Source organism: Haliaeetus leucocephalus, unplaced genomic scaffold (assembly GCF_000737465.1).
Source record: "Haliaeetus leucocephalus isolate CR32 unplaced genomic scaffold, Haliaeetus_leucocephalus-4.0 Scaffold730, whole genome shotgun sequence".
Lineage (NCBI taxonomy): Eukaryota > Metazoa > Chordata > Aves > Accipitriformes > Accipitridae > Haliaeetus > Haliaeetus leucocephalus.
In genome coordinates, this window is record NW_010973166.1 from 2,976,322 (window position 1) to 3,047,991 (window position 71,670).

The 71,670-nt window shown below is 44.6% G+C and overlaps 2 protein-coding genes across 2 annotated transcripts in view; one reads left to right on the forward strand and one right to left on the reverse strand.

Moving 5' to 3' along the window:
• The window catches only part of RGL1 (ral guanine nucleotide dissociation stimulator-like 1), a 112,903-nt gene extending 96,823 nt beyond the window's left edge, over window positions 1-16,080 (forward strand). The window contains exons 9-18 of the mRNA XM_010580730.1: window positions 296-380; window positions 2,873-2,962; window positions 4,819-4,905; window positions 6,073-6,105; window positions 7,632-7,753; window positions 8,621-8,710; window positions 10,762-10,948; window positions 12,956-13,204; window positions 14,470-14,584; window positions 15,239-16,080. Of these exons, the coding sequence (XP_010579032.1) occupies window positions 296-380; window positions 2,873-2,962; window positions 4,819-4,905; window positions 6,073-6,105; window positions 7,632-7,753; window positions 8,621-8,710; window positions 10,762-10,948; window positions 12,956-13,204; window positions 14,470-14,584; window positions 15,239-15,426 (1,246 nt within the window). The 3' untranslated portion in view covers window positions 15,427-16,080. The remainder of the gene's footprint in view (window positions 1-295; window positions 381-2,872; window positions 2,963-4,818; window positions 4,906-6,072; window positions 6,106-7,631; window positions 7,754-8,620; window positions 8,711-10,761; window positions 10,949-12,955; window positions 13,205-14,469; window positions 14,585-15,238) is intronic.
• Window positions 16,081-21,641: 5,561 nt separating this feature from the next.
• Window positions 21,642-40,514, reverse strand: COLGALT2 (collagen beta(1-O)galactosyltransferase 2). Its single transcript, XM_010580687.1, has 11 exons — window positions 40,405-40,514; window positions 38,803-38,920; window positions 37,916-38,050; window positions 33,324-33,528; window positions 28,262-28,381; window positions 27,707-27,783; window positions 25,656-25,762; window positions 24,697-24,829; window positions 23,223-23,350; window positions 22,498-22,704; window positions 21,642-22,041 (listed from the first exon to the last, which is right to left on the reverse strand). The coding sequence occupies exons 1-11, from the start codon at window positions 40,416-40,418 to the stop codon at window positions 21,765-21,767; spliced, it is 1,521 nt and encodes a 506-aa protein (XP_010578989.1). The 5' UTR covers window positions 40,419-40,514; the 3' UTR covers window positions 21,642-21,764.
• Between the last annotated feature and the right edge of the window lie 31,156 nt (window positions 40,515-71,670).

Sequence of the window (71,670 nt, forward strand, 5' to 3'; positions counted from 1 at the left end):
TTTACCCACTTTCTTACAACAGTCTCATACCCTGCAGTGTAATTGAAAACCCTGCTCGGGGTCTGCGTACCTATGGTATTTCTTTGTGAAGCTGCCAAATAAGGTGAAACTTTACTGGGAGCACCAGAAGATCCCAGGAAGGTTCCTAGTAGTTGTGCAGCATCCCATTAGAAGCATTTTGTTGGTGTTATCTTTTATATGCCCAACTGTTAACGATTCATGAGAAAAAATAGTAATCTGATCTGATTTAGAGTGCTTACTAATAACCTAAATGATCTAATCTTTTCCTATACAGGGACATAATGCTGATGTTCGAAGAGCTGTCTGATATCTTCTCAGACCATGACAATTATTTGACAAGCAGGGAGCTGCTAATGAAGGTAAGAATTAGCTTGAGTTGCAAGGCTTGTGATCTCAATTAAAGCTGAAGTTAGCCCTTTTTCTAACAAGCTGCCAAAGCTTATCTCTCCCTGAACTACTGCATGTGGTGCCTCAGGGAAGATAGGTCTGTAAAATCTGTGCTTTTCTGCTGGGCTGAGAGGTGATTTCATTGTTCCTGAAAGAACTTACCCTAGCATTAGCCTGTTGAGCTCCGATACCCACATACAGCAGGCTGCAGCAGCACAGATTCTGTGTGGACTTGTTCACAAGACAGCAGTTCAGGACCCCTTGGAGCCCCTCAAGTTGAATGTCACACTGGTGTAGTTAGGTAACAGGTAACGCTCCCTTGGGCATGGTGATGTCTGGCTCAAGAATAGCTGTGTGCACTGTATCATACCAGTGATAGTGCTGGAGCCACAACCAGAGTGAAGAGGTGCTGCACAGTGTAATTTTACTGAGATGAGTTACAAATTAGCACTTTGGCTTTATCCTGCTCTGTATAGAGAGATGAACCGCTAGCTTGTGCACCCTCTGAGCAAACCTCAGGAAAAGGCTCAGGTTTGCATTGATGAGTGCAGAGCAACTCCAAACAAGATTCTCCACTGGATTGCACCACTGTAGTGCTTTTGACTTCACTGGAACAATGCCACTCAGCTTCAGCTGAGGAATTAAACCAAGATGTTTATCTGGCTATCCCGTACCTTTCTTGGAACTTGAAAACAGGGCTGGGAATTTTGAAGGAACAGGCTTCCTGCTCTGTGTGTGGCCAGATGGACAACAAAGCAGGCTCTGTCTGAAACAGTTTGACTTGTACGGTCTCCTGGGCGAACCCCAACAAGCTCAGGAGCTTGAAAGGAGTGAGGAAGAATAGCAGGGAAAGGTTATATTCTGTAGAAACTAAGGAATGTTTGTGGCAGTTTTTTCTGTTTACATAAAAAAGTTTCTATAAACTGGCTAACCAGTTTACTTTTTAGCAGTTCTATCCAAGTCAATCTGGCATTTGTACCTTACCCCCTTGCCTTGGTATCTAAAACACTGTGTTTTGCTCAGGAATGATGGATGAACACATTCAAACCTGTCGGTCTGTTTTGTTTATCATCAATTTATCAACATCTGTAGCTAAATTTTAAAGCAGGTGGGACAATAATAAGCGTAGAGGGAAAATGTCTGTTCAGAACAGCTTATTTAACTAAATATTAAAAAGACAAAACAACAACTCAATCTGAGCCCAGACCGTCTGGCTCCCAGCAAATCACTCTCTCCAGCTGCTGTAAGTAGATTTGCAAAACATTTTGAAAGCAGTGAGAGGAGAAAAATTCCACAGAATAGCTAGAACCTGTCTCCTACTTCTTGTCTTGGACCGTTTTGTAATGATTGGAGGATTAATGTCCACTGAATCCTTAAAGTCTTTGTTTTCTTTCACTATAAATAGTCTCTCTAGGGAAGTTGTGTTTGACCTTGCCTATCCATCCTGCAAATTTAAGTGTAGAGCAGACAAAATGCCATATGAAACAGGTTGGCCAGCACAGAGAGGGAGTGCTCTGTTCTCTCCTCCCCAAACAACAGCTCTGCTGCAAGCTGAAGTTTTAGCTTCTGTGCCTGCCTGCCGGCTGCTATTAGAGAATCTTGAGTTTACCTTTCAGTATCTTGAAGACATTGAGACAACACTCCTTTTTCATTTGCTCCTGTTTTTCAGCCGAGGAAGGAAATACAGTTTGAGTGATCTGTTCATTAACTGTGACTGAGAGAAGTAAACATTGTAATGAGAGGATCTTTACAAGTGCAGGCTGTTGTTTTGTGCCTCTTAAAAAGACATTGATAATGATTCATGCCCCATCTGTCCGACCACTGGAAAAAATAACAGTAACTCCCAGCATCCCGTATGGAACCAGGGAAATAAAGGCTACAGATCTATTGTGAAATAGCTCATCCATTCATAGGAAAGCTTGAATTGTGGAGATGAAAACCTATTACTTTCATTTCCTGCGTGTTTTTGGATTAGTCAATAAGCCACAGTGGGTAGTTGCTGGATCTCTATGTTGTGGCATAAGAAAAACAACAAAGCATTACATAAGATAGAAATGTTTACTTGTAGCTGTCCCGATTAGGAAATTAAACAGAAATCCTGAGGTCAAGAGTGTCAGGATAGAGTTCAGAGAAGCATCTGGCCACCTAAAGTATGTCCTAAGCTTCTCTGATTTAAACTCTCAGGAGATTTTCAGCAGCACTTAGCTTTGGCCAGAGTAGAGCCATTTTGCAGAAAAATTCCCTTATAGTCATCCTGTGGGATTTTGTCCAAAATTCCCAATCAGTGTTTGAGTCCCAGAAAATTAGCACATGTACGTATACGTGCATGTACCTGCACAGCAAATACGTTTGCTGGCCTAGCTTGCCTGGTTAAATATATCTGCAATTATTTTACACAGACATAGTTGCCAGCTTACTACTTAGCTCCTCCATTAATTGCCTTTAATTCCCTTTTAAATCACAGGAAGGAACATCCAAATTTGCAAATCTGGACAGCAGTGTGAAAGAAAATCAGAAAAGGACACAGAGGCGACTGCAACTTCAAAAAGATATGGTGTGTTTGGGGTCATTTTCCTCCGCTTTTTGAACTGGTAACATGATTAACCCTAACTGGTGAATTATATAAGAAGCAAAATCTAGAAAGGTATTTAAGAAAGCAAGTGTGCAGTAGGTAATGCTTTTGAATGTGCCCTCTGTCAAGAAAAACAATCACATCAATGCTATTGATTAGCTGATACAAAGCAAGTGAACTGAAAGATTTAGACTGAATATGCAGTCAGAATTTTTGTCCCTGTAAATATGTGTCCAAAGCTGTATTTCCCTTATGCTGTGGATCATAGTAAGCAGGTAATACTCTGTGTGTGTAAGTATAATGTGCATATATATAGACAATCCCACACAAGCATACATCTGTATATATAAACTATTACAAAGTGGGATTTGTGCTGCCCCCAGCTCAAGCTGTATTGCCTACACTGAGCTACCAAGCTGTAACAGCTATGGTTTTTAGTGCAACCCAGCTGTCCTTTTACTCCAGTAACATCCACCTGTGTACTGAAATGCTGGAGGAAATGGATATGCAAAGCATCAGCATAGCCAGCGCATTCAGTGATCTGATGCTGGCAACACTCAAAGATTTCAGGATTCAGTGGATGTACTCAGGGGCCGCGTTATGTTCCCTGGCGCCAGTCTTCCCCTGTCCCCTGCAAGGGGATAACTGGGTGTATAGTTTTGCTGCTCCTGTCCCCACTGCATTTGCTTCCCATCCCAACCAGCTGTTCGGGATGGACACTGAGCCAAGGGTTTGGTCTTAGTTTCAAGTCTTCCAGAAATTCACTTAACCTGTCATATAAAAGGGTAAAAAATGATTGATGAATATAAACATGTGTTCATCATTTTCAACTGTCTTGTTTCTGTCCTACAAGAAAGAATTCCTTTAACTACTCTTGTTACCCTTTAGAGAGAAATATTGGGAAAGCCACACAATTTTCATGTAGTAAAATAGATAATATAAGTACTGGAATTCTCGTGATAAAGCAAATTAGCTCTGGCCAGAGCAAAAATCTCATTTACTTTTAAACAAGCTCATGAAGCTTCTGATGTACCAGCTTAAAAATTGCACAGACTTCTACAGAGATTGCTTTGTAAAATGCGTCTGGTTTCCAGTCTGCTGGTGAAAATGGCTTTTGTCTCAAAGTTGGCAAAGATTTAAAAGGACAGGGGGAGAGAAATCTGGGATAGGGAGGCAAAGTGGTGAATATGATTTTTTGTTTGTCTATTTGTTTGACTGGAAAAAATAGGGATCCTTTTGGATGGTAGAAACAAGCATTTCCTTCACAAGTGTAGAAGCAGCCTGAACTCTACAACTGCTAGCAGTCTCGGAAATTTAAAATTTTAATAATTACTATTAAAATGCAATGAATGGCTGGAGAAGATGGTCACTTCTTGGAGGAAAAAAACTGTGACTTGATTTGACTTGACTGTCATGTGGTGTAAGAACATCATTAAGTAAGAATCCAGTGGAATGAAGCAGAGAGAAACTGCTTACACAGGACCATTCCCCAGCTTTCTCTTGTAGCAAGTAACTGAGGGACCCTGTCCCTGGTGCTCAATGCTTCTTCCACAAGCAGGGTTTCCTGGTGACCCACAGTTAGAAATCAGTGTATGGTGGCAATATTGTAATATAAAACAACTTGGCAGTATCTGTGAGAGCATCCTGCTCTCATTAGGATTTGATTTAAATTCTAGATTAGATACTGAAGATGATGTAATGAAAGAAAACAATTTATAAGACCGCTGTTTGGTTAAGCAGACTACTTTTATTTCATTTTCTTATACAGGAGTATTCTAGCATTCTAATTTTTACCATTTCTCAGTCAATTAATCCAACATTGCTCTGATCATTTGCAGGGAGTAATGCAAGGCACGGTACCCTATCTTGGTACCTTCCTCACTGATCTCATCATGCTTGACACAGCCCTTCAGGACTATATTGAGGTAATTGGGGGCAATTTTTTGAATCCAAAATAGCCTTCCTGCCTTCCCAGCACTGAGTGTGTCTGTTTCTGCATCTTCTACTGGGTTCTTACGCAGTTCTTAAAAATGGAGGAATCTGTTTTCAAAAAAAAAGGAAGCAATATGCAGTTTTACTAGCAACAAGAATCTTGTGTGAATTTGAGTGCAGTTATCTCAAGGGACAACCTTAGCATTGTATTTTGTCTTGTTTCCTTAGGTTAGAAAATGTGAAGACAGTAGGCTTTCCATTATTCTCTTTTATTTTTCTGAAAACATTTTAGGTGTAAAGATTTCTGTGACTAATTGGTAAAATACACAGAATCATAAATTCAGCTCTTCAGACTGATCACTGAAGTGCTTCAGTATTGACTTGGATGCATCTGAGCCCTAAAGTAATTAAAGATTGGGTTTTTTCATTTCTCTTTAGCTGAACAAGCAGGGGGAACCAATCTAGCATAGGAAGGGAAAAAGGATTGCAAAAGAGTCTGGTTGTTTAACAGAGATTGAGGATGGGGCCAATTGGTTTTCAAACACCTTTGAAAATTGGCCCCTATTAATGGAGACTCTTGAGGAGCCATGTTGCAGGTGCTCAGCCTTTGTTGTGCTGGTGTTGATATTTATGACAACAATGGGCAAATACACTTCTCCCTGGGCTGGTAATAGTTGCTGGTTTGTTCAGTGATTGTTTGTTTTGCAAAACTGTACTAAAGCAGGCATGTGTAAGGTTGCTATATATCCATTTTCTTTTTGGCAGTTTCCCTTCTGTCCATGCTTTATGTTCAGTTGATGAACACACTCACTGGGAACACTGCTAAACTCACAGCACAGGCAAAAGCCAAGTTTGTTTCTTGCATGCAAAATGCTCCTAGCATTCTTCAGATCTGATCTCGACACAGCTTTTATGAGCATTCTTGTACTGGGCTTCTCTTCTTGGGCAGATTGCCATTTAGACCATGAAGACAGATATCCTTTGGAGACTCGGATGAGTACTGTGGTTTATACCAGATCTGGAATCAGGTATTTTTAGAAGGTCCTTGCTCAGGGCAGGTCTGTGCTTTACATTAGCCTTTGCTACTTCATCCTGTTTGTGATTAAATTCAACTGAGCATGTGCTCTTCTACTCTGATCCCTTCTCTTTCCTTCCAACAGGGTGGCCTGATAAATTTTGAGAAGAGGCGAAGGGTAAGTTGAATGTTCTGTGATATTTTTTGTTTGTTTGTTTTTTGTTTAGTTTACCAATGCCCTCTTCTAGAGCATTCTCTTGGTGAGGCTATTTGTCTTTGCCTAGGCGTATACAACAGCTGCTAATTTTAATGCAGGTTTGTGAGGAAAATATAGATTCCCCAAAATGCTGTGAGCCTCTGCCAAACTGTGAGGGGTGGTGCAGGAAAAGAACCTACTTTTTAGATGTGTGCAGTAGGGGAAGAGGAGCTGCAGGCGACTTACTTCCATGGGATTTACATTTGGGGCATGCACACTCCCTGCATTTGGTGTTCATGGGAATACGTTACATGTGTATGTCCTGTGTGTTAAATCAGATCTAGTGGCATGAGACTTGCTTTCCAGAAGATACATTTTGTAAGTATCTTCCTTCTGCTGCAGTAAACTGTTTGTAGATAAAAGGCTGCAGAGAGCAAACTAGGTACACGGGACTGAGAAATAAATGCTACCAGTCTTTCCTTTCAGCCTGATCCTTGTTGGTCAGAGATAAGTAATGCTATGTAGGAGTAAAGGTACTAGGGTTACATCTGTCTGAATGAAGTTGTGCCAAATCTCCGTTCTGGGGTCTGAAAGCAGACTTGGATTTGGCTGTGATGGAGCCATTCCCTTCCCCTAACTGCTCCCAGCTCTACAAAACACTTCTTGGACTTGCCTTGTATGTATAACTACACAGCTCAGGATACTAATAATGTGACAAACGAGCTTCTCTGAAGCCATCAGTCCAGCTTCATACAAACCAGTGGCAAAGCTGTCCTCTGAACCACGCTGAGTACTCAGCTCCATTCCTACATCCTGATTCTATAACCTGCTCTAACACAAGGGCTTTTTAAGAATTATTTTGGCAAAGTGTTTATGCAAGTGGAGTTACAGAAGAGCAGCACATTTTAGTCACACATATTAAGGGTAGCGTTTTGTGTTCCTCTGGTGCAAGTGTGAGCGCACAATGGGCAAAGCTGGGGAGGATCAGACTTTGCTTTCATCACAGGCACCCCTAATTATTACCCTTGCTTGCTGCCTGAGAACCACCTAAAGTACAAAGCATGATTCCTCTCTCGGAGCTGGTCTGGCCAGTGCAGGGGTGAGCAGGTAGGATAATCTGAAGAACTTAGGATGCTTTGCTACCCTTGTTCCTAGAGGAACAAGCAACAGTGCTGCCGTTCGGTGGGGTTTGCATGGACATTACACTTCAGTTAGTACTTGAGAAAAGGTCTGTGGTGAAGTATGATTCCTTGTGTTTGTCTTCTAATTTGTGTGTGTCTGATAAAATGTTGACATTTCAATGCACATTACAGATGCTGGGGGAAAAGAAAAAAAAAGACTTCATTGTTTGAAGAACTGGTTCTTGAAATAGTAACTCAACTGAAACTGAACTTCAGGTCAAACTAAGTTTGTCTTGGATGTGTTGTTGCATGTGTTTAGTATGCAAATGAGTTTGTCTTTATCTTGTTTTCTAATTAAAATTCCTATTTGATTTTTAATTTTCTTAGGAATTTGAAGTAATTGCCCAAATCAAGCTCTTGCAATCTGCATGTAACAGCTATTGCATGACACCAGACCAAAAATTCATCCAGTGGTTCAGGAGACAGCAGCATTTAACTGACGAGGAGAGGTAGGTTCTCAGTACAGCTGGCGAAGCAGGCTTTTCTTACCCCCCACACCCACCTGCAGGTAGGTTATGCCAGCCTTCAGCTATCCTCTTACAGGAGCTTACATATACTGCTGCTCGAGGAGCGTGGAAATACATCTGCCTTCTGCTAAACAGCTGTAGAAAACCTGTTGAACACTGAGCAGGGTTTAGTTTTGAGACTGGAGATCAGGCTTCTGACTTTGAAATATGATAGTCTATGTCTGGGCTGTCTGTATGCCCAGACACACACTCTGAAGTCAGTCCTAAGGGATGTCAAGATGCAGTCACTGAGCATTCAGCTGGTGGATGCGGGCAGCAGGTAGCCAAGGCAACGCAGAGCTCACTGAGCACTCACCAGATGAATGTCTCCTGGGCGTTTGGGGAGGGTTTTGCAGCCCTGCCGAGTTCTGTGCTACTGCACATGCTGCTAGACCAACCCAAGACAATTTACTTACAGCATTTTAATATCTCCACTAGGTAGCTGAATATCACTCTGCTGCACAAAGAGTGTAAGCACAGATACATACTGCATTGTATTGAGTCGCAGTAAAAAAAAAAGTCAGTTTATCCAAAACTAATACGTTAAGTATTTTCTTGATTTATTTTTTTAAATAAAATGATGAATGTGATCCAAAAAAGCACTCGTTTTTAAAACTATTATGAAGAAGTGAAATATCCTCTTCACCATGGTAAAATGTAGACAGAGCTATGTTCCTCTTTGTGGGGTCGCAGCCTTCTGTGAAGTGGGAATAACTGAAGGTTTCTCGAATTTCTTGAATATTGCTACTTTGAGATATATAACTAAGAGTATTGTCTGTAAAAATTAACCCAGTGGCCTCTCTTCTGCAGTTACAGCCTTTCACGTGAGGTTGAAGCAGCTGCTGACACTAGCACCACATCGCCAAAATCTCGGAAAAGCATGGTGAAGAGGTTCAGCCTGTAAGTACAACGGGGCAAAGGGCGTTTGGTGTGTTAATATGGACCTGAAAAAAATCAAACAAGCAGTACTCATTTCACCAGCTGAAAAACCTGGCTGGGGAGCCAGACGACTGCTTTACTTTAAGTAGACACTATCAGCTAGAAATGCATACTTCTCTCTGAAGCTGTTCCTTTCTATTGTTATAAGTAGTCATGAGGATTATTAATGATGAAAGAGATTAGAAACAAACAAGCCTTCCTAAGGTGTCAGAAAAAGGAACAATTTTAGTGCTGGATTATAAATTCAGTATCTATTGTGTAATAACTTCCCTGAATGCAGTAGCAAAACAGAGTAAATGAGGATAAAGTCTGGCCTATTATTAGTCTAACTTGCTATACACATGCAAAAATTCCTTGCAGGATTTTAATATGAAAATGAAGGTTAGCAAAAAGGCATTTGGTAATAGAAACAATCTGCCTAACTGCCTTCAAGTTAGAGAATGAAAAAAATCATGGGGACATGGTCCAATTTAGTCTAATACTGCAAAGATTCAAACAGGAGGTGGGTGGAGAACAGGGGCGTGCAGCTAAGCAGACATGGGAAACAACAGACTAGCAGGAATTCAGGGAAACCTGCAGGGAATGAAAGCAGAGATCAAGGACTGAAGTAAAAGTAACTGAAAGGTGAGAAATTTGAACCTGATGTAAGAGGAGATATGAAGGGACTCCCGCATACCAGTGGCATGATCAAGATGAGGGGGGAAATGATGAATTTAACAGCACTATCAGCTCTTAACTCTCTTTCCTGCTTGGCTCTTGTACCTAGTTTCCTCAGAACAGCCAGTAGCCATTCACTTCATGTCAGCACTACTGCAGGTTAGGGTTTGAAAGAAGAATAGGCGTTTTCCATCTAGAGTTTTGAGTCCTGATACACAAAAAAAATCTGGGCAGCTGTTTGGAAAGTGTTTCAATTAGTCCATCGGAGTTGGTGGTGATATGCTATGAGAATGTGAGCTTTGAAGATGACAGTGCCTGAACCGTCGGTGGCCTCTCATTTGTGTCTCCCTTGGCGTGTGCCTAAGCTGTGCGTAAGAATCATTGCGGCGGAGCACAGGCTTTATTCTCTCGTTTCTGACTGTGTTTCAGTGCCACAGTATTGTAATTTACTGTACTGAGTTTGTTTCCACTGTGCAGTCTTTGTCTAAACAATTGTTTCATCTGCATTCTTAATGTGTTTTGTAAATTAATACTGTTGAAAAGACTGGCATAATTCATTCCGGCAACAGTGAGTGACACCTCTCTAAATTGTTTTAAATCATTAACTGCATGCTGACATAGCATATAATTCACCTTCCTTCTCTACTTTACGTATTATACAGGTTTGTTTCCTTTGACACTCCTTTCAATTTACTTGACCTGCATTTAGAAATGAGTCTCAGAGAGGGAGAGCCTATAATTTACACTTTCTTGTCATCTCCTCATTGTGTACATCTCCATTCAGACTCTTAGCGAGGGCACCTTTATTGAGTGAAAGAATTTGAAGAGGGGATGAACTTGCCTTTTGAAGACCTTTGCCTGGTGTATGGCCATGCGTTACCTTTCATGCACTGTTTCACTTACTCATGGCAACTAAGTAGGTCTTGAGCTGCCTTGTGTGAGAAGGACCAGGGAGTGACAGTAGCGTGCAGGAGCATGTAAGGTGGAGCCAGCTCCCATGCCTCTAACTTGCCCTTTGTCCCTTGGTTTGTAAATGCATGAGGTTTATGATCAATCATTTCCTAGCAAGTGAGTCTGAAAATTTAAAGACTGAGGAGGATTCTCATTTGTGATACTTCAGCATTAGCTCTGATTTTGGCCTTGCAGCTGGTGGGTATGCTAGGTCAAGAAGGTATTATGTTAGTGTGTAACAAACTCTTGACAAACCATATAAACAACATCGAGGAAATGAAAACAATAGGCCACTCAAGATAGGAAAACAAAACAATACATAAGATTTTTGAACCAAGTGACAGCTTTGCCCAGCTCAGGTCTGCTTTCACTTACTGGCTTTTATGGTTTCTTTTCTATACTAGCCTGTTTCTAGGCTCTGAGGTGATCGCCCATAGCACACCCATCAAAGAGCAACCCAAATCTACTCCAGGTGGGAGCTCTGGTGAAAGCACGGACTCAGCCAGCGTTTCATCATGCGAGTTTAATCACTCTGAATCTGAAGATGCCTGCAACACTCCCACAGGCACTCCTGATGAGCCTCAGAAAAAGGTATGGTCTGGGCCTTGTTGCCAGAATACATAGCTTGTGAGACACTCTTGACACTACAGGCAGCCCCTAGGCGCTTGCCCAAGCCTGTTGGTCTTGCCTAGAGCACTGCTTTTAGCAGAATGGAGAGACTCTAGAAATAAATGTGTAAAAATGGAAGCAATCCAGTCAGGATTTTTGCACAATCCCTTCTATGTTGCTGAGATACAAGTCAGACTGAAGTTCTCCTTCCCTGAAACTACATTTTCTTGCAGTGCCTGGCAGTGTTTTTGGTTTAGGTGAGGCCCTGGAGAAGCATGAGCTTAATTTTTTTTTTTCAGTCCCTCATTGTGCTTTTTGAGAGGGATGGGGCAGGCTAGCAGCATTTCTACCTTCGAGCCTGTGAGAAATGGTGTGAGGATCCTAAACAGCACGCTCGCTCATGGCACATGGCAGCACGATGTTAGTGGTGACACGGACAAGAGGATTTATAAGCCCCCACAAACAAAAACAAATGGAACAGAAGACAGCATTAGCTGAAGTGGAGCAAGATCAATAGCTAGTCATTTCCTCCTTGAATGTGTCAGGTTCGATGAGTTATTCTGCTGTTAGCAGCCTGCTGTTGTGTCCATCATGCTCAATCAGCTGTAGCTGGAAAAGGAAGTTTGACTTTAGCAGCTGTGTGCTCACCAAGGAAAGCCCAGCTGCAGTAAAGCTGTGCCTGCACTCCGGCGAAAGGTGTTTTCTGGGTGGAAAAGTATGTGTGCATTACTAACAGCCTAATCCTGGGGAAGGCAGAGCAGCTGCAGTTGACCGAGTGATAGGCAGGGAAGGTCAGAGCTCGCCACCCCCGTGGGTTTGAGCTCCCATGAACTCCCTGCTGCTAGCATGAACACCTTGCCTTGGCTCAGTTGAATTCCAGTGGGAAGTCAGTGTGCAGTGCAGTGCAGTGCTGCTGTGTCCGCCCCCCCCGTCCCCGTCCGTCCCCCCCCGCGCACACCAGCTCGCTCCTAGCACACGCAGCCAGTGTCTCACACAAAGGCACTGAACCGATGTGCCAGGAAATCCCTTGTTTGCAGAGAAGGCAAAGTCCCACACCCCACATGCTGGCAGCTGGGACACCCCATGGCAAAATGAATGTAAGGCTGAAGTTGAGAGTGTTCATGCTGAGAGCAGATGAGCCAGGCATGTGTCATTACCATCCAGAGAGACAAGCTGTACGGGCAGGAAACCAGCAGAAGGGATCTGATAAGGGGATCCACAGGGATGTCTTTCCTACAGACTCTTCCATTTTGAACTAAATTGCATTAACTGTACTGTTGAAGCCCTTCTCAGGGATGTTTTGCTGAAGAGTGTCATATTGGGGTTTAGCTTGTGGGTATTAAATTAAATTGTACTAAATGTTCTTAAACCAAATGAAGCATGAGGTCCCAGACACGGGCATCCATAAATCATTTAAACAATTTAGCTGGAGCAGTTGTTACAGTGGTTTCGATAAGCAAGTTGGAGAAGGAAGATAGTCTCGGCAGTTTTTGAGTAAGGCAGATGAAGTGAAAGGCAAAACCCTGAGCAGCAGAAGGAGGAAGGGGGCAGTTTCCAACGAGGAAAGACTACTCAAGGAGAAGTGGCAGACTGGGAAGCGTGTGTGTATTCTCACTCATGTAAAGGCTCCGACCTGGAGCAGGAGCAGCGGTGCCCACCATGCCCTCTGCTCTTTCCCAGCCGGTCCCAGTCCCTGGCCTGTTGCCCACAACCGGATTCTTTCTGTTCGTTGTATCTGCTGCCACCTCCTGGCCTGCTCTAACTGAGAGGCAAGAGCAAGCAACCCTCACCGAATTGGAAATAAGTTTCAACTGTAGTTCACTTTTTTCTGGAGGCAAGGAATACCATGCCAGCCTGCTGGACAGAGTGCAGATGATAGAGGTTTTATATATGCCTTCTGCTTTCTCAAGTTCTTCCTCCAGAATGACATGCGCAGACATACAAAATGTCCTGTTTATGACAATGTTTTTCTTTCTTTCTGTTGTGTAGCTCGCTGAATCCTCCTCCTCCTCTTCCTCCTCCTCTTCCCCCACCCATTCCACGGACACATCTTCCTCGGGGGTGTCATCTTTAATCTCATCCACTCCCTTGCCGTCCTCCAATGACAAGTGCTCTGTCTCCATGACACCCATTACCTCAAAAGTACTGCCTCCTGTTTACAACCAGCAGAACAAAGATATGTGCATCATCCGGATCAGCATAGAAGACAGCAATGGCAACATGTACAAGAGCATCCTGGTGAGTGGTGTGGAACAGCAAAATGCTGTTAGCATTGGTCGTGTTTTCATCCTGGGTGACTTAAACAAATGGTGCTTTTAGTTTTGAAAACACCTACTCACTGAGCGGACTAATCAAGCCTGGCTTGAAAGGGAAAATGACGAATGTTACAATTCAAAATATGTGGAACATGGTATGAATCAGAGGTTTGAAAATAGCATCTTTGTGGGAGTTTTGGGTCTTGAAATTAAAGCTTGTGTTTTATCAAAAAGTCAAAGTGAAGCATTCTGATCAAATGCAGGCTTTGCTGCTCCTGCCCTTCTGCTAGTGCTAGCTGGTTTTTCTCTAGCTTGGAATTTGTGCGCAAGTTTTGACACAAGATGCCATGTGCCAAGTTTTTCCCTGGAGAAGCTTCCCCCATGAGCTGGTTTCTAGAAACGGAGCTGTATGGGAGGAAGCTGACAAGCCCTTTCATTCTGCAGCTTCTCTCTGCGGCGAAGGTTGCCTGACCAGCAGCAGCCAGCGTTCAGGTGTTTCCCTCGACGCTGGTTCCAGGGGAGGGATTCTGGCAGTGCCAGGCCCACCACCAAGGGAATGCAGGGCCTGTGCTGGACCATGGGTGACGTGAATCGCCTGCACTCAATCTCTACAGATACCTGACAGAGACTCAGTTGCTGAGCAAACGCTTCAGGTCCTTCAGGGCCTGGGGGGAACAAACACACGTTTAGCTACCTTATGATTTTAACGGTCTGACCTTCCCCAAATCGCAAAGAGCCATTCCCCCTTCCTTTCGACTGTGTAAGGCTCTAGAGGGAGCCCTGTGTCTGCTCCGGATGCACAGCACTTCCACAGCAGACAGTAAACCCAGTTACAAGGCCAAAAATCTTTGCAGGATGTCAAAGTATTTAGCACAGGAGACTGCAGATTAATTGAGGTCTGCAAACAACAGATGGGGCAGCTATTTATGTGGACTTTTATAGCTAGTGAGAACAACACCTTGCCTCTCAAAGTGTTTGCTCAGGAGAGCAGACACTGTGATTTACTGCTCTCTCTTCTAGTACAGTATCGGTCATCTTGAACTAAAAAAACACCACCACCAAATGTCACAAATACCATGCTTTAGTATCTAGCAGTACCTACTACTTTGTTACTGACCCATCCTATTTTTTCAGTTTTCTGAAATCTTTTCCAAGACCAAGCGGTCTGCAGAAAGGCAGGCCTTTGCTAATTATTAAATCATATAGAGTGCATAAGCAGAATCTCTCATTGCAACTCTATCTTTCCAGCTAACTAGCCAAGACAAAACTCCTGCTGTCATCCAGAGAGCTATGTTGAAGCACAACCTGGAATCTGACCCAGCTGAGGATTATGAGCTTGTACAGGTCATCTCTGAGGACAAAGGTAGGGAAGCTTGAAAAGTTCTGCTGGATTTTGAAGGAAAGAGTAAAATGTGAAGCAACGTTAGAAATGCCACGGACACGTCACAGCTGCCAGTGAGACTAACCCCCCTCGATCACTGGTGTGCAGGGATGATTTATCATGGCCTGTCAGCACATCGCTTTACACAGGCAGAGTTCACTCGCGGGTTGCCAGGTACGCCTTCGTATGCGCACTGTGATGCAGAGCTATCGACCGAAGAGCAGCTGCTCTCCCTCCCTGAGCACAGTCTGCCACAGGGGCCGGGCAGGGTACGACTTCCCCACGGATCCGGGCAGGCCTGGATGCTACCACTGTCACTGGGCTGTGCAAACAGAGCTTTCGGCACAGCCTCCTCTGGGAGAGGCTGCCAGGGCCTCTGCCAGGCTGGACGTGGTCCGGGTTTGGCCTCCATCTCCTCTCCTCTGCGACCCTGCTCCCCCTGTTTTGTGGGACAGCTGCTGTGGGCACCACCCGAAGCAGCTCTGGCTGAAGCGGCACAGCGGAACAAGGAAAGGGGCCCAGCGCTGCCCAGCTGCATTCGTGCAGCCTGTTCACCCAGTCCCTCTTCTCTCCTGGCTTTCCTTCTGCTACGTGCGATACTGCCAATTAATGCTTGCTCTGGTCCCTCTTTTGCAGAGCTGGTGATCCCAGGTAACGCCAACGTGTTCTACGCCATGAACAGCCATGTGAACTTCGATTTCATCCTGCGGAAAAAAGCTTCGGTCAATGGACAGGTGAAAATGAGGGGCCGTTGCAGTCTGACACTCCCTAGAACTGCCAAACGGGGGTGCCGGAGCAACAGGCCCAGCAAAATTACAGTGTGAGGGAGACAACAGGCCAGGGAGAACTGGCTGAGAACTGTACCTTTGCTACCATCCAGTATTACAGAATGCCAGTAGATGAATGTGTCAGTATTCAACCTGGAAAAGATTTGAAGCTGAAATGCAAAGTGAACATTTGATTCACCTACAGCCAGCGATGCTTCTCCTTGCCCTTGCACCTGTATATGGACAGACAGACACGGATTTACGGGACAGTACAGACTGGAATTTTTTTTTGTTTTGCACATTAGCCTAGGAAGGCGAGAGCCCCAGTTAGAGGGGAAAATGGGACTGCAACATTTGTCTTAAGAACACCACACAAGCCAACTCTTTTTGTGAGAAAACATTTTCCTTTGTGCCAGTGTTATACAGAAGAAGGTCTAAATTTATTTTTATAAAACTGGAGAAGAAAAGTCTCAATACAATTCTGCGTGAACCAAGAAGGAGATCTCAGCCAGCCTCCAGCTGACTGACAGGAACACTGGTTTGCAGAAGGTGTGGGTGAGCCGAGTGCCACTAGCAATCGCTGCCTCCACGAGGCATTTGCATTCACGAAAAAGCAGGGTGGGTACGTCCCCAAAACACTCATCGCTGGAGACAGCAGAAACTGCAAGTGTGTGTATTGCTTTCACACAGCTGGCAAACTTCTTTTTTGCACTTCTTCCATGTCAGAAAATTACCTATTTTGGACTTTTTTTTCCAAAGAACTTTAAAAGAATGGACTGCACTTGCTTTTGGATGAATGTCATGGTTTGTTCATGAACAAGGCAAACAAACACTACTTGTCTGGATTTAGGTCTTGTCTTAATGCCACTACAGGGTGGTTTTCCTTTTACTTTGCTAACCCATTGAACAGAAATCGATGCCTTTTGCATGTACTCTGAAATGACTGATGTACCTCTTTGTAATATGTGCAATCACTCTTCAAGAGCAAAACTTTTAACTCACGTTTTCACTGATGAGGGGCAACTACATGACCTTTTATTTTAAAAGTGGGCATTGAGAGGAGATAGCCAGGTTTTAAGCATTACCCCAAACAACCAGAGTTTTTATATACCTGTAGCATTATTATGCATTACCTGCAGCCACCTTCCTTGCTCTTTATACACATCTATTAAATGAATTTCCTGACATGGTACAGCCTTTCAGCTGGACTAAAGAATTCAGCTGGACTAAAGAATTTAATCAGCTGTTCTCTATGAAACTTTAAATAACATACTTCCTGAGTCTCTTCCCAGAACACAGGTTTCATTGAAAGGATAGTTAGAGGTTTTATTTTAAAAAGCCATAAATGAGACATTGGATTGTAAGCAGCCCTAACTGAACAGGCTGTCTTTGAGATACATTAGTATTAGTTAAAATAAATACTGAATTTTATACATGCCTGGGCCTTTTCTCCCCACCAGTTCTGTAGCACTACTTTTCAAAACTGGGCTCAGAGTACATTAATGATGGGTGATAAACTCACGCTGCAAACAATGTTGGGTTGTACTATGTTTTACACTATGTGAAGAGTTATCACTTCTGTTTACAAGTAGCACCATGCAGGTCCTAGTCTGAATAGTTTAAGAATTCCAATTGTATTTCTGTTGAGAAGGTGAAGACAGTGAGTTTGTAACTGAGCCTTAACCTTTGCCCAGAGTTAGGGCAAGATTACAACAGAAGTTAGTTCAGTTTTCTTTGCATTTCAGTGTAAGCATGCATTGATGTCTGGAGGGTATTGTTTGTGAAGTATAGTATTGCTCACTCAGAGGTTGTATGTCTGTATTAAGCTGAAAGGTGAATGTTCTTGATTTTAAAATTACACCCTCCAAAAGGTTATATATGAAAAAGATTTTTTTAATTGCTTACCTGTAATCTTTATACAAGTACATAAACTTTTTTTCCACTAATATTTGCCTGGAGTTAATCTGTTTTGTTCTCTTGGCCTTTATTACTGCATGTCAGTTGTGGTTTTTTTTACACCTCCAACCTCTTCACTTACCTCACTGTCATTCTCTTCAGCCTCATCACTTTTACTGTTTTAACTGTTATCAACTTCTGCCAGCTCCCACAACTCATCTTCCCTGCCACCCAGAGAACTTGAAACATCCCATTTTAGGTGTAACCCTTCAGCTACACCCTTCCTCGAGCACTGTTTTACTCTTCAACACCACATCCAGTAACAGTTTTGTACTGTTTGTAATGCTGTCAGCATTACATTTCAGAAAACACTTCAGCACTGGGGGAGACTCCTAAAACTGCCAAAAGTCACACTGTGAGTCCCTGAAGTGTGGCAGTTGCCTTTGTCACTAAAGGGCCTCTCATGTTACAATAGCAAAGGCAAAAGAAAGAGTACCCTGAATTTAAGATTGCTTTTTTTCTACTTAAACTACCTAGGGAGACAAAACACAATGACAGACCCTTACTCGATTTCCTTCAGGATAAATACAATCTATTTGTGAACTAGGAATTTCATATTGCCATATTGAGAGTATAACAGCACTTTTCCTTTCTTATACAAAAGCAGAGACAGAGTTGTTTGTTTGTTTGTTTGTTAGGTTACAAGCAGTCTTATTTTTAGAGCTCACCACCACAACCTTTCTTGTGAAAAAGCTGCTTTTTCAGCTGTCTTGCTACTTATACTTTGTAGAACCTGTTCCTAGCTTCCACAGGTCTGTCACCATACTTACTGGGGTAGGCACTGCTGGGTGTTTCTTCCATCAGCTGGGGGCTCTTGGGGCTTAGCTCTGATGCTCCACAGCAGAACAAAAACCCTCTACCAAAAGCTGGGGGGGGGGGGGGAGAAGGGAAAAAAAAAAGCCCTCCATGGTTCCTGAAGCAGCCTGGCAAATTCTTACTTATCACTTGCTAAGTTCTGCTGACAGAAACTCATTTCCAAGATGCATGACCAAATGCAGGACCCCAGCACAAGGAACCTCCACCTTTGGGCTGTGGGCGCTAAACCTGCTGCAGGCTCAGAGGGGACGCCCCTTCTGTGCCCAAGCTGCACCGTAGCCTGGGACAGCACAGTCCCTGCCCTGTGCCCAGCAAAAACGGCCCTCTCGGCAAGAGCCAGGTTCAAGCTGGTGCTCCTACTTGAAGCCCATTAGATGAGTCAAAAAAAGTACGTACATAGAAAGTGGAAAAATAGCAGAAAAACACAGAAGTGTTTCAGCTGGCTCCTACTTTTCCAAAACACAGTTAATTCTGAGTAGGGCAAAGCCTGGGCAACACCTGCCAAGGAACTGAAAACACAGACAGGGAAAAACAGCACTTGTCATAGCAGGTAGAACCACTGGCCATCCACCAGGTCTTGCATATGTAAATAAATAGAAAATGGTGTACGTATACACACACACATATATGTAAAAGAACAATGAGCTAGGTTGAGGCCACGTCTGCTCTGAAATGGACACGTTCATTTTACTCATTACATTACTATTCTTAATTTGTCTCCCCACCCGCCCCCAAACCACCATCAAGCCCCTTATATCACTCACTTCCAGAGTGAACTAAAAGAAAAAAACAAACACATACATACAAAAAAAAGAAAACCCAGCCCTGTTGCCAAGATAAACTGCTACTGCTCTACTTAAGGAAATCAAAGTTAAATAAAACTCAGCCTCCCTGAGCATCCAAACCAACTCCAATGACAGCATCATTGCCCGAGAGGGCCATGCAAGCCAGCTCTGTCCCACACGAGGCGACCGGGCTGACGCGTCCATACTGCAGCTTTACCTGTCGGTCAGCACCGGCCACATCCAGCCTCGCGCCCCTGCCCTCACCACATCTGCCGGACTTGCTGCAAGGCCAGGGTAGCCCAGTTGCTGCAATACAACTGCTGTGCAGCTGATACAGAGAGCTTTTTTTCTTTTTATCATTTCAACGAGCTACATTAGGGTTAAAAAAGCAGGGGGACTCAAATCCCACTCTTTTTAAAATCCATTATATGTTTCCTGCAAGGCCAATACAGGGATGCTCCCCAGGGAAGAGACATCATGAAAGGTGAGAGGAGAAAAGGGTTGGAAAAACCAGAGCTCTTGCTGATGCAGGTAAATAGCTCCCATGATTGGGGGAGAGGCCCCTCTTGGACACAGAGACGGGTCTTTTACAGAACAAAAAGCACAGTGAGGGAGGAAGAGATACGCAGTGGTGATGTATATGAACACAGTGTAACCACAACGAGCCTCTACATGGAGAGGCAGCTACAGTGTTAGATCAGAGAAACGACACTAGTCCAGAGGGACTTGCCCCCGCAGGGCTGGCCCGTCCCTGCTGTTCCGCCAGACTCAGATGCGGACCCGCACTAGCAGGACTGGAAGCCCGCATGGGTGCTACGCCAAGCTGGGGACCTGCTCCTCCGGCGCACCCTTCCCACCACAGCTCCAGCAGCTGACCAGCCCTCAAACAGCATTACCGAAGGCCTGGAGAAACAGCTATGCTGCAAAATCAGCCCTGATCCCAAGGGAAGCATGACGTGACAGAACAACTTAGTAACGTGGTACCCATATCCGCAGTGACACCTGACAATATTCTGGATGCTCACCAGTTCACAGAAGTCCTACTTCTGAAGGCCACACCAAGCTGCTTACCAACATCTCTGGGATTGCCGTCATGCTTCAAACAGGTCAGACTCGTAAAGCAAGACCTAAGGAGGAAGCGAGAGGGCTTGTCAGAGAGGAACGACCCAGGCTCTGCGTGGTGGCCCGCAGCAGACCTGCTCTCCATACTCACCATGTTGCACAGGCACCTGCTCCAGCCTGGAGAGCAGAAGGAACACAGCTTCCAGGCAGTAGTTGCAGAACAGGCACATTGATACAGCCAGTGACTCCATGGTAGAGTGACACTGCTGGAAACCTCTTGAGCTGGCCTGCCCTGGCCAGGGCTACTCCCACCCAATGAAGAATACACACAGCTGCTCATCTTGCACCAGGTTCTATGTATTATCAGACCGGCTGACAGGTAATAACATGTCTTCTTTAGCAGAAAGCACAACACTGATCAGTTATTATTAAAAACAAATAAAAATTAAAGAACCAGCCACACATACTCAACTGTACAGATCAGCCAGCAGGTGAGTCTCTAGATTGCAAGTCCAGGAGGGCATCCTCCCACTGCAACAACAGCCTGTAGCTTGAGGTCTGTGCCAGCTAACCTAAGAGGTGTGGTCCATGATCACCTGGCCTCTGAGAAACATTAAAAAAAAAAAAAACAAACAACAAAAAAACCCCCACCATACTCTGCTGATGTGTTAGCCAACAGCAAGTACATCAGAAGTCATAAAAAAAACCCCAAAACCAAAAAGACAAGTCTGCTCTTCACATGAAAAAATATCAAGACAAGTTGCCTTGCCGTCGTCCTGTAACACACAGTTCTATCAAGGCTGTCGAGAATAGTACATTTGACAAAACTAACATTTCTGTAGATTGTTTTGTTTTTATAAAGATAGTGTCAAGCAGTTCATAACCAAACTTTTAAAATTTAAAGTTCCTAGAAGTCCTACACTTGGTTTTATGGCCTAATTAAACAGGCCTGCAAATAGGTTGTCAGGCTTTGTTTTCCTGAAGGAATAAGTTGAGGCAGGGGTTGAAGCAGGACATGACAAGGACTAACTCCGCCTGTGTTCCCTTCAGGCAGTGCAGAGACAAATAAAACCAGCAACCTCGACTTTCTCTACTAGCTTCCAAGATTTTAGACATGCCAAGACATCAGTTCTGGATTGGGAGGCCTGTTTAGATGGGATCTAGCAAGTTTTGAAATTTGCAGAGGGGAAGCCAGCAATAGTTTTCTATAGAAGTGTGATGAGGGAGAAGACACTACAGAGGAGCGCTGCTCCAGTGCACTGAACATTTTTGGAAACCATCTTGATTCTGACAGGGATCCCTTTGAAAAACAAAACCAAATAACCCAAACGCTTGCCTGCAGTTTCTCTCAGTGAAGAGGGTTATAAAAGCCTACAAAACTACAAGGAGTAAGTTACACAGCAGCCCAGTTACAGCTATCCAGAAAGGTATTAACACTTGTACACCTCTATATATTAATCTTTATAAATACAGTGTTCTACAGGAGAAACTGTAGAAAGACGTCATTCAAGGTTGTTTTTTTACAAAAGCTTGCGAGGGCTTTTGTTCAGATCTCTGCCTTTTTTCTGCCAGTCTGGAACACTTGCTCTTTTTCCTCCTTCATCTCCCACCCAGTCCTAAGTGCCTTGGTTAGTTGTCAGGTCCAACCACTGTGCTTTGCCATTTGAAGCAGTGGGAAGGAGACCACATGAAGAGCTGCTCTACAACTTTCAAGGGTAAAAAGCTAAAGTGTGAGGCAGGTTCAGCTGTCAACAGAGTCCCAGGGGAAGCGGGCAGTCATAGCTCATCCCTGGAGGACGGCACGTTGAGAGATGACTGGGAAGGCAGGGCATCCTTGTTCTGGGCATCGTTATGGATCTTGCCCTGCTGCCGGGATTTCCAGGAGTGTGTTCTGTCCCAGTCCGTTGACACGGTCTCGTTGTCCCAGATTGTAGAGGTCTCTGTGTCGCTGAGGTAGCCTGGCTGCCCTGTGTAGTGGGTGGGGTAAACAAGCAGGGGTTCTGCTGAAAAGGCTTTCAAGTCTCTGGACTCATAGTACTCCATGTACTTCGCTCTAAAGAGGAGAGAAAAATAAGCATCAGTAACAGAGTGAATGTTCATCAGTGCCACTGCTTCTAACTGTAAGATACAAGACAATCCACCGAGCAAGCAGGTCCCAGGGAGTGGAGGTAGTTGCTGGGGTGGAATCTGACTATACAGCCAGAACCAGGTGTCTCACAATCACACACAACCTATACAACCAAAGCCTCCATTACCAGAGATAGCCAAGTGTCTCAGAACCAGCCCACAAGCCCTGCATCAGGTAGGGACAACAACCCCTCTGCTGCAGGTCTGTCACCTCCTTTGACCTGTGTCAGGAGCTCTGCTGCAGACAACCAAAAAGCACGAGGAGTAGCCCTGTCCCCTGCCAGGCAGGCTACAGAAGTGAGACACACTAATATGATCTGGTTTAAAGTCATTCACAAGACCCAGCTCATGTCAACCCGAGCAACGAAGGCATCCTACTTACACAGGGTGCTTGTTGTACATGACTGGTAGAAATTCATCTACAGGCAGCATCTTGCCGAAAGGCTCAGCTCCGATGAGTTTCTGAGCCCCTTGGAAAGAGATTGCATACCCCAGGGTCCAGTACGAGTAATCAGCTTCCACCAGGTTCATGACATTGGGAACTGCTTTCTCGGGCTCCTGCACCTGCATCCTTTTCCGGCCAATGTAGCTTAAAGGGTGAAAAGACCAAGGAAATTGGAACCAAAGTGAATCTGCAGCAATTAGGACCACACGACTGTTCAGGTCAACCAGGGAAGGGCAAAGGGTCAATCCAAGGAGTAATCCCTGTGCAGGCTCACAGATTTCTATCCTGCACCACTCCCTGACACCCATGTCTTCACCCAGTGGGTGGTACAGCTGTGAAAGACTTCATTAAGGGAGCTAAGATGCCACGGTCCAAGCCTCAGGACTGAGCTGTGTCAGTTCCTCTATCACAGCAGCATCTCCAGACGCTGTTGAGACCAACCAGCACTGCCCACAAAGGGCAGTAATGGCACCCAGTGGGCATTCCAGCATCAGCCTGCCCCAGGAAGCAGATCTGTCCTCATGGGAAGAGCCACCGAGAAGTTTCTGCCACCTTGCCCTGCACTCCAGCATTAACCCGCATCTCCGACATGACACAGCAGGTGCTGCCGACCTCCCCAGCGTGCCCAGGAGTTCGCAGATGGCTGAGGGCTGGTTACTTACATAAGCTCCCAGTCTAGCTGGGCTTGTTCAATGTCATCCATCAGCTTCATGAGCTTCCTCTTAAACTGGTGTTCAAAGCGCACATCGTCCTCAATAACAAGTGTCTTCTCCAGTTCTCTGTTCACCACCTGAAACAAGAGGGTTCAGAAGTGATCACAGTGGCCCTGAAATTGCTGGGGGCCATCCTGACCTGGCACTGCCCTGTAGACCCTTTAGGTAGGGAGGCAGGAGAACCACTCCCAGATTCGCAGCTCATCTGCGAGAGACTGCAAAAGCCAGTGAGAACAGGCCTGAAATTACCCTGTGGCTGAGTACCTGCAACCTAGAAAAACCCTTCATCTGATGTTGCCCCACCTAGCACCCATGAGCTACCATCTCGCATAACCACAGCAACCACCTCCTCAGAGGAATGTGCAGCAGCTTTTGATGCCAAAGCCGTTGTTCAGAAAAACCTCTTTGTTGGAAGAAAGTGTTCCTGGAGTCTGGGAAGGAGGACAATCTAGCATATCCAAAGCCTGGCCCTGATAACTTAGAGAACACACATGCAAAGGCATCCTGCATGTAAGTTCCCATGTTATCTGACTGTTGGTGATTTAGAAGCCTCAAGCCCAAAAGCACAGCCTGCCTTCTCAGTGCTGAAGTCACTCCTGCTGGCTCTAGGCTGTTTGGATCACTGCCCTGCCCTGCTGAGAGGTGCTGCAACTAACACCTCTGAGGGCAGAGGGCTGTCTCCTTATACGTCTGGAGAGGACCCTGCAACAGGAGGTACAACCCTCACTGTTATATTTGGGCAACCGCTGCCGTTGCCCAGCCTTCTTCTAGCACCGTCTTTCTCCTTGCCTCCACATCTCACCTCACTTGAAACAATCCCTCCTGTTGATGTCAGGCTGGGTAACTCCAGCATCTGTGACCAGCACAGCACAGATCTTCTCAAGTGTCACTCCCCAGGTGACCAGGGACAGATGGAAGCTACAGCTTTTACCACCCAAACAAGATCTCTTAGCTCAGGCAACAGAGGTCCCTACTGTTAAGAATATTTATGATATGACAACTGAAAAAAGCCAACCAGCAGAGTCACTTGAACTTGCTTCAGCACAGATGCAGAACCAGGGGAAAAAAACAGAAGTTTTTTTTAACACCATTTGTTCTTCAAAACCTTCTTGCCTTTCTCCTAAGCAAGCTTGCTCCAAGCAAGCTATTGGATGCTTTACAGAAAGAGTCATGAAAATATTCTGATAAAAATTACTCAGAGCTGTTGGCAAATAGAAAGCAGAGATGAGAAAGCTGAACGCTGCATTCAAGAAAAACCCTGTCCGCAATCCCCTACAAACCAAGGAAAACAGTTCCATCCTACGCTTTCCAGAAACCTGCATTGTATTTAATGCTCTCCCCTACGACTGGCTCTGCACCTTCCTATGGTGCCTGCCCACAGCACCTTCCTGCAGGAACTCAGAGGCACCCACAAACTCCTTACCTCCTTCCAGATGTAATAGTGACTAAGGAAGCAGCCGATCTCACCCCTGGTTAATGGCCTGGAGGAATATGGGTCCCGGTAACCTGGGAGCATATCGATGCTGAGAGCTTTGAGCTGACTCGTGTTCAGTGCTCTGAGAAAGACAGAATATCTATCACCATTTTCAAAAAAAGTAAATTTGAGTCAGACACAGATGCAACACGGGAAATGCTACTGATGTTCAGAGAAAAGCTGCGTCTTGAGAAATTCCTGCACTTGTTTCGCTCAAAAACCCAGAGAAAAATTAATTTCTTGATTTACATTTCTAAATCAAGCTGGCAAATCATATCCTTAACTCTATCAACGACTTCTTGTGGGACCATCAACTTGTCAAGTGCTTGGTTGAGATTTATTTTTCTAAGAAGTCTTGATGGGTACCCCCAAGCCTCAAAGACCACTAGATGGCATGTGGATTCCTACCTCCCTGAGGCCTTTTTGCAGCTCCCAGACCAAAAATTTCTGCCTTGATTTCTCATTATAAAAAGGTCTTGACACACCTTAGAGTAAGCTTGGAAAGGGCTGTGTCAGGGTTAACAGTGTAGCACAACAGCTTTGTAGCACTAGGATGGACTATCTTCCCAGGAGATAATTGCTCTCGAACAGTTTCACTGCTGACTGCTTTTAACTGTATGCAAGTGTTACAGTTCACAGAAATCAGTATGATTTTAACCTGATTTTCATCTTAGTCCGAACCACACTGCACTGGTTCTCTCATGGAGACTGACTAATTGGAAAAGAAGGAAGAAACAGAGCAAAATTTCCCCCAAACAGACTGTTAGGTAAATAAAAGTGGTATTCACCTCTCCCCTCAGCGCACGCTTCCCCACCAGAAGGGAGGTCAGAGCATCCAGCAAGATAGCGTTAAGCAGTTATGCACAACCCACTCTTTCCAAACATCAGCAACCCCAGCTGAAACTCACTTTCCATCCACAGCCTCCACTATCTTGACTGCAATCTCCTGCTCATAGAGAGTCCGCAGCATCCGATCGCGCCTGTCTTTCCGACGCTTCAGATTGATCATGAAAATCTGAGTAGAAGAGAAAGACATCAGCCTCCTGGCTTGGGAGTGAGGAAGAAAAGGGAGACCTGATCCACTCTTCTCCAGCAGCCCCACTGGAAAAGCAGATCTTATTAAAATACCAGGTGTGGTTTTACTCCGGGTTGCTTAGAATTTGTCAAAAAATTGGGGTTGGTTTTGAGTTGAAAGGTTAGAGGGTTATTCTTTGTCTAACAACTACTTTTTATGGGTATTTTATGTCACAGGGAAAGTTGCTCTTTGAAGATGAATAAAGGTGAGAGGAGACCAGTTACAGCCAAGTCTATAATTTTCAAAGATATAGAATGTTTTTATTTATATTAAAGGCAGAGTAAAATGGCCATCTCCAGCTCCAGTCCCAGAGGAACACTGACCCACACGCTTCCTCACAATATTACCACTGCCTGTATTAGGATTATCAGTGGGGCCACCATCCAACTACAAGGACACAGCAAAGAGAGGATTTTTGTAATTACTTCAGGCACTGAAAATCCAGTGCTACCCCTGCCAGAGCAGAAAGCCTAGTAGAAAGCGAAGACCAGGAACAAAGATGTCTGGGCAGAGCTCTGTCCAAGCCTTGAGGAGACAGACTCTCTGGTAGGGAGCAGAGGACTGAAGACCTCATATGCAGGTAAACTGCAGAGGGTCAGGGATATTTTTCAGTCCCAGGCAGACAAGTACAAGTGCAGCCTTGTAGCCTGTAGAGCAAAACCTCACCCCAGTAAGAAGCGGATCAAATTCCAGCTCAGTACAAATGCAAAAATAATAAATTGGATAAATATAGTGCAGCCACAAAGGACAACATGGAAAAAACCTACACCAGCTGTGTCCTAAACACAGACACTCCAACACACATAACCAAATCAGGTTCAGACTTCATGAGTCATATAAACAGATGTAGCAGAATACACCAAGAAAACAAAGGCTCCCCTGATCACCACAACTCCCTCGGTCATGGTGCCACTGCCACCCTGGCAGCTGCATACCCAGGGGTTGCTGGCTCTGTGAATAACACGGACACTGGTTAATTAAAGCACAGCAGGTCCCTCTCCAGCCTTCTCCCCTCAATGCCTGCTCCCTCCACAATGTGAGGCAGAGTCGGGAAAGGAATTTCTGCAGGGTCCTGGGGCACTACCAGTGTCAGCAACCATCTTTCTAGTTCACTTTAACTTAAAGCCATAGCAGAAAAATGTGGTGACCAAGCAGGGCAGAGGGAGAGCCGCCACAGTAAGGAGACAGCATGCGTGATTTTCATCACTCCTGGACATACCCAGCTTGGGCTAGAACCCAGCTGTGAGCCTGGCTCCCCCAGCTGCTCCAGACTCTCCAGTGTCTCTCAGGTGACAGAAATTGTTCCCTTCTGTCACTGGAAAGCAGGAGAGGTTTCCCAAAAGACCAGTTTTTGTCACAGAACGGAAGGACTGCCAAGCTGCTCTGCAGAGTCAGATGTAGAGGAAACAGCACAAGAACTGCGGAGTTAAATAACGTGTTTTTCAGCCTCACTTCTGCTATCTCCTCCTGGCTGGATTAAAACATCCATACTATCAAGACAGGAACCCCAAAGATTTGCTGGGCGCTGCCCTTGCACACAAACCTGCACTTCTAATCAGTGGTCTTGCAGCAGGTACTAAGTGCCCGCAGACCTGACTGGCCTCATTTCTCCACAGCAAGTGCCAGAGGGAAAGAAGGCTTCCTGAGCCCGTTCCTTTCTGCTTCCTTGAGCTTGGCAGAAGTTCTCCCCAAATAAGGATGGCTATTTTCTCCTTGCCAAAAGTTTAAGTCCAAAAGATGAGTGATTGGGAAAGAACTGACTAGGTGAAAAGATAATATTTTCCAGGGGAAACAGCTGGAAGCGAAGCTACAGGGAGAACCGGGTCCTCTAAGTGATAAATAGCAAGACAAGACAAGACAATGGCAGCAGAATAGGTTCCTTACTTCATCAAATCCCATCTTGTCAGGGTTCTTCAGAGGAACAGAGACATATTGAGAGGGTTCAATGGGAGGTCGATCAACTGAAAGAGAGGAGAGATCCCAAGCATCACCCTCATGTACAAGCTGCATTGATATAACATATCTGCATGTGTTTTCATCACTGGGCCTAAAAAGCCCCAGGGAGCTGGGACATGAAATCAGTGCAGGAGTGGGTGTAGCAGAAAGCATCCATGTTGCAAAGCAGAAGCCAGTAGCCATGTGCCAGACAGACCTCATGACAAAAACGAGGTTCTGCAGCATCCTTTCCACATTGAAGATGCATTTTTGCATGTTAAAATGGGGAAGTTAAGGGGTTTTGTGAAGGGGGTTGACCTGACCGTGAAATTATTACATCCCTAGATAGAAAAACAGTGGAAATGGAAAACTGCATAACAAACAGTATCAAAGCAGTCAGATCAGGAGGCAGACTCCCAAGGGGAAGAGAGTTGGGCTGCTGGCAGGAGATCTCTACAAACATTAACTTATGGGGCTCCATCATGGCAGGGCACAGTGACTTACTCATAGCCTCAATTAGTGTGTGCACAAAGTTCTCGGTTTCTTCTTGCAGCGTCTGGTGCGATTTCAGGGGCATGGGAAGGAAACCATAGTGTTCATGGTTGCAGATGAACATCTGTATCCCTGGGGATTACAGAAAAACAGAAATTAGAGTCGTGTCTTTTACGAGTGGATTTTGCTGCTCTGTTGCTACATAGCCACAATAAAACTTAAGCCAGGACCTCAGTCCCAAGAAGTTCTGCTTCATAAGCAAACAATTCAAAAACATTACCATGCCATTTTCTGTTTTATTTAGCTGGCAGCAAAGTGGCCTGTCCTGTGAAACCAATTTCTACTTGCTCCCTAACCGAAGGGGTTTCTAACTGCAATCAGTTTTCTCCTAGGAGAGACGGAACACCCCTCTTAGACCAGAGAAAGACCTGGCCTTTGCCTTCACGCTATGAAAAGAATCCTACAGCAGAGGGCAGAACTAGCCTTTAGCAAAAGCAGTGTGTGATACACACAGCGGGACTACTGCCGATAACTGGGGAGTCCCGCAGAAACCCCCAGCCCCAAAACTCCCCCTGCACTGCTCAGACCTGGCACCTCACCTGAAAATCCCTTTACAGACCCAGAGCCAAAAGCAGGAACAGGTTTTCACCCTCTGAGTAAGCCAGCCTCAAGCGATGCCATGGCTGACAAAGGAGCCAAATGGGCTTCCACCTGCAGCTGTGCTGAAGGAGAAGCAGCAGCGATCCTGGGACATGGAGCCTCTCTCCCTGCACACACCCAGGGCTCAGCAACTGCCTCCAAACCGGGGGTGGGGGGAATGGGGCTCAAAGGTGGGGGAAAAGACACAGGTTTCAAAGCTCAGGGCAACGCTGGAAGGCTGTGCTTGTCACAAACCTGTGAGGGGTGAAGCGGTTCAGGCGCAAGGGAAGCAGTCCCACGGGATACCCCCCCTCCTCTGTGGGCAGAGGATGCCCTGTCCTGCATGCCAGGCAAAGAAGGGTGCAGGTCTATCGGAGCAGGCAGCCTTAGAGAAGGAAAAATTCAAACAAACCCAGTGTGGCTAGGGGCGACGGAAGCTTTTGTCTGAGCTTTGCAAGGCTTCTCTGTCAGACCACAATAACTACGGAGTGACTCTTCCAGGGTGGAGGAGCCAACCTGATCTGCAGCTTCAACAGCACACAGTTGGCCAAATGTGGGCCCAGGCAGTTCAGCTCCCCTGGGATCACACAGGATGAAGTTGCAAGGCCCAAGGCATCAGTATAGCTGCAGGGTCTGTTACTAGCCTAGCAAGGGATTCACTCTGGGTTTTGCAGTCAAGCATCTTCCTGCTTCTGTTTGCTTTGGCCAGAAAACAAAGACATTTTCACCTGTGTTGGCAAAGGACTTTGAGGAATATACAGGATAATCATCTCGGAAGTGCCTAGTCTACCACCAAACATGGTCCTTTCCTCTCCAGGACTAGTTTTTACAGTGGTCTGAAGATTAGAGGAAAATCCCAGAGAGAGACACCAGCAAGGAGAAAAGATGTTTTCAAACAGAAGTGGCAATGTAACATCCTTCTACTCAAAAGCTTTTGCAACTGCTTGTTCAAGGAGCTGAATCTGATGGTGTGAAACAAAGAGAAGATGCAAAGCCTTTCCTCAGAGCCTTTGCAAGAGAAGAGACCCACCCACTGCTGAGCTTGTTCAGTGGGAATGTCCCAGCAACCTGCGATCAGCAAAACACTGTTCCCTCTGGACTGACGAAGGGTTTGCTCACTATCAGCTGTAACTGCAGCAGCACTCGACCTGATGTCGTCAGGCACCACTCTCAAAAGCTACATCCAGAGGAGCCAAGGGAAAGTATCTCCACTGTTTTTCACTGAGGTCTGCTAAGGCCCTTTATTAACTAACCACAATCTGAAAGCTGCTAGAACCCATACAAAGCAGATTTAAAGAAAAATGCAAACCTATAAGCTCTCCTCCCCCCCGCCTTGTTTTTTTTAAATGAAACAAGCACAACCACCCCATTCCCTCTAGGAAATAAACGAAAAGCAGACACTACCTGGAGTGTTGATGCTTTCATGTATTAGTCCTCCTAATCCCTGGTATTTTTAGCAAAGCAGAATTGTCTGCATTCATGACCCCAGTGTTTCTACCATTTTAAGTTTTGCAAGTAAATTGCTGGCTACCCTACTTGCCAAAACACATTCAGCTGTCAGCTGCAATTTAGCTAAATGGCAGAATAAAAAATACTACCTGCTGACATTAATGGATTTGGCACTGATCTAATCAACTAATCTTATCTGGCTCACTAATCTCCGTTCTTATCTTCCGCTGGCTTAAACACAGTTAATCTGCATACATTCACGCCAGTATTTTTGTTCCTTCTGGGATAAAAGCTACTTTAAAATGGTAAATCTACCTTAAAATGGTGAGGGGGACTCACTCTCCAGCTCTGTTTTTATAATAAAATAAACAATTGCTACAAGGGACAGAAAAGCCATAGACACTTGTATTATTATTAGCCTTTGTAAGGCAGTGACCAGGATTCACAGCCATGCCCTAAACTCACAGCCTTATTTAGGCAACCTGAATTTCCCCCACATCCCTGTGACCAGACTTGCCTGCTGGCTGACTCTGGGTCCTCAGAGCCTCAGGCTGAAAGGAAGCTCAGGAGATCTGGCTGGCTAAACGCTATCTTGTGAGCGCAAGGGGCTCTACAGAGTCCACCTTTGTCAATAAAACATCCACACCGAGTTTTGTTCCGAGTCAGTACTCCCATCACAGGCCACGTCCTCTCAGCAGAAGTGGGACGGTCTTTTTGGAGCATGACAAAACAGTTGCTTCAAGCAGTAGATTCACTGTTGAAAATTGATGGTTTGATCCGAGGCATTAAGTGCAGTACTTGGCCTGGACAAAAGCCAGCATCATTTATGACTTCAGGGAAGTAAGTGAAATTACTCTGAAGAGAAGTTTACCTCAAAGTCCACACATTCTTCACATTTCTGAACCTGGATATCATCCTTTTATCCTGGGTGACAAAACTCAGCCAGGACACAAGCCAACAATCTGAGCAGATCAATGGGCCAGACTGCGGAAGCAAAGCCTTTCATGTCATGGGTCAGTCCTGGAAAAAGCTAAAGTATTCTAGGATGGAAGGAAAAAAAATGATGTGTTTGAATCCCTGAAATATCTCTTAAGCAGCTGGAGCTACTGCAATGCAGTTACCACACTCATTGGATGCTGCATTTCTGGGAGAGCTGTCAGAGGCAACAAGCTGGGCAGGTAGATTTGAAGGAGTCTGCTTTGCTATCCAGACTTAAACCTCAATTCTCTGGAGCCAATATACTGACGTCCTGACTCGGAAAGTCAGGGCCCCAAAGGTGTCCTGCAAGTTCACATCTTGCCTCTGCCTTCCAAGGGCTCTAATTTCAGCTCCCGCTGCCTCTCCTCTACCATTCATCTGTCGCATTTGATGCCCCTCATCCTCTCTTAGCTGAGTTTTAAAAAGCCCTACTTAGTCTGCCAAGACAATGCCATCTTTTTCAATGCTGTCAAGAACTTCAAACCAGAAACATCGCTAAAAGGAAACCTACAAACAGCTGGTGGCTGCTGTGCTGGTCTGGAAATGGTGGGAAAGGCAGTCTTCTCAGCCTGTCTCTTCTGTAGAAACGACTGCCAACAACAACACTTCACTTTCTCTCTGCTTGTCTGTCCCCCAAGAACAGCCCTTCCTTCTCACCCTAACTTTGCCTCTTTTACAAACAGAAGACAGGCAACACCAACTGCACATCACTCAGAGAACCCACAAACAACTTTTCCCTAATTCACCTCAGTAAGCCAGCAAACCAGTCATGAAGTTCTGAATAGAAGTGCATTTCATTGGTGCTGCTGAGGTTTCATCAGTCTCTTTTTTCCTTATAAGGCCCCAAACTTCCCCCTATTCAACGCAGCAGGGCAAAGAACAATAGAGATGGCCATTACAACCATATTCTTCCCAGGAGCCCCTTTCAGCTCTGACACTGCTACATACAGGTCTGCCACCCAGGACTTTGGTGGAGACAGAATACCCACCAGATCCACTCTGCAAAAATAAATGGGACTAAACATCCTCACCACGAGTACAAGCAGCAGTAGCAGCAGTATCATGCCCTTAAGAGACAGTGATTTCTCTGAGACACCGGGAGCTCTCTGCCAACATCAACAGCCATTCCAGACAAAGGAAGAGGACACTGAGGTTGTGATTTGGCCTGAAAGGAGCCCTGTATTTCAGGTTTAACTGAAATCCTCCCACTGACTGGTAGAAACTGATCCCAGTATCAGCTGGAGTGGTACACATTTTCTCTCTGCTGTGCCTCAAGGATCTCAAGGCAGCTCAGTGCTCGACTGGTTCTCCCAAAGCACCAATGATACAATGTCAAGTATACAGAGATTTTACTGCTCGCACACCAGCTCTAACCTCCTCTTGCCTGCAACAGATTTCCTCTCAGCACAGCCCACAGACTCACATCATTCCCCTGAAAGTTACACTGATTTTGCTTTCCAAAATAAAAAAAAAAAACAAACCCAAAACCAAACCCCCCCTACCTCTCAGACAATTCCTGCTGAGCTGCCATAAAGTGAAGCCTCATCAGCACTTTGGGTAAGCAACTTGGTTTTTGTTTTCCACAAGGGCTGCTACATTTAAGAAAGAGTCTCTTGCCCTCACCCCCTTCCTCATGGATCTCCTAGAAGTGGTGACTTCAGATACCTTACCTACAGCCTTCAGAATACCTTCCCCTCTCACAGCATTCACCTGTGTTCACTACTGTCTTGCTGTGACACAAATCAAGGGTGGATGGCACACATTTTGTCTCTGAAACACTGTCCCCATCCCAAGAACGGCTCCTGTGTCCTTTGAAGCTAGCTGTGATTCAAAACTGCATTGCCAGTCACTTGCTGCTTGTTATCCCTGACCAGATCCAAATGAGGAAAGGGAACAGGGTCTTAACTCACCACTGAAGCCAACATAGGACTTTTGGGCCTGTGAACTCAAAGTAGAGGTCTGCATGTCTCTACTAGTGAATTCTCCCCAGCAAAGGCTCCAGACATACCTGCTTGGCGACTGGAGAAGGCAAAGACCATGATATCATCAAAGCTCCAGGTGTAGTCCTGGGGGGGTGGGTAGAACATCAGCTTGGTGGAGGCCTCTTTCCTCAAGTCAATGAGGAACGTGGAATGAATCATTGGGACAGCAAAACAGCCTGTCCTCTTCCATTCCCGAATCAGGGGATAATCCAAGGTCCTTTTGTAATAGCCCTGCAATCACAATGAGGGGGCTGCTGGTTACAAGAGATTTCTGTTTCATAGATGTTTCTTAGCAGAAGCTGTCACCCTTAGCCCTCCCTAGCAGAGACAGATCAGTGCTCAATTCTCAGATTTTTAAGTGTCTCCCATTTGGAAAGGGCTCAGTTGAGTATTTAGAAACAATCTCCATCACAAAAGTTAAAGCTTGACCTTCTCTCTTCTTTTTAGCAGCTATTGGAAACCCAAGCCTTTCCATTGCAAAATTCCCTTGCAATAGAGCTTCAAACCTCAGACTGTTTTCTCCCGGCTCTTTGAAAACCATTTTTGCACATAGACTCTCAGGTCTGATCGTGGAAGCTGCTGAGCATCCATGACATCCTCCATGTTCAACAGGCACAAAGGACATTCAGTGTTTCACAGAATAGGATTGCACAATGGTTCCTCCATCCCAGGGCAAGCAGGTTTAATACTCACTGCTGAGCTCTCCCCACAGGGTCTGTCTGGGGGAGGCACTTCAGTCAGCTCATTTCTCTGTAACCACAAGCTTTGCTAGACTTCCAGCACTGTGGGTGCAACACCCGTGTTGTACAGCTCACAACTGGTTTTGCAGGTGCAATATGTCTAAAGCTATCAGATTTGGAAATAAATACACTGAATTCCTCCAGAAAGAAGATCCTAACACAGCAATTAGACACCCCGACACAGCTGATGGTTGAATCCAGAGCAGATTCTGGTCTTTACAGAAATGATGAGTCACTAAAATACATTAAAGTTACTTTTGCGTTATATTTTCCATGAGCATCCTAGCAACAGCCGAGCAAATCACTGCAGAACCACTTTACCCTGGTTTTGTGTAGAAGCATGGTGTGGTGCATTTGTCTATTTGTGTATCTGTAGAACATCCCCTCTGTCCTTCAGATACCTAGTCCATACCTAGTATGGTCAGAAGGTATCTGAAGGACAGAGCCGGTCTGATTTTCATGAAAAGGAGCAAGTGGGCAGAGACCTTACTAGCATTCCCACCAAAGTAAGGGTTAAGATATTCAGCCTTTAACAGACATCCGAGAATGCCCACAGGTGAAAGATGCTGGAAACTAATCTTTCCTCCTCCAGTCACTCACTATGGGGTTTTGGGGCTTTTCACTGCTCATAAACCATGTGTAGTCAAGAAAGACTCCAACTTGTCAGCACTATTGCTGTGCTCTCCTATGAAGGTTAGCTTTATGACAACTAAATGTTAAGCTGTCTGGAGCTGGGTTTGGCTTGCTGTTGCTCAGTGCTGAGTGTTTCAGGATGTGCTCCAGCTGTTACTCCATCCCCAAGTCCCCAGGGAGAGCAAGGCTGAGAGCATGAAGCTGTGGGACTGTGAGCACAGAAACAAGAAGCAGCAATTAAGAGAAAAGAAGAAGAAAAAAAGAAAAAAAAAAAAGTGGGATCTTTCCTTTTCATTTGACCAGTTTTTTTCACCAAATTCTGCAAGATGCATTTGCTGCTAGTTTTTTCCCCTCTCCTTTTCTCAGCTAACACTGGTAATGATGGAAATTTACTACTGGAGAGGTAACGCTAGGGCCAGGGCTGAGGCTGGTGCACACAGGCAGAGATCCACTTCAGCCTGTGGAGCAATGCTGATTTATATCAGTGGAAAACCTGGCTGTCTCAGGACCTAACCTTAAAAACTTAAAAGGACAATGCCTTCACTATGACGTTTATATCTCCATTTTAAAACAAAACCTGAAACATGTAAACACCACTCCCCCCGCCTTTCCTTATCTATATATTTGCTTCCCGAGAATTTGGGAAGTTCAAGACCTTTTCCTGCTATTTTTACTCAATTAGTTAGTCTGAACTGTGGAACTCCTTGCCATAAGATGGTGTGGATGCCCAAAAAAATAATTAAAAAAAAAAAGATTCAGACAGTGATTTCTGTAAAGAAAACCCAAAAACCAAACAAACAAAAAAATCACTGAGAACTTTAAAGACAAAGACCTTCCTCAAGAAATCAAAGAGAAGGAGATTGCCAGAGGATAAAAAGTATTTTGGAGAGGTATCATTCACTTACTTGTTTGCCATGTTCTTATACTATTGCCTAGGCATCTGCTAGTAACTGCTGCTACCAGATGGACCTTTGGTTCGACCCAGTACAGCTGTTAAGTTTTCACCCTGCCTATGGTCCCTACTTGTGTCCTTGATAACACCGGGAAGGAAGAATGATTTTTTACACCAGGTAAATAGAAGAAAGGGGGAATGGAGTTTGCTCTTCGTTTCACTCCAGCAATAATGACAATAGTTAGTACCTGGTTAGCTCTACAGAATAAATCAAGATGGCAGGGAAGGGCAGGACCATAGAGCGTCTCTAAAGCACTCCTATTCGCATGCGCTGGGGAAGCTCAAAGATGTATGTGCAGCTCAAGCTTAAACACAGTTGTCTGTGCAGTAAGGCAAGCTTGTCTTTATGAAGAAGGAAACACAAGACTCAGGGATGGAAGTAAAAAGGAATTCCTGAAGCTTTCCAGGGCCAATGTGGACAAAAAGGGAAACTTCTCAAGAGAACAAAAAACCTCTTCCTATTCTAGGAGACATGCAGCTTGGTATCCTGCCTCCTCAAAGTAGGACAAAACACATGCCAGCAGCAGACTAGAGAACAGGTCAAAAAGCTGATCTCATTATTGAGGCTTACCTGGGAGAAAAAAGCATTAACTACAGTCCCCATTTCAGCCTGAATGTCTTAGAAAGCCAATTTAGAGCTTAATCAAGAACATTTCAAAGGAAAAGAGTAAAAAAAAGGCAAAAAATGACTGTGACAATATATCTGTCCTTCTATATATTTGATTCTCTTACTAAAATCGTTTTATGGACAAGGTGATTGTACTCGGTTTGGCTGGGATGCAGTTACTTTTCTTCAGAGCAGCCCATATGGAGCTGTGGTTTAGACAGGTGACCAAAACAGTGTTGATAACACACGGATGTTTTAGCTGCTGCTGAACAGTGCTCGCACAGTATCAATGCCTTCTCTGTTTCTCACTCTGCCCCCCACAGCAAGTATGCTGGGTGTGGGCAAGAGGCTGGGAAGGGACACAGCTGGGACAGCTGACCCAAACTGACCAAAGTGATTTTCCATACCGTGTAACATCATGCTCAGCAATAACGCTGCTGGGGGAGCTTTTCCAAAGCAGCCAGCGCCCAGGGAATGGTTGGGCAACGGTCTCCTGGTGATGAGTGACTGATTTTGCATCACTTGTTTGTTTGGGTTATTTTTCCCCCCCTTCACTTATTAAACTGCCTTTATCTCAACCCATGAGGGTTGCTTTTGGGTTTCGTTGGGGTTTGGTGTTTTGGTTTTTTTTTCCTGCTTTTGCAATTCCAATTTATTCCCCCATCCCGCTGGGCAGGAGTGAGAAAGCAACTGGGTGGGGTCTTACCTACCAGCCAGGGTCAACACACCAGTGATGCGGGCCAACTTGTAAAGTGACAGCTCCACCTCGTTCTGGCTCTAAAAATAATGCTGTTTCTACTAGACAACATCTTTGTATCTGATACTTTCTGCAGTATATGTGATTTGAGAAAGTAACAGGAAACTAATTTCTAGGCTCAGCACTTCTGTCCTTTACACCAGTACCCTTTACATACACACTTCAGCATACACACTCCCTACAAGGCAAAGGGTGTTGTCCGACTACATAAATTTGTTCATATGCGAGAAAAATAACCTATACACAATGGAGAGCTGTAGAAAGAAAAGCAAATTCCTCTCAGATTAGCATTGCTATACAGAAAGCTAGTCTAAAATTATGTACCAAGAGTTTTAAGGCCATTACACAAACATATGGAACAACCTCAAATAAATTTTGGTGTGTATATCAGTATTTTTTATGTAGTTAGTGGGATTGTATCACTTCCCAGGACTTTTGGCTAAGCAAGCTCAGCTTCCTCCAGATTCAGCTTTTTTTTAAGCGAGGAATCTCAGATAAGGAAGCAAGTTTCAGCTATGTGCCTGCACACCCAATGCGGAACATGTATTGCTTTGCTCATACCTACAGCTCGGTTAGAAAACAAAGCCTGAAAAACATTTATAGACTGCAATGTCCTCTCTACCCTTATTCCCAGATTCCCTAGAAACATATGGACCTTTCCCAAAGATACCCACCCAAGATTTGGGATGCTGTCACTCAGAGAGGCGCAAGCTGAGATGACCGCATGACACCACTATGCTCAGTACATGCTAACACCACCTCTGCATGCCTCAGCTACAGCAGCTTCTTTTCAGAAGAAGGACACTACAGAAGCAGGTGGGAAAGCCCATAGAACAGAAACAATGCCCACTGCTTCACTGACACAAGGCAGGAGGCCTTTGAAAACATAGCTTGCACAGTCACCCAGCACCATTCATGTGGTCACTTGCCTGGGGGGTGATGCCACACCAGAAGTTAGAGTAGAGAGAGCGAGACTCAAGCATTGGTGCCACCAATGTCTTGTTTTCTGCTATCATCAGGTTCAGGGTTTGTGGGTTGGTCAGTAAATTATCTGCATCAATAAACTAGAGAAGGAAGAGGGGAAGAGAAAAAGAAATTTGTTATTAGATAAAATGATATGCTTCCCCTGACATTTTCTTGGGAACAAGGCAGCCAGAGGCATGAGGTATTGGCAAAAACCACAGAGCTGGTGGTTTTAATACCACAGGACATATGGCTGTTATGGGTGAACCCCACGGGGGTTGCCCCTGCACCACAGCTGTGGGATGAGAAAAGATGTGGAGCTTCCCTCCGACTCCACAGAACGTTACTCCAGCCCAGGGGCAAGGGAGCTGCGAGGGAAAATAACACTGCTGAAAATTCAGGGCAGGTTTATTTTTTGAAAAGGATCAAGAAGACTCTTAAAAACTGGCCTCACACCCTTGCCTTGTTCAGAGGCTGGGAACACCGTCATTAACTGCTGCTGTAGTCACCAAAGGCACGCATCTTTCCACAACTGTTGTGCAAAACTATTTCCCTTACATTTCATCAATAACAAGTGGGGCTTCAATCTCTGGGACCCTCGCAGGTACCTACCCACCACCAGGACTATATTCAATCCTGACCCCTGTGGAGAAAGCCTTGGGTTTACCCAGGGACTTATCTGCCCAGCTGCAAAGTCTCTTGCTCATCAGACCAAGAAATGACACACAGCATCTCACCACAAAGAGCTTTGTCTTTAGATGGAGAAGAAACTTTCTGGCAGCCCCAAGTATCAGAGTGACTACCTGAAAAGCTTTTGCCTGAGGACAGTTAATAAATCAAACCTTGCATTTACCAGGATGTAGTCTGACCACTTCTCTCGTGCAGCGCGCAGGGCAGCCTGTCGGAGTTTCATCACATGAGTGAATCGGGAGCTTGGCCAATGTTTTGGCCCAATTTCTTCTGGGTAAGACCTAGCAAAGAAAAAAAAGTGACTACAACCCACGTCTGGGCCCTATTACGCTAGTCCAAAAAAAAAAAAAAAAGTTTCCTTGCTGCCTTCTTTCCAAAAGAAAAACAGTGTTAGAGTCACCTCAGGCAACCCAGGAGAGGTTTTGAGGGAGAATGATTCCAAGTTTCGTGCTGGCATGTGTACACAGGGCACTGGAGAACAAGCAGCGCTGCACCATTTCCTGCCGACCAAGCGGCCACAAGCAAAACAGCACTACCAAAACCAGGAGTTTCTTCCACAGCAGCAGGCTCTCACCTGATGTAAGCAGAGGTTACCCCACCAAAGCGAACTGAAGCTGATTTACCTCATCTGACCCTCTGGTAGAAATTCATCTGTCCTCTGCTAGGCTTTAAGTTTAAGACTGTAAATGCAGCTTCCTTAAGCCCAGTAGAATCAACAAAGCTGAGGATGTGAAGATGAAGGCAATTTGGGTTCCCTCGGGGTCTGGGCATTATTAGTAACTGTTAACACATCCCAATAACAGCTCTTTAATCTACAAACACCCAACACCCAACCCCATGAGCCCAATCACACGAGCAAAGTTATGTGCACGTCTCTGTTTTCAGGATCAGGTCCAAAAGCAAATGCTTTATAACAAAGATGGGAGGAAACTTAGGGACAGACCCCTGTGTGGAATAAAAATTCAGGACTTTGAAACAGTGCCAGCGTAAGCCAGTGAAGGAGTTAAGAACTTCAAAAACTTTTAACAGAATTTAAAGCCACGTTTGACAGGATTAAGAAAACTCAATTCCAATTAAGGATTAGAAAAGTCAATAAAACAAGCATTCCCTGTGGGTTTGTACCACAAATGCCCCACCACTGCACTGAGGACCTTGAAAATAAAAGCAAGCCTAAAGAAAGGGGAAACAGATACACTTTTCCCTGATGGAAGAAATAGAAAACAGAACAAAACAGCTGATCTTAAAATAAATAAATAAATAGAATAAAGCAATAAAAACCCAACACACCTAACATTTCAAAGCAATGATCCTACAAGTCATGCAAAAGCATAATATACTGAATTAAATCTAGTTCTCTGGCTCAGAACTTACTGAATATTTGATGTCTTGGACAGAACTTTCAGAGACACTATGGGAATGGGTTATGGTTTCCCTGCTTCCTTGCAAATAAAGAATGACAGTTTTTATTCCCTGTAGCTTTTGATGTGATTTGTTTACCATGCAAAGAGAGCAGCTGTAGATGCTAAATAACTGAACGGAAAATTCTCTGAAGTTCTGGATGAGTTGCTTCACTGAAGTCAGAGACCTTTTTATGGGCTCCATGAGAACACAATCTTAATGGGACAGACCCCAAAACCCACCACCACCACCCCCTACATTTTAATGCATGGACATTTAGTACATCTCCTGATTTGACAACAGAAAATCTAGGAAATTTGACATATACACCAAGCAGCTTCAGTCAGCCCCTCACTGCAGTACTCACTGGGGGTCTTCCATCGGCCTCCACTCCACATCATGGTAGAGGTTCTGCACATTCTTCAGCCACTCCCTAAGGACTGCTGTGGTGTTATCAACATTGTGGTCAGTGGCCACCCTGGGAAAACGAGAGCACAAAGGAAGCCTGTTAACACAAGATTTAGGTTCTTTGCCTTTTCCCAGCTGGTAAATGAGTCAAACAGAGGCAGAACTATTTCTTATTGGCACATCCAGCTCCTGGCAGAACTCAGCACAGCTCCACAGATGTGCAAGCCCTTGCTAAGGCACACAGCAGAGCCCCACTTCCCCACAAAGGCAGAACACCCCCTTAATGCAGGCATGCTTGCACACCCCTCGCCTCTCACTGATCTCCTCCTGCCTCACAGGAATTACAGCAGCTTTATCATCAAGCGGATACAGGACTGAACTCTCTGTTCAGTTCATCCACTGGCAAAGACAAGGTAGGCCATCTCAAGATGAATGGCCCAACGTAAGGAACCGCAAAGGTCCTGTCTCTAGAAGTACCAGGATTTTTTGCTCTGCTTGCTTTATCACCCTGCAAGCCCACCTTTTAAGATGCACAGCCCTGCTGTGGGCACGCAAACACCGCTGCCTCACCCTATGGCCCAGGAATCACTTGTGCCAGGATCGGGGGCTCTGCTGAGACACTGAGAGGAGCCCCCGCTAACACACCGCTAGCAGAGCAAAGGAACACGTCACTCGCTGCTCTACAACATGGATAACTATAACCAAGGCCTAGAAAGCCACTTGCCTCCGATTTGCAACCTGCAGTTAGCACAGCCTGCCACAACTTCCCTGTGCATGGCCAAGCTGAGCATGGAGGTGGCAGGGGAAGGCAGGGATGCTCCACATACACCCGGACCAGCATCAGACCTCCTTCCCCCCACCCTGCCATAGCCAGCAAGCAGCGAGGCTGAGGCTCCGAGAGAGACAGCTTGCTTTCTTACTGTTTCTTGACACAGAGGTTACAAGTTTGTGAAAACACACAGAGGAGCTTTGTGCAGATGCTATGTTTTCCTAAAGCACTGCAGTAGCATTCAGTCCCAAACAATGGGAGTGGGAGAAACCTGTCTGCTTCCCCTATGGCCTCTGCCATCCTCCTTGAAAGCAGCATCTGAAGAATGTTTTTTCGTCAGGGTTGAGTAGTATAGCTGCACAAAGTGGAACAGGACGCACAAATCCACGTCTCTGACGGTAACCATGTGGAAAGGCTCCCAAAGGAGCCACAAGCCCGTCTCCTCCTGGGATCCTCAAGCCTTTGGGTTACAGGGCAAGCAAGCCAAGTTGCATCCCAGCTGCTCCTTTCCAGCACGCATTTCCCTAGGACCAGGACTTTGCACATCCAACACCTGGCCACTCACATGGTCACGGCAGATCCCACAGCAAATTCCCTTAAGTGAAAGGGCTGCTCATTTTTCCTGGCCAGAAGGCAGGAAAGCACAGCCCCGTGGTAGGGAATTCTCCGCTGAGAATTTACAATCCCTTTATATTCCTCTGGGAGTATAAATACTCCCAAAAGGTCCCATGGAGAGATAAGCAACGACAGAGTGAAACACATCCCTAAGGGCAGGGCACTGGAAGGCCATGCTAAGCCCCCATCAACTGCTATAAATTGCCTCTTTTGTCCTCCAGCTCCAGAGACCCAAAGGCACTTCCCACAGCATCCTCCACCCTAGTTAAAGCCAGAGATACCTCTAGTTAGGGGAGGGCACACAGAACAGAGAAAGGGGGCACGTCCCAAACCCTAGAGCCACTTCAAGCTATTTCAGGAAAATACCTCCGCCCCAAGTCATCATATGATCCTCCAGATGAGAATCAGGGTATGAACCCTTTCTAGTTCATGCAACCGGAAGATTTCATTCTCATGGGGATTAGCTTGCTTTAAATTAAAAAAAGAATCAAGAATTCAGGTTTTAGGTTTATTTATAATCAGAAGAACACAATCACTTAAGGACAGGAAGCTTATTTGTTGAATATTTATTCCTGTCTATTAAAACAATAAATAATAAAAGTTCAGCAAGTGAATAGAGGCTGGTTTCTTTGCTATTAACTGCTCTCCTATCACAGCACAAGGCTAGATTTAGTCATAACTTCAGGGTTTGCTTCAGACCAAGACCCAGGGTCGAACTGCACTGTAGATCTAGTTTGCAAAAATGTTTAACTGGACTAAAACAGTCGTAGTGCTGACTTGGTAGAACAGACTAAGTCAAACTTGCTCCATGTATTTTACGGACTGCAGCTCATCCACTCAAGTCCCTATTTCAGCACACATGCCTGGGCCTCCACAGCCATGGTGCAATTCGCTAGCCTTGTTCTGCTTTCCTCCCACACTCCAGCTGCACAGACAGTGAACAACAGCTCCAAAATTCCTAAAATACCAGAGAACTGTGAAAATGGCTTTATGTTCATGGTCATCACTGGAGTTGCAGTGGCACCAAGAAGCTCCTGCTATACAGTGGGACCACACTGCAGTTAAGCATCACACAAAACAAGCAAAGATGATGGTGGCCATCCTGAAGAACGTCAGAGTCCATCTTACACCATACTCTTTGCCAGGTCCAGGCTAGTCTTAAGGATCCTGCAAAACCCTTAAAGTAAGCACATAACTCCCACAGGGTCAGTTCCATGTGCCCGTTTCCCTCAGCAAGCCTCATTGCAGTCCTTCTAACCTCACATAAATCAATGAGGATGTGTGGAGGGGTTTGCTACGGTCTGGGGAGGGAAAGGGGAAGCTTCAGCTCTGTACACGTCAAATTAGTCTCAGTGTTATGCTGGCTGCTCCCTTGTCTCAGCCAGGAGATTCTTCTCCATTCAGGTCTGCACACACGCAAGCCCAAAATGTATTAGTGAGGGAGCTGTTTGCAGGGATGTGCAATGGAAACCCAAAGTTCACAAATGAAACACAATTTCCTTCACAAAAAAGAAGTTAAAATGTAGAGTCATTCAACCTCAGAGAAAATTATTAACATGATAGACGGCTGTTTCCTCAATTGCTCAGAGTTGCTTCATTAAGCCCAAAACTTTGACTAGCAGTAAGAAACCTTAAAGTTGAGAAAGACAGTGGTTGACAGAGTTACTGCAGCTCTGCCCTCAAAAGCTAGCTGCCCTCAATAGCTAGCCCTTCTTTGCTTCCCCAGGCAAGCCAAAGGGGCCGAAGGATGCTCCTCCTGTCATGTCTTTGTCTCCAGTTCCTGTAAGGTCAGACCACACAAGTTTTACTGCATGGGCACACCACCACCCTGAGAGAAGGGCACAGCACACCAAAGACTACTACTGCCTGATCTTGCCCTCTGCAAAGGGCTGCCTAGGGAAAGAGTTTCCCAAGAGTCAATCAGACCCTCCGTGCCTGGGGTTCTCCATCCTCCTCCTGGTAGGGCAGTACGCCCTCGACAAAATCCACCCTGGAAGACCCCAACAGCTAACATCCTCCAGACAGAAGTGAGACACAGGAATGGGAGCCTAGAGGAATCTCTACATCTACCCACAAGGAAACTGCTAGAAGAAAGATGGTATTTTACTGCTCAGGCTGTAATGGCATTATGTAGAAGGTAAATTCACATCCCAGTAGACCTTTACGAAGACATTGATGAGACAAAGCTCTGGCACAAAGAAAGGACTGCTGTCTCCAGGACTATCCACCCAGCAGCATTTCTAAGCCCAAAAGTTCTCAAAGGCAATAAAGTTTGTCACGCCCTGGATGAAACATGCCCTATGACTAGCAATTTGGCAAACCTTTGTTTTTCCAGCTTTGAGCCTCAAAAAAACCCCAACCAAAAAAAAAACCCCAAACAACCCAAGCCATTCCCAAAAGCAATTTTCACTATTAGTTTCAGAACAATTCACATTTAAGATCAAACAAAATCAGCACTTACTCCTATTGTAATATCTGAACCAGTCCACCTATCCTCCCCCAAAAAATAGCAGCTATGGTGTTTGCAATACCACTGTATGGAAAAACAGGCACATACTCCCCACCCCCCCTTTTTTTTTAAATTACAACCCCTGCACAAGAAAAACAGGAAATAAAAATGTGAGCAGGACTTCCCACTGGCAGCAAAAGCTCCCCAAACCATAAGAGGGAGATCAGGATATTCCCCATTATAAGCACTTCTTTAATACACAGTTTGTAGGACTTCAAGAAGCTGAGCACACAGTTAAAATTTCAGTGCTCTAACTCAGATGGATGGACCAGTTGGACTCTGTTCATTCTTGCTCCATTTCTGGAGCAGGCCATCTCTGCTGCAGATCTCACCACCACCACTGGTAGTCTGCTTGCCCATGGTGCACATGTCCCCAGTTCTGGAAAACTGACTGTCCTTTCCCTGGGTGATGACAGTCAGGAAAGGATGAGACACACAGAAAGAGCAGTCAGCATTTGTGCCATGTCTGGTACAATGAGACAAGGGCATGGGAAGAGACTGTTCCATGTGATAAACTGAGGGTAAGGTGGCATCACAAGGAGGACACTTTGCTGGCAGCGTCCTGTGCTGGCTCTTCTTGTAAAAGACCTACAGTAGGTGAGGTAAAGCAGTACCTCCAATACCTGCAGAAAACCAATTTCAGTCTGCCCAAACTCCTCCAACAACAGTGCTAGTGAAGAGGGGCAGCACAGGTGAACATGTCTTCTCTGCATGTCACGCAAGTAAGTTTGATGGTGAGGGCCCACCACAGAAGAGGTGTTATCACCTCTCCTCACTTGCCTGTCCTGGAAAAGTGTTTTTACTACATCCTCTGATCCTTACTGGTCCACGGCATGCACTTGATAGGGTAAGGAGACTGGATCACCTTAACCCTGCTCCACTTAGCTCACAAGAACACAGCTCAGCAGTCCACGAGGCCCTTAGACTAAGGGAGTGCTTAGATTTTTTTTGTGTATTTTTTGAAAGCAGGTCAGTGAGCACAGTACTATTATTTGAGTTTGAGTCTATCAGCATTATTCTTGGCCTGGCATGAGGTTTAAATCACGTTTTTTGAGTGGATCAGTTTGAAAAATTTGTGCCATCAAGACCAAGCAGAAGCTACAAGAAGATGTGCCAAGTGCAAGGCCACAGGAAGAGGAGAGGTGAGCTGGCTGCCAAGGAGTACAATTCTTACGCGTCATTCTCCAACATCTCATCACCCTCATGGTCTCATCATCTTCATGGCTCTCTGCTGGACTTACTCATGCTTGTTATCATCGTTCTTCACCAAGGGGGCTCAAAACCAGAGGCAGTATTGCAGATGTGATCAAACAAGAGCCTAGCAAAAGGGGAATAACCCCTCCCCTTGATCTCCTGGCTTAATTCTGTTCACGCTACCCAGGACGCAGCTGACCTTTGCTACCAGGACACAACACTGGCTCACATTCAGGTTGCTGTCCACTATGGGTCCATAGGTCCCCTGAGGCCTTTTCAGCAGAACTGCTCCCCAGCCTGCATCACTGCAAAGGGTTCTTCCTTCCCAGGTGCAGGACCTGATGAAGTTCAAGAGATTCCCTGCAGGCAACTCTGAGCTCAAAGCCAACACATTCTGCCTGCAACTAGTAAGCAATTGGGGGAGAAGACTTAAACAGTGGGTTTCTCTCAAAAGAGACAGGCTACATCAATGGCATTTGCACTAAAAAGGAGGCAACTTCAGGTTCAAGAGCTGATTAACAATGTCTGGAATTTAATTACAGAAAAAAGGTCTTCTGCAAGATTTACAACCTAAAGCCTGTGCAACACAATCAGGAAAGACCGGTGGAGTGACAAGGAAAAAAAATTGAATTCCTACCACTCTTTTCAGAAAAGAAAGTTTAATAAATTAAACTGGAACAGACCTTCAGATGGACACTCCTATTCCAGTAACATGGCAGCTTTTTCCACTCAGATTTAAACCCATTTCCAATAAATAGAAGGTAAATTTTAGAAAAGTTTGAGTGAGAACGTTCATATAGGGGCTTATGCCGGCATAACTATAACCACTTCAATATTTACTTTGGCTTTAACCAGTAGTCTTACCATGGACACAAGCCCTCATTGTCCATCCTCAGCAAAGTACCCCCTTCCCAAAAAAACTCAAGTACCATGAATAGTGAAAAAGTAAGCGCAACATTAAGAGCCTACTGTTTTAATTAAGTAACATGTGAGTAGCAGCATATGAGGAAAACTGCTCCTTTCACAAACTGCTCGTATTTTTAGCCTGATAATGTCTCCTCAAACTGTATTTGCAAGAGGGAGTTAATTTAGGCTGTAATGGTTATCCTCCTCTTTTTCTCCCCAAAAAAGGAAAAAAAAAAAAAAACCCCACCCTTTTTTACTTCTTCACATCCCAGTCTGCTCTCCCAAGCTATTTACAGTCTATTTACCTCAGGCACTGGGTCAGAGGAGAAAATTAGAAAATTTTCCCCTTCACCATCTGTATAGGAAAAGTACTACAGGACAAAACCAACACTGTGTGCCTCTGGCTTGTCAGAATATGGTTCACATTGTAACACAAGTTGTGGGAAACTCTATAGCCAGGGCCCTGCAGTAATTTTCCTACTGAATTTAACATTTACCAACTCTTGCCTTTGGCAAACAGGTAGGGAGGGAGGGCTTCGAACAGGGGCGAGTACTTCACGTTCAAGAAGCGTATACTGCAAAGCAGAGTCAGAACTGGAGGCAGCTAGCTTTCAAAAACAAAAGCTGTAAGGAGGATCCTTTCCCTTTCTGTCAGTGTTTTGAACACTGTAGGGGTTGAGGAGGGTGTTGGGTTCTCCCTTTACTGCTATGAGAGTCAAACTCAGACACCCAGGCTCAAGTAGGCCCTTCTCATTGCTTTGCCAAGCGCCTACCATGAATGACAATGGTCAGGATGCTGCTGATGGTTGGGGTTGCATTGAGAATGGCTCACACGAAGAGGACGTCCATGGCTTTCCAGGGCTCCTGCTGCTTCTGGACGCTGCAGGACTCTGTTGGGTGTGTAATCAAGTCCCAGAAAATCCCAGAGATATCCATGTTAGCTGTCTCGGTTCCTCTCGGCCTGCAGCCAGGGGTTCAATTTACCCACGAGGCTTGCTACGGGATGTAGTCCAATACTGAGTTCCACTGAAACAAGAGCCATAGGTTGGCCACATGCCCTAAACCCACAGGGTCTTGTCCAAAGTGAAGCCCAAAGTCAATGGAAAGCCTGTTAGATCACTCCTAACAACTGTAGCCTACAAACTGGTGACAAAAGCACCAGTAGCTCACCTTGGTCATCTGCCACAGAACAAAGCAGCAATAAAGCGTTCAGAGAGAGGTTGCATCTCAAAACAGTGATGGAGGAAGCATATTTCTGTATGCTGTGTTCCATAACTGCACTAACAGAGGTGCCCAAATACTCATGTTGGACCCTGAACCCCCTCCATGCCCTCACACGTTTGAGGTAGTGAGACAGAATGGGGAGGAGTTCACCCACGGAGCCCTATCTTTCCTGTTTTATTGGAGATAATAGACTCATGGGGAATACAGCAGTTCAGGTCCAGCTCTTACTGTTTGTTAAAAGTTTGGCAAGGCTACTTAACCTGCCACCTTCCAGCTTATCAAGAAATGCCTAATTCTACAGTTATTCCTAAGAAAGTTACCTCCCACAAGCATAAACCCTCATCAGGAATCTGGCTAGTCTCGGCTCTCTGGAGAAGCCTTGGAGACAAAAAAGTGCTGTCATCAAATGGCTTGGTCTTTTGAGTCATCAGAGCTGTGTCCCCCACTCTTGCTATGAGGGTTACAGCCAAAGCTGGCCCCACCAGATGCTCTGAGAGGGAAAAGCTCAGCCCTCAAGGCAGGACTTGGCACGTTCGTAACAACCTTCTGCCCCAAGCTAGCAGCAACCGGGCACCACACAGGGAGTTCCCCCGATGCTCTGGGGAAACAACAGGGATTTCAAACCCTAGAGCATTAGAAAAGCCATGCTACTTCATCTGGTGCTAGCCATTACTAACAAGTTCCTACAACAGTCCAATGTTTTTTACCACAGCACTAATGACACGTGATGAACAGAGCACAGTATGTGAATTTTAACAGCTTAAGTTGAACTAAAGAGAAAGCAAAACTAGGGAAGGCAGCAAGGTTCTTCTAGCTTTGTAAGGCTCAATACAGGCCTCCAACTTGTTTGGATCCTGTAGCAAAAACCTTCGGCTTTCAGTCACTTTGGGCAGCTCAAAGAGCTCCCTGATCTCAGTGGAGAACTGAGCTCAGTGTCACACAGGCTATCCTGACTGATGACTGTGCTTATTCTGGGTGTGAATTCAGCCCTGCCAAAAGTAACAAAAAATAAAATCCAGCAATGGAGTCTTAATATGAGTCAAATACAAATTTGGATTTAGATTTCCCAAAACAAGTGGTAAATAAAGTAACAGACGAGTCATTTCTCCCTGTCTTTTTGTTTGAATGCTGCCAGACTTAGAAAACCAATTCAAAACATAAACACCAACAAACTGGCAGTTTCCACTGTGAACCAGTGATGAATTACCTTGACTAGGAAAAAGTGCAGCTGGGAGAGACTGGAAGAGAAGGTATGGATCTTTAAGGGGAGGAAAAAAAATTCAAAACAAGACAGATGCAAAACACTTCTGAAACCCAGTGAGAGGGAGTCTGCCAAGGCAGTGAAGAACTACCAGAAAGCAGCTGCACCATTACAATGGCCTGAGACAATGCTTTTGTAGCTATGGCTCTATCCCCTTCCCCCTGAGGACCACAGCACACTACCCACCCCAAAGCAGCTGGCTTCTACTTCCTCTAGCATGGCTTGATGCACAAGTAAGAGCTGTTCAGCACACAGTTGGACAGTTTACCCCAACTTCCCAAACTCTAGTGTTTTATTTCAGCTGTGAAAATGTCCTTCTTTACCACAGAGAAGCAAGTGGAGTTGTTACTATTGATGACTTTTATGTTCTCCTGCTCAGGATCTTCCCAAAAATGCAGCAAACCAAGCAGGGCTCACTATACCTTTTCAAGCACTCCCCCACCAACAGGAAGGTATGGCTCTTGTTCACCCAGCACTGAGGAGACTCATTTAATAAACAATTTTCTTTTAATTAGAAACACTCTGTTGCTTTGTAGATATTTGTGCTGCTCACTGGACTGCCAGCCCTACCTTGCATCTATTAATGTGAGATTTAACACCTCAAATCTCACAGAAATCAATGGGATCAGAGGATAACACATCATGAGACACCACCAAGCTAGCTCACAACAACGCAGTTCAGAGGCCGTGAACGGATTTAAACCTTCCTTGGCACCACTTACTTTAGCACAATTATGCTCACACACTTCATTAATAAGGCCTGAACATTCAGGCCCAAGTTCAAAGAACTGTTCAAGCATTTAAACAAGTTACTAAAATCTTAATGTATGCGTAAGACTTTTTGGCTTCATAGGGGCTTGGCATTTGTTGTAGGGTTTTCCTTAATTAAGGACAGACTTTTGGAAGTACCTTCTTTTGTTTTTTTAATTATTTTAACTTGGTCCTCAAGATGTCAGCTCCCAGCAGAGAGGCAGTCTGAGCCCAGATCAGTGGCAAGGAGTTGTGTGGGAGCGCGGAGCCAGTAACAAGAGCAGTGACACTCTCCAGGCTGGGCAGCTGTACAAGAACAGGACCTCACAGTACAAGAATGCAACAAATGCGTCTCTTCTCTAACTCTTTCCCTGGGCCCTTCAGCAGCTTGTGGATAATGTATATTGCTGGCAGCAGCAGTGATTTTAAAACCTTCAGTGATCTTCCAAGCCCAAGTGAGAGAATGATTCACAGATGTATATAAGTGTGTACATACATTCATATGCACTAGGATCTTCACTAATTCCACACCACCTCAAGAAATCTCTCACTTTCTTGTCTCACACTCCCCAAGATCCTCAGGTTGTCTCGGATAGTACAGTGCCATGACAGGTATGCGCTTAAGCCCAGTGGGCACAGACACAATGGGGGAATCAACATCTCCCCAGAAAAGCCATCAGGCTAGGGCTTCTTATGGCTGCCTCATGCCAATAGTCAAAAATCCATGTTTAACAGCTTCTCTGGCATCTGTGCAAAGGGAATTCTCTTGCAGTGCAAAGGAGGTTCCTGCCGCTTCAATCCCAAGTCCTGCCTTCGTCTTGCTTTAGTTCTCCCCGTGGTCGCCCCACTGCAGACAAAGCTTTAAAAGAAACAAAAAACCATCTGCATCTGGCCTTGTGAATATTTCCAAGCAGACTTGGCTTCTAGGGAACAACTCCCCTAAGGAAAGCCCAGGAAATATCACACGCACAGGATCAGGGCTGTGACTAGCCTCTGAAATCAGTTTGCTCAAACGAGGAATTAATTGCAACAGTTCTGTAATTTCTGAAGGGATAGCTTGTTCCCACAAATACTAATTGAGACACCAGCTAATGCAGCTGTTCAAGATTAATGGAAGTGTGTAAGCCACTGGGAAGGAACACTTGTATTTAGAAATATTCTTGGCTCTGGTAACAAAAAATGGATACGTTTTAAAGGGCAGAACCTGCTCACGTTTAGGTGCTCAGTACCACTGATTTTTCAATGGGCACACTGAATATGGGCCCATACCACATTACCAAGGGTCCCCCAAATTAGAAACATCTGAAAAGCTCTCAGTCTCTGCACCAAGCTTGCAGAAGAATGAGTGCAAGGCTCCCACAGTCTGCCTTGCCTCCAGTAAGAAGACTTGGATAAGGGACCACTGGACGCCCAGTATTGGAGAGAAAGGCAGACCCAAGTCATTCCACTCAGTGGCTTACTTTTTTAATTTAGGTCTGTTTTGGTTTTTTTTCTTTTCTTTTCCCAAAAAGTTATAACCATGCTCTACAAGTATCAGTAACCACACAGTGTCTGCCCCCCAGCCCCCACGCCATCCAATGAGAGCTTCCACCCGGAGGAATATCTCACACTATTTACAGCTCTACATATACAATATTGAGATTTTCAGAATGTAAAAGTAGGTTTTGTGACATGCCAGGAAAGAAAAGCTAATACCTCTCTACATCTTCCTTTACCTTTTCCTGAACCTCACCTCCTTTCCAAGCTTACATCAAAGGTCATAAGCTTGCCGTTATTACTGCAAACCAAGATCTCCCTTTTGCTGACATACTGTAGTACTGGTATGGATCGACAGACTTCTTTTCCTTTGAAGCAGGCAAAGAATAATGGAACACTTATTTCAGGATTACACCAACCTGGAGAGAATAGGATTAGCTGAACATAACCAAGTTATGTGGTTGAGACAGGTACACTCCATTCTTCCAAAGTGTTTAAGAATGTACCTTTCCAGACAAGACATTTTTAGGTACTCTTGACCTAAAATATGAAATATGACTTCCTTTCCATTATGAATGGATTTTCATTTTAATCATGTCGTACAAGACTTAATCAAAGTCATTTTAGCACACATAAAAACACTTTTTATTGTAATCCAAATACTGTACAATTGAATGGCTACAAATAAAAGTGTTCATCACTTGCCCGGTACAGGCTGACAGAAACTATGTAAGAAAATAGGTAATGGAAACAGAATATTTTAAATAATGTTGTTAATTAGGAGGAGTTCAAGCAGCAATAAGAAACACACCAAGCTAATTCTGGAGCAAAGGAAAATTCAGTTTTTTACCAGTCACGAATCTGCTCTGTGATCTGGAAACCAGCAGGACATTTTGTGTGACACTAGAGTGAGTTTTACACAATAACTGACCCTTCCATGTGAAAACTTTGCTGATTTGCAACGATAAAGACATTCTTCCCAAAGGTTTTCAGCCAGCTTTTCTCTGAGGCCATAGGAGTTATAAAATAGGAACACAATGATTTGCATCTCAAACCAGAACAAGACAGAGGAAGAACTCAATGACTGTTAGTAACAGTGCTCTCTGAGATGAACCCCAAATTTAGCATTTAGAGAAGAGGTCTGCTTCAAAGTAGGGAAGAACCACAAGAGAAATACAAGAACAGGCCATAAACTGTTCTTCCTACAAGCAAAGGGGCAAAGGATGCTTGGCTATCCAGAAAGCTTTTGCCTCTGGAAAGAGAAAAATAGATATGTTTAGAAGGGCAGGAGACGCTCAAAGTTAAGTAGTCACTGAAAATCAACAGTATTTCATATTTTCACATCAGACTCCCTGGACCTTCCAGCCTGATGCAAACATCACTGAAATACAGAGATTTCTTTCACCTGCAATGACCTTCAGATTACAGCTCACCAGCCTTCTCATGTTTGAGGAAAGCCATTCACTCTATTCAGTAGTTTACAATTTTCATTTATCTTTCCGAAAGCGTAAGCTTTCCCTTCAAGCAGCTATGAAGGTGGAGCATAAGTAATAAAGACACGTCACTGTCACAAATCAGTAAGTCCCTAGGCTGCGTTCATTTTCAAATCAGACTTTCTCCTATTGAAAGCACAGGTATAAACTCAATGTAACCAAACCGCTGGGACTCCCACTAGCACATGAAACAAGACTGCCAGACTGCACGAAGACAAGCTGTGCTGTGCTAAGTGCTCTCAGCGTCCTGCAGACTTTCTGCGAGTGACATACAGGCTTTGAACTGATAATCAGCTAGGGGGCAAGGAACACACCCCAGCAAGAATGAATGAAAGAGCCATCAGGCAAACACGATGATGAGAGTCCCCAATGCCCCTGAACTACAAGGACATACCTCCCGTCACTTGGTCACCCTCTAGCCTGGTTTAAACAAACCAGGGCTGCTCTACAGCAAAGTCACTACTTTTTGTTAGCAATCTGTCAACAAAACCCCTGTGCAGACCAGGCAATAGGACTGCTGCCCCAATGCATCTATTTGAAGTCAACTCTGCATTCAGGGCTGGCTGATTTCCATCCAGACCCTGCACCTCTCCAGTGGACCAGGAATTCCTTTGCTGTTGTTGCAGGCTGAATAGGACTGTCAACAGGACAACAGCACCAAGCCTTTTAGACCTAGTCTCCAACAAGTTGCTACCTGCCTACATACTCAGGTGCACAGAGACATCACAAAGAAAACCTCAACAGTAAAATATTTCATGTATGTGCAGCAATTTCTGAAAAAATGTGGCACAAATGCTAGGAGGTGTCTTCCAGTTCAGCAGGTCTGGAAGACTTTGAGGATTTAGGTACACACTCGCTGAGCAACAGCTTGCAAAATTCCACCTCTGTAGGCTTTTGGACAGTGGTTGTATTACAGTGCTCTGTACTAAACCTGCACAGCTTACTGGAGAACCTTGTGCTTTTCTGCAATCCTAGTGCCCACCTCCTAAGAAGGCTCCCTCAATCAACACCTGTAGAGAGTTAGAAAAAGCTGAGTCATATGCGTGCCCCATGGGTACATCTCCATTCCACCAGAAGCAACAATCTGTCTTTGCCCACAAAGGCTTAGAAAAGGGGAGTTACAGGCAGGAAGAAAGTCTGGACTCAGCGACCATCCCAAGTTCAGGACTGCCCAAGTGCACCAGCCTCACCAAAGCGTATCCCAGTGGCAATAGCAGCAACTATGAGAAGTATCCTGTCAACTTCCAGAGGGCTGGGATTTTTTTTCTTAGCGCTCCTGGAGTATGCTGGCCTGGTGCAAAGCATTGTATTTCTGTTGCACCATCCTATGGAAGTATCTAATCATGAAAGACACTGACACAGAGTGGAGGACACTCAGCATTTGGCTGAAGTACTCTTGGCCCTCTGCATAACCTGTCCTCCAACAGACGACGGCCAGCCCTCAGCTCCTCTGTCTGCTGGCAATGTACACACTGGTATTCACTTACACCTTCCTTGTTCCAGCTCTGTGTGGCTTACTCGCAGTGTAGCTGTTGAGAGAAATGAGCTTGGCCAAGCCTACACTACAAATAAATCTCCTGGCCAATTTGCACTCAGAAATATGACTCTGCACTTCGCCTTCGTGAAAGGACTCACTGTCTGGGCACGGAGAGGGCTGTGGTAGGAGCATGTACCAGATGAATAGATCATTAGAGACGCATGGAGAAATCCCAGCACTGCTGTCAAAGTGCAAAGTATTGTTGTCAAACGCACAACTCTCTCTTTGCCATGCTCTCGCACAGAGAGTTTTGCCAAGTTTAAAGGTTTAGACCCCAAGATAGAGCTCCAGGCTTGCCTTGCACAGGCAAAAGCAGTTACAACAATTTAATTAAGTTTTTCCTCATTGCTTATGCATGTGAATCTCTTTCCACCCTGATGATCTGCAATACAACCACCAGGAGTGGATGATACAGAATACAAAGACAAATCTAAACCCAGTCAGGAAGGGTAATTCCTTCCCTACTCCTAGAGCAGATCAGTCTCAGGTATGTGAGTGTGTTGTACCAGGTATCAGACTTACAGAAGCAGACAAAGTTAGCAAGACTTTTTCAAAGGAATTCAATTTCAGGACGGCTCAAGAACAGCTGTTTTCAAACTGTGATCAGCAGACATCTGTGGATTATTTCCAGTTTGTTTGTGAAAGGTAACTTTAAAAAACCCCTATCATACATAAGCCAACGTTTGCTATGCAGGCATCTGCATTCCCACAGGAAAAACGTGTTGGGTTTATGATCAGCCGACAGAATACCATTCCCCTTTCACTTGTGCTAGAAGGATCAGTATCAATGCCCTCATCAGAAACAATGCCCCCATCTAAAACTTTACTGTGTGATCCCCAGCACAATCTCAGCAGGCAGCACAAGAAGCCATCTGTGCACCTCAAAACTCATATAACTTTTGACACTAACAGTAACTTGAGTTTATTCTTACAGTGCAAGATAACAGGATCAAGGCTGGCACAGGCACATAATAAGTACTCCTGCTTTCCTGGGAGGGCTGTGAATTACTGGGTGCCTACAAGAAAACTGGGCAAGTGTAAGGATGATAAAACCCCAGGTGCTTATAACATTGAGTACAGACACAAAGGAGTAGAAACACAAGTAAATTTCTTGGCTGCTTCTTCTACAGCCTCTGTACTAGCAAGTCAGCATCCTTTGGGATGGAAAGTGTTAACACAGAATCTGCTTTTAAAATACGCCAGGAAGTACAGCAAGTAAAAGTCAACCAGGGAGCTGTAATAAATTTCTCACAAGGAGAAGAGTTGCCACGTTTTTCGTCTTGTACTTCACAAGGGATCCAGGCATTGACCTAGATCACAAGCAAATCTGAAGGCAAACTGGCCTTCCTCCTGCTGCCAGAGCACCTCCTCTTCCACAGATCACAAAGCACCAAGCCTTAGAGCTGTCCTAAGGGGCAACCAACTCCAATGTTTCTGGAAGCACAACCTTTAAAAAGGATCAGTCTCAAGTCTGCAGGCCAGGGAAATGTTATCCTCACTTCTACAGCCAGAAGACATGTCAGTTAAAGGCTTTGTCTAGAGCACAGCATGAGGTGAGGCAAGCAAAAGGACTGATCTCTTCATCACCAAGGCTGCGCCTAGGAGATGTCCAGCCTGCCTCCTCACAACACATCCCAGCACTGCCCGGCACCCCCAGGCCAGCCTGTACACCAAGAGCACAAACAAGAAGAAACCAGGAGAAAATCTGGCCTAAGAGCTCATAGCTCCAGATGAATACTGGAGACAGCACAGCTCCGCAGCTAGGACAGGAGCTTCGGATGCCATCTCACAGGCAAGCCGCATCGCAGCTGATAGATTTGCATTATTTTTCCCAACACTGCCATGTGCTGAGGTGTGTTCTTAGCCACTCAGGTGCACGGCTGGTGGGAAATGTCACAGCCCTCCAAGAAGTCACAGAGCTAACACCTCTCTCCACCAAAGCAAAAGAGTTTCTGCTTTTTAAAACACTTCTGAATCTGACCCACAGTTTCAAAAAGAAGCAAAGAAACTTCAAAACACAACAGCAAAAATAAGCTGTGTACCAGATACTCCTGGAAAGATTGAGGCATGAAATCCACCCAGCACTACCTCCAGGTTCTTCCAAAGATATCCAAGGTGTTTACAACAGCTGATGATGATGGAAGCCACATGACGGAAGCTGAACACACAGCTAAAAAATGATCACAAAACGTATATCCCAAAATGTTGCTGCTTGCCATACAGTAAGGAAATGAAAGGACCTGATAGGTGCAGGCCAGGACAATCTGTCTTCAAGGTATGGCACGTGCACTGGCTTTACAGTTTGCATTAACATTATAAAGAACCATACAGAAAAGGTAGTGCAGGAAAATTAAAAGTAAATAAATCAAACATTCAACATGGCTCCAACTGGTTAGCTACTGTCTCCAAATGATAAAATGGCAAATGGCTACAGAGCTTTCATCTCTGCAGTAGAGAAGAGGTTTTCCCAATCAGCAGAGTGACCACAGGAAGGGAATGTTTGGGAGTCAGGTTGTCTCTTTAGCTATTGTTCAGTACCCACATGTGGATAAGCCTACGTCTTATGTTATATTGTACTCACTATTCAGTTTCCACCAGCACCCAACCATGCATAAGTTATACCAGGGGCCAGCCAGGGCTATGACCGGGATCGGGATGCAGTTTCTTCCACTGACACTCCACGACGTGGCACAGCCAAAGGCTAAAGCACCCTAGTTAGTCACAAGGTCAGGAATAAAAGATTTTTGCCTTTTCAGGGATTATCAGAGCTTCACAGAGTGCCCTTGAAAAGGAACATGGCCAGAAACTTCCAACTCATTTAAATTCCGGTATTCTGGGATCAGGAATGAGCAATAAAAAAGCAAAACCAAAGTGTTAATGCTGGAGATACAACCAGCCTTTCCCACCCAGAATAAGCAACCTCCCCAAACAGTTTACTAGCCCAACTAATGCATAACCCCTGTGAACCTACAAGCTGAAGTTAATCATGCACAGCATCTAATGACATCAGACTGTACATTTCTCTTGATCTACTGCAAATTCACAGCAAACAAACATAGTGGGTTTAATTATCCTCTCACTGGCACAGGTTTCACTTGGCATAAAGGAGTTCATGCCAAATTCTGCTTTCACCAACGTTACACTAAAGCTTACAGTCATCAGGAAGTTATTTTAGAGTTAGACTTTGCTGAAGCCAGCATGGAACTTGAGACTTCATAATTTTGGCCCAGCCTTTCTCAAGTAGCCAGTCACACTGGAAAATGGAGGTTCTCTGAATTGCATGGAATGGTACGGTGCTTCAAAATAAATGGATTATGTCATATTTTCTGGCAAATGGCTGAAAATGTTTTATACATAATTAAGTAAGAGATTAGAAAAACAACCACTGCAGCCAAGCAGGAAAAAAAAAATATTCAACCTTAACATATGAAGTAGAGAGTTTTCCTAGATGTCAGCTGTAATTTTGTCCATCGTATTTCAGATGAAGAAACAGCTGAAAAGATGACAACACCTCATATGCTGAGAGGGTTCTGAATATGGGGGGGAAAACCCAAACAACGAACAACACTTTGCTAGCATGAAATAGTCAACTTATCAATTAAAATTTTCTGAATTTCTACCAGAGACAGATTTTACAGTGTTCCTGCTTTCAATGGCTAAGTGTACTCATCTTCAACGTACCTCTGGGAATTAGGCAATACGAATCAGACAGGTTAGAGGGCATGCCCAGAGGCCCCTGAAACCCACAGCAAAGGTCTCAACCTCCCTGAGCACTGCATTGAGGCAGCATTATAGCTTCATTTTACAGAGAGGGAAACAAAAGCAAAGAGATAATGGCTTTTCACAAGCCACAAAAAAGGAGTGGGTGTCAGGGCTGGGAATGATAAAGCAAGCCTACATGCCTTCCAAAATATACACTGAAATAAACTACAGATATTCAGCTTTTGTAGAGCAGTTTACTTAACACTTTCACAGAGTATTTGTCAGACTATTGGTAAATTTCTGGCCATAGCAATCTCAAGAACAACTTTTCCTCTGTGTTGCTTTTAAGAAACTTTCACAAGCTCAAAGGCAAAGTCTCTCTTCCTATGCAGGTATTTTGCCTTCATCACTGAAAAAAAGCCCCGAGTGTTTGGAGATGGGGTTCTAGATTTATTTTTTAAATCAGTGAAGCACTCAGAGAAAACAAATAAACAAATAAAACCCCAAACCCCAAACATCTCCAGGATTAGAAATACTTTGCACACACTTGTAAGAAACAAGTGGATGAATTCTACCCAGGAGCTGAGTCTGGGCGACTCCAGCCTGCACAGTGGTAAACATGACTTTATACTGTTGTGGTGTCTAAAAATTAGGCCCAAATCTGTTGAGTTCCTTGCTCAACAGACTGCTTCCTTTGCTGACCTGGTGATCTCTCCCCAGGTCCAGCCTCACAGGCAGAAGGGGGTGCAGATAACAGAGAGCTGTGATTCTGAGTTGGTTTATTAATTGCCTTTCATCTTTTTGTACTTTGAAGGGCGTGCTTCTAAGCAAGCTGTCAAACCAGGCAGCTAAACCTCTGTTTTCCTGTCTAACTCAGCACATAGGTGGCAAAACCCCCTGTTTTTCTGTCATCTCATATAGACAACAGCAGAGAATAACATGGTTGTCTGAACTAACACTACACCATCAACAACCTCATCATTTAACAGAGCTATGTGCAAGCAAAGCAATTCTACTTTTAAATTCCAAGTACTGTGGGCTAGCTAAAATTTCCGAGTCTGAATCTCTTTCATTTGTTTCACTCACAGATACAGGAATCCATACAGCTTCTCCTATGGAGGAAGGCATGGGCACACACATGTGGGATGCATGGCTACTGTTTGGTGAATACAAGTGACATACTATGGATGCCAGAGTCAGAACACATTTTCTCTTGGAAAAGACCAACTCTGGACTCAAACTGATGGAAAACTGGTGCTATGCTGATGGCTGACTTAACTCTAAAGAGAAGAAAAATAAAAACAGTGAGTTCTTTCTCTAATCTTGTAAGCCAATAGCTCTGCAGCCTTCTATAAGTAATGCTATGTATTTCTCATGCCCAACTGAGGAAAAGGGTTCATGGAAACAAAGTGACATTTAAACAGAGTATGGGATTGCTTCCATTACAGTACACAACATCACAATTCTCACTTCTGCTGGTCTGTCCTCTTTGTGCAAGTTTCAGGAAGCATCACTGGAGAGATGCAAATTTCAGGGAGAGCCGAGCACTGAAGGCTGCATCAGCAAGTGTAGTAAATGCACGTGGAGAAGAATGCAAATGCACAATTTAACTACTTAAGGTTTAATCTTGACCACAAACGCACAGTTTGAGGATAGCTAATATTTTCCCCTTCATTCCCTGGATGTAAATAAAGAGAGGAAATGGGCACTTGCTAGTAAATGGACTGGGTAATTGGAAGCCGCATAAAATACATGTATGCCTTTATTTTGCAGAGCTTTGTTCCTAACTATGCCACTTCCAATGGGAAAGATTCACAGCTTAGATATATCCATTGCAGTGGATGAAGCACACAAGATAAAGTGCTCTCTAACCTCAGTGGAGAGACTCCCACACACACCTGCAGGCATTAGACTTGACTGTGCCAGCAGGGACGTGCTCTAACCCAAACAGACCTTGTACACATCCCAACACTTGTCCAGCAGCATTCCCATGCCTGGACATTTGAGCTCCCCGGGGCTTTGAGGCAATTTCAAAGGCTGGAAAACTGGACTTCTGGAAAACCTGATAAACCCATCACAAGGCATTGCTGTGGTAGGGATGAAAGAGCAGAGAAGAAAGTGACAGTCCAGCTTCAATGAATGCACAGGCCCTCAGCTGAGCATGCAGGAAACTGATCCCAGGCTCTCCCTGTCAGCAACAAACACCATGCTAACCACGATGTCAGTACTACAACAGGGAATAGTAGATAACATGCAACAACTGTTTTATATATTACAAAATATGTATACACTTCATATAAAATAACATAGACTGTCTTTGAAGACTTTGAGTTTTACATAGAGGTGTGAAGTATAAGGACACAAACTGAAACCTAATTGCTTATTTTAATTTATTTGCTGAAGCTATTATGTTTCTTAGAAGTCCAACAGATCATTTAATCTGACCTACTACATACCACAGACAAAGCATCACTTAATGTCCCCATAAGTATTTCAAAGATTTTAGCATCACCTGCTTGCCACTCAAAAAAAAAAAAACCCCACCAAAAAACAAACTTTATTTTTTTCCCTGGCTTTCATCTGAAACTGTCTCAGGCCCTTTTTCTGAAGCCTTTCAAATAATCTATTAGGAGTTTCATTTGAAATCCATACAACAGCAGCAACTGATGTGCAACATCAGCTGCAACCCAACAGCCAATGTGTTTTATAAGTAACTGGCCACTAGAGGGATTTCTTAAATAAATAAAAAAAAAGGCAATCGGTTAATTTCCTCACGGAAAAACTGAGACTAGTTATGTCTCATTTGAGAAATCATTCTGCTCTCTCTTAAACATCTACCAGTTTCTCAGTCGCTGCCTGGGAGAACAGAGAGAGCAGATAACAGAGGGTCTGAGCTAGCACGGCTGTGAGGATGTTTTCAGTTAGCAGCCCGTTTCTCAGGCTCCAAACCTAACCACCTGGCACAGGCAGCAGACACCTTACAAACCATTTAAGTATAAGCTATTTCTGCCTGTAACAGTTGGGTAGGACTTTTGTTTTAAAGTGTTTCATTAACGTATTCAGATTATGTAACCCGATACAAGATCTAACAAGCTGAAATCTCAGTTTCTTTGGCTCCTTATTTTGTTTCTTCCCACTATATTCTTAACTTCTATGCCAGAGTTAGCACAGCTTTACAGCTCCATCTGCGTTGTTGGTTCAAGAGACTTGGAAGAAATATGCCTTTGTCAGTTCAGTAGATCTGGAAGAAATACATCCTCCAGAGCAGAAAGGGCTGGAGTTTTGGTCCAGCTATGTGCCCAAACTGTTATAACCAGATGTTTTTCTTTATCTGTGGGCTGTCCCAAAAGCGTATGTGTAGTAACCAACTTGGCCACACATCCTGCAGCAGCAACAGGAGCTGGTGATTACTGCTACTAGCTGTAATACGCAATTGCTTTTCCTTAGAGATCTCACTCTATCAGAGAGGGGAAAATAAATGAGAGTGATTTGAACTATGTTTCTCCTCAGCAAGTCTCCTCTGTGGTACACTGAATTTATGCTTGCTATCATTTGTGATTTAGATCCACCTGCTCTGCAGTGGTTGGGCAGTCTGCATTCAAATAAGGATGCAATTTGTAACAGGAATGCAGCAATAAATGCTGCAGCTTGCAGCAGACAATATAGCAAACCTGAAGGTGTCTGAAGTTCGACACAGATAGTAGGATCAACCAACACCATTGCACTGGCTTTGCAACTTGTTGAGCATAGAAAAGAAATTACTGCTTTCCTCAGCCCTGGTCTAGCTCTGGACATGTATTCCCCCCCCCACCCCGCCCTTAAATTTGCATCACATATATAAAGGCAGGCTGGTCCAAAAAGACAGATGGGATGTTTGTAGTCAAAGCTGCTGGAAACACCACTGATAGCAGTTTGATTCTTGTTCTGTAAAACAGAGTGTCCTTCAAGGCTCAGGTACTAGGCAAAAAATCCTGGCAACAGCCTTAGTTTGTATGAAGTCAGAACAGACCTCTGCCAGCAGACAGCTATGAGCTCACTAGTCTGAAATAACAACTCATTGACAAGACTTTCTGTGGAAGCAACAACTAACTTGTTTGTGAGAAATAAAAGCGGGGGGAGTGGGGGGCAGGAAGTGAGTGTGTGCTAGAAGTGATAAAATGTGTATCACAAACCCACTCCATGACTTAACAATGACAATTTGCATTTAAATCCAGCTTTAAGTAAAAAAAAAAAAAAAATTAAAAAAAAATCATAAATTAAGAGAAGGTATTTAGCAGCAGTGACATTTTCATAGTCCAGTCACACACACTGAATTTATTTCAGATTAGTGTTTGAAAAATGAGTGTAACCAAAGTCTCTGACAGCCAGAGCTGGAGGAATAAAATATTTGAAGAGGCAAAAGACCCAAAAGCAATTATTATTCTCTGCTAACCTATTTAGAAGAGTCTGGGTAGGCTGCTCCAGAACCCCGGAGCCAGTCATCTCAGAGACAGCTAAATGGAAACTCCAACCAGAACTTCGTACCAAAGAAGCATGTATCATTTGGAGCAAACACCGGCAGCATCCAGAAACTGATTTACGCGAGTGAGTCAAGTAAATCTAATGGCATATGACTGGGAAAAATGAGTATAGTGCTGGCCTACTACTCTGTTGTTCCTTGCTTGGTTACAAGAACTGGTTAAGTTGGTGCCTTTTCCCAACAGTTACCAGGACTGCCTGTTCCATTTCAGGCCTAAGGAAATTTCAAGTCTTTTACTTTGTCAGGAGAACATCAGGCCTAAGCCCATACCAGCCCCTGGCCTCTTCCTCATTTTTGTCAGCTCTACAGAACATTCTGGGGCCTGGAACCTTTGCACTCTCCATCCTTGTCCCTAAACTAAATACAAAACAGGGTACATATGCACCAACAGGACAAAAGAGCATGCAGCACTTGGCTCCTATCAGAAACAGGCCTCTTTCCAAACCTCTGGGACCCAATCAATTTGCTCATATCTCAGTTTGCAGCAGCTTGAAACTCCCAAAACCTAACCCTGACACAAGCCATTCCATACAGCAAAAAAGAACAGAAGGAATCCACTTCTACCAACACCCCACCTCCATCTGAAGGCACTGAATATGACAGAACCAAGCCAAACTATAGAAGCTATAGAGTTCCAGGCATTAACTCTAGTAAAATTATTACCAGAAACCCCATACATACACTAACAGAGAATAAAATGCAATGCACCCAAGTCAACACCAACCTTCTTCCCAACTCTGCCGGCCACACAGAATCCAGCAGCAAATTCAGATTTCCAATTCTTACCTCTAACCACAATGCCCCCCAAAACCCCAGTTCAATCCAGGGGGATCAATTTATAACAGAAGATCATAATACATGCTCCACCAATATAAGACCCTTTTCTACATCTGCAGGATCTGCACAGGTCAGAAGTAATGGGATTCTCAATGTCTTCCACTCCCAAGACATAACTTCAGTTCTAACCCTCACCTAGTAAGGAATCATTTCCATAACAAAAGATTATCAGGACATTAGCTCCTACTGACACTACTCCTTCTCCTGACTTTTTAAGCCTGTACAACCCATCAGTAAAAGAGGTCCTTGACTATTTAGCTTTCAAAACCTGAAAGCTAACCTCCAAGCGATTCCAGCTGTGGTACACAGAGGTCCCTTGTATACATCAGAACAGAATACACTGCTACCCACTGACACCGACTCTCCTCCCATCTCTTATTGCTGATTTTTGCAGCACCCGTAATTGTCTCAAATGCTAGCCTCAATTTTAAGTTGTAGACCCATTCAAAAAAGAATACACTGCTTTGACAAATGCAGAACTAAAATAAGTAGAAAGGCTATTGCTTATAGAATCCAGCATGCAGATTGGACTCCTAGACACAGAAACCCTCTCCAAACAGTGAAAGAAGTGCATAAGGCCTTGCCTCCCCTGGACAACAAACCTCTTAACTCTGCAGGAGCAGCAGAACCACAGTGACCTGAGTGCCTGAACTGTTAAGTTTCCTAGCCATAATTGGAAATAACGGATAAGCTGTACCATAAAGAAAAATATAAGGTGTTGCCCTCCTGCTGAGCACAGACTCCTTTACAAGCCTGCAGACCTCATTGACTTCCAACAACCTTGAAACTATACATTCTCCAATCATACCTCTAACCCCTGACCTACTCATAATCCTACTTGTACACAGCAGAGCAACCTCTGAACTAAAACAGAGCATAAGGCATCGTCCCCAAATGGCAACAGCATCATCCCTAAACCTGTGGGCCCTGCACAATTCGGCAATAAACACTGCTTGTGAAGCGTTGGATTTCCAAACTCTAGTACTGCCTCAAGCACCAGCCACAGAAGCACCTCTCACTGTAATAGAGCGCACAACCTCCTCACTCCCCCGCCCCGGTCAACAGAGATTTCTAGAGAAAATCTGAACTTCTCCTCTGTTTTTAGTGCCTTTTCAAGTTTTCTTTTTCTAAATCCTATCGCCAACCCTAATTTCAGTTACTCCTGCAGGAGGAATTTGCACAATAAAAGCAAACAGAATACATTGATCCAAAGCAACATTTTCCCCAAACATTAACCTTACAATAATTGATGTCAGGGATTAATTCCTAAACTGTTAGGCCCTCAGCAAGGCAAACAGACTTCCAAAACTTTTTTCCTAAGCCTTAAACTCACCCCAGCTTTAGAGACTAAACTTAGCCATAGCCAGGGGCTAAGTCCATTCAGAAAACTGAAGATAAGGCACCAGCCCCAGTGGACACCAACGCATTTCTTAATTCTCACAGCTAGGACAGAATACAACAATAATGCCAACGCTTTACACTTTTTTTTCTCTCCTCAGGCCCTAACTCAGATCATAACTCTAACCATAACCATGCCCAGGGAACCAAAACTACATTAAAAACCAATGTATTTGTCTTGTGTTTTGAGCAACAGCCTCTCTCATCTATGCAGAAGCCACCTAAAATTGCCTCCACAAGTTTCTTCTCCCAAACACATACTGCAATCTCAACCCTGATCCCTTCTGATCGTTGTGGTTGATCTAGACTAGTGTGGCAAGCATGGCCCTTCAAGTCATCCTTCCCCAGACTGTAGTCTTAACAAGGGGACAAACCCAACACTAAACCAGAACATGCAACACTCTTTCCTAATCCTGCAGGCCCTACAGAATCTGAAAACCGAGTTAACTTAAAACCCCCAAATTTAGCCTTCACCAGTAACTGCAACCTTGATTCTAGTCAATGTCACAGAATCACACAAGTTGAAACGAGGTTATGTGTGTGTGAGGGGGGAATATATGTATAAAAACACCTCTTCTCATAGAAAGGACTGAGGAAAACATCACTTTGCCACCCAACTGCAGTATTTCTGTCATATTCAGGATTCAGGGGACTCAGGGTCATCTTGGCAGTGCACTGGTGTTTTGGGTTTGTGTGGTGGGGTTTTGGTAGCGGGGAGGGGCCGCAGGGGTGGCTCCTGTGAGAAGCTGCTGGAAGCTTCCCCGGCTCCCAGGCGGACCCGCCTCTGGCCCAGGCCGACCCCGTCAGCAATGGCGGTAGCGACTCTGGGAGAATGTATTTAAGAGGGGAAACCTGCAGCGGAGTTTGGGAAGTGGAATGTGAGAGAAAGCCCTACACAGACAGCAAGGTCAGTGAGGAAGGAGGGGGAGGAGGTGCGCCGGAGGAGGTTGATGCCCCTGCAGCCCGTGGTGAGTCGGCAGGCTGTCCCCCCCCAGTCCATGGAGGGGAGCGAGGGAGCAGATGCCCACCTGCAGCCCGGGGAGGAGCCCACGCCAGAGCAGTGGGATGCCCCAAAGATGGCTGTGACTCCATGGGAAAGCCCACGCTGGAGCAGTCTGTGCCTGAAGGACTGTGGCCCGTGGAAGGGACCCACGCTAGAGCAGTTCATGAAGAACTGCAGCCTGTGGGAAGGACTCATGTTGGAGAAGTTCATGGAGAACTGTCTCCCATGGGAGGGACCCCACGCTGGAGCAGAGGACAAGTGAGGAGTCCTCTCCCTGATGAGGAGGGACCAGCAGAGATAATATGTGATGAACTGACCCCAACCCCCATTCCCCGTATGCCTGCACTGCTGGTGGGGAGGAGGTAGAGAAAATGGGGACTGAAGCTGTGCCCAGGAAGAAGGGAGGGGTGGGGGCAAGGTGTTTTAAAATTTGGACTTATTTCTCATTATCCTCATTTTTATTTTATTGGTAGCAAATTATATTGATTTTAGGTTTTTTCCCCCAAGTTGAGTCTGTTTTTTTGCTCATGACCATAATTGGTGAGTGATCCCTCCCTGTCCTTGTCTAAACCCATGAGTTTTTCTTTATATTTTCTGCTCCTTGTCTCACTGGGGAAGGGGGGAGTGAGTGAGCAGCTACACGGTGCTTTGTTGCCAGCTGGGCTTGAGCCACAACAACTGGTGACCACAGGGATGAGCAGCATAGCCAGAAAGCTGGACAAGCTTCAGCAATCTCCCTGCAACATCCCAGGACATCAAGTCAGGTTGGCAGGTAGGTATCCCCATTCTCCACAGGAGACAGCTTCTCATAACTATTGCCTTCTTTTACTTCATGCAGACACCTGATTGAGCTTCAGCAGTCTCTGATGGGACATCTTCCTCCTCACCACTTCTCCAAGTTCTGTACCCATTCTGCAATTTCAGAACCACAAACAAGGAGCCTTTGTAGTGCTGCCAGAGTGCCATGTTTCCAGCCTCTCCCTTCTTGTGAGTCTTCAACCACAACTCCTTTGAGGGAGTCTCTAGCCATTCCTTCTTCCTTGTAACATGGGATTCAGGATCTTTGTTCTGGGAGGTCTCTGTGAAGACCCTGTTTTTCTCCCGTTCACCCTCCCCAATGGCACACAGCTGGCTCACCTCTTCCCACCATTCTTTCACTCAGCTACCCAGCACCTGAAGAAGAGCACAGCTCTTGGCAAGGCCAACACCAACTAATACTATATTATTGATACAGCAATACTAAACAAAGTGTTGGTGAAACCAGTAATAAACCAGGCACTTCAATCCCCCTTTTCCCAATCCTTACCAGTAGTTCTAGACAAGAATTAAGGAAAAATAAAATGCAGGCCATCAGTTCCTGAAGACACCAGAACTCTTTTTAACCTCTCAGTTTGCAGAAATGAGAAATAGCATGACTTCCGTTGTTTTCCAAAATTAATTTTAAAAAAGCCTTTGCTCTAGTTATACAGTTCCCACTATGACTTCTCATCTTTCAATATGTCTTTTATTGTTAGGATTCCTGCTATTCTAGGGTAGTGACTTGTACATGTAGCTGCTGTGCTTTTCACTTAGCTTTAAATCTTTTTGTCACTGCCTTTATGAGTTATGGTGTCAATTACGAATTCTGGTTAGACTACAAGAATGGATGCTATTCATTTAAGAAGAATTTTCAAGAGCAAAACCACACCCCTTAATAAACCTCAAGGGGAGTTAATAGCATTAATATGCACCCCAGCATTAAAACTCCACTGAGTAGCAAATCTGCAGCTAAATCTCAGGATCCTGGGAATTCACACCTAAAACAGCACTGAAAATAGGCACCCTGGGACATTACAAGATCAGTACACCAGCCCACCCTCCATCACTCCTCTCCACAGGCTGTGTCACTGTTGCAGCATTTATTTATCTTCTCACACAGAGCTGCAGCTGGGAGACATAACTACCCCAAAAAGTCACTTCCCTACTGGCAGGCAGCAAGATGAAGCAGAAAGGACCACACTCCAGCACGCATCAGGGAAAAGGGCTAACTAGCTGCAACAGGCTGAGGCAGTGCAGCCAAGGTCAATACTCTGCACCTGTTCTCTCTGCAGCAAACATTAAACCACACTGGCTCCTCTCCAATGAGTTTTTAATCTCACTTAAACACATTGGTTTATTTTTTTTTGATGCAAAGATAACATAACATCCCTGCATCCTCACATAAACTGGTAAGTGCTGATGATTGAAGGAGAAAGAAGAGTCTTGCTGCAAAGCTTTATAGGCCATGTTCCTCTGCCTCCTACACAAACTATAGGAACAGAAAAGGTTTCTAATAGCTTTTCCTGGTTGTCTAATGCTCATGCTTCCTACTTAACCACTTTCTAGGACTTGCCACAAGGTGGCTTTTGACTATCTAATGACAGTGTACACAGTAGTCCGACTACGGGAATTTAGCTTAAGTTCACTCAGCTGAAGACTGGTGGGGAATAATTCATGGATTCAAACCAAAAAGCAAAAGGAAAAAAAAAAAAAAATCAAAGCGTTTGCATTTGTCAAAGTTAAATGTTAAACTTCCACATCACAATTAGCAGTTCAAAGTATGAATGCTGGAAAACAGCCTTCTTCTCCAATTCTCCTAAGTACCTTGTAAGGACAAGAATGATTGAAAATACTGAGGAAATAAACTACAGCCTTCAATTCCGATTCTACCCCCAAAGGTACAATGCAGTATCCATTTTAAGAGCAGCTGTCAAGCAAGTAGCAAAAACAAGATTCTGAGCTGCTAACTGAGAGATAACCACCTGCTATCAGCTTCAGGATATAAACTAACACTTCACAGTTAATGCAACCTAGTTTTTGCCACTGGGCAAAATTCAAACCAGACTGTAGCCGCGCATAACCTTTCCTCTGCAATGGGATCAAAGAGCAAAAATAAGCAAACAATCCTTTCAGAATCAAGGGAAGCCTGTACCCTGTCGGGAGCAGGGCAGGGGGAAGCGTAAATGAAAGTCATATTTTTTCCTCCTTACAGAAAAGAAATTTTAAAAATAATAATTTAAAAAAAAATTTTAAAAAAATCCCTATTGGACCTGAGGCCTTCCAAAATGTGAAAGAGGTTATATGAGGCCTACCACATCACTGCAGTTTACATAGACTCCCACTATTTTCTGCTTCAGCATGAATTTAGATCCTCATGAGCCCCAGAGCTCAGGGAGGACAGCCTCAAACTTAATGCATTTACTGGTCCAGATCAAGATCTGCTTATGTTTAGAAGAGGTGCGTTATTCCTATCAATGCATACAGACAGAATTAAAAGGGAAACAGCCAGAAACCTGTTCATTTCCATGTATTACAACCTCATGGGCATCAGGGATAACACTGAAGCTGACATTTCCAGCAGTGCCAGTGTTTTAAGAGTCCATGGAAGAGGAGCAAGGCCAGACTTTGGCAAAAACATATTCCCATCCCGAAACATTATAAGCTTTCATGCTGTTTTACCTGATGGTACAGTTATATCTCAGTAAGTGGGGAAGGCATATTGACTATGTAAATAATTGCTCAGAATGAAAGCAGAAGATATACCAGCCTTTGCTCCTGAATAAAGAGGTCTTATTTCCCAGCAGTCTTACAGCTATCTTGAACAGGCGATCACCTCTCCCAAAGAAACATAATACTGCATAAACATAATTCCAGTCTTCTGCAGTGAAACTCTTTATTCACTGTGGTACAAAATTAAGCCATTTATTTAGCAGTGCCTCATCTGTCAAAAAAGAGGATCAACATGTTACATTACAAAACATTAACACAACCAAAGCAGTTCTCAAAAAACTTGGGTGACTAAACACCATTTGAAAGCATATACCTGTTCCAGAGTCAGCTGGCAAAAGTTTAAAATCACCACATATTTATTAGGTCCCCTGTTAACTTTTCAGGAAGAAAACTGGAGTCATTCTACAGTAACAAATGTACTCTGGTCCAAGGACACCAGATACAGATAGACATATGCATGTGCACGCGCACACACACATAACCGAAACCAATCATTTCTATGTTTAAAAACTGGATTCAGGCACTGAATGAAGCAAATTGTTCAGTTCCATTAAAAAAAAAAGTCCTTTTCTCTTTACTGATGAGCCTATTAGCAATGCCACATGCTTGTCTGAAGGAGCTGGGCATTTTGGCTGAAAATCCACCTTGTAGAGAACACTAACAAATTTTTTATTCCTATCTTTCTTTAGCCTGAAATTTTGATGCATGTGGGCCCCATTTAGCTGTAATCCACCCTTGGCGATGAGCATCATCAACATACACTATGCTTCACTAAAATAAAGGAAATGAGATGCACATAAATATATTGAAATAATATTAAGTCTGAGACATCATCCCACAGGAAGGAAATTCCAGGTTCGGACAGACAGCATGCTGCACCATCTTGGTCCTCTCTCTACCCTGTAGCTCTTACGGTCTTTCAGGGGATCCCCCAGGACCAAAGAATGACAGCAAGAGCTGGCAATGGGCAGCTCCCAAAGCTCTGCACACCATGTGTATCACGGATCTGTTTTTAGAGAATCCTGACCCAGTACGTGAAGACTTTCACTGACAGGGGACTCAGCTAAATAACTGCAGGTGTTGTGATACTTTACATAAAAGATCAAAAATGTCCCTCAGTCTATGGTTCAGCGTACATCCTAACAGACACCACCGCTAGCCCCTCTGCTATCCCCTCTCTGGTCCCTGAAGCAAAACCGCCTTGTTTCCCTCTCCTAAGGCAGGCCCATGCCATACCTCCCAGGAACCAACCATTCTCCAGCTCAGACACCTGGGGTCTCTCCTTCAGGAGTCTGACTAGCAGTGATCAGGCAGCTTTCTGAAAAGAAACCATGCTCAATTTAGCAGAAAGAACATGCAAAAGAGAAAGGAAAAAAGCTATTGGAACAAGTCTTCATGTAAGATTTGTCTTTATCCCAAAGGTCTGCCACCCGGCTACATTCACCCTCTGCTGATACGAATTTCCGAGACGCTCCTTGCCAGTGACTATCTCACTGGAACAGGTTGCCCAGAGATTGTGGAGTCTCCATCCCCAGAGATATTAAAAACTTGAACTGAAATGGTACTGGGCAGCCTTCACCTGAGCCTGCTTTGAGCAGGGGTTGGAACTAGAAAAATCTTCAGAGGTGCGTTCGGACCTTAACCATTCTAGGATATCCATACATTAGTCCTGGGACAGTGCGGTTGGAGAAGCACTACAGAAGGGAAGAGGCTTTTGTCCCTGTAATAAGAGGATGACAGCAGGAATTGGGCAGGCTTCCCCTGGATCAGACTTAACTGATCCCTGCTTCCAGACTCACCAGAAGTTAGGGAGCTGAAATAGCTCGCATGCCAGGAATGTACAAGTGAAGGTGCCATGTTTTTAAGGGGCAAATTAACTCCAGCACTTTACAGCCAACATTGGTGGCAGCTGGTCCTTTGACACATTCCCACAGCTGCCTCCCACTTCCCCCACACTTCAACAGGCTTCAGAAGACAAGACAATACACAATCTTGACAGTCTGCAGACTTGACTGGATGAGGAATCCCAACCCTGGGTGACAGACAAGTCAGGGATGAAGCAGGATCCTGCCCTGGGCAGGAATGAACCTCTTGAGGGCTTTTCACTCCTACTTTGTACATATTAAAAAATCTTGAAAACTAGTTCTCCCTGACCTTTGAAAGCATCCAAAGGCTTATAATAAACGTAAACCTCTGATATGGAGCTCTGTCCCACCGTTTCTCTGTGCCAATGTATTATTTTATTGGCATCTACCCTCTAAACACAACACTTACGTTACAAGGCACCAGGTAGACAATTACACAAGTGACAGACAAATGGATAACAGAGTAGACCTGCCTCAAAACGTGGTTGCCAAAAGAGAGCAGTCAAAATAAATGGCTGCATTTTCAAAGACACATAGCATGCAGGATTCAGACCAAAAAAAAAAAATCAAACACACACAATGCATTATGTTCACTAGTCTTACAGAATTCCTACACATTTCAAGATGTCATTTTCACAG

Coding starts and splice junctions, on each gene's coding strand:
- COLGALT2 (XM_010580687.1), bottom strand. Junction 27,784..28,261: donor CACACTAATTGAGGCTATGA/GTAAGTCACTGT, acceptor CCTCTCTTTCAG/TTGATCGACCTCCCATTGAA. Junction 23,351..24,696: donor ACTATTACATCTGGAAGGAG/GTAAGGAGTTTG, acceptor CTCTTGTTTCAG/GTGGTGAACAGAGAACTGGA.